Raw genomic sequence first — 71,942 nt, forward strand, 5'->3', positions numbered from 1 at the left:
AGTTCCTCACTCAGACTTACAAGCTGAGTCTTGAGTAGCCGCTTCAATCCATAACTGACAGCAGTGCGGCAATGCCGTGGCCACCACCCAGAAGTACTTCAATTTACGCTTCTGCGGCTGGCCTCACCAGGGAGAAGATTACGCCTCTCTCTTAACAGCCTGGTAGCCAAAAAGCAATGCCAGCACTCACCAGTCCGTAACTGCCAGTCTCAGCGATCTCGGCGTGCTGTCTTCCGTTGGTCAGCCAGGCTCGATCATACCGCTGCCACCAGTTGTTGCGACGCCGGCAGGGCCGAAGCCGAAGGTAGCGAAGGCCAGCGAGGCGAGGCGACAAGGCACCACGGAAGCGAGGAGCAGTGCAAATTTATTTACATGATGGTAGAGATTTTAGAGAAAGTCTCCCAATGTCCCCAACAATGGTCAGACCCCGGTTTTTCTACACTGTCTTGTCTCTAGGCGCCTAGATAGGGAATCCTTTGTTCTTGAGCACTGGCCAATCGAAGAGCACCAATTGGCATTTTTGCACACAGCACCATGAAGACCTGCCTTCCGAATTCCTTCACGTAGGCCACGGCACGTCGACAAATACGTCACCAGCTTCCCACGGGTAGACCTGGTTCTTGATGCTGTGGAAGCGAGGATATCATATTTTCGGCGCGTTTGTTCTCTCAGATGTGCTCTTGGTAACGGTAAACCGACCCCAGTGCGAGGCCGGCGATGCATGCCTCTTTCTTCCACCGCTGCCTTTGGGAAGAGCGTAATTTCAAGGGCAGACTCCCGGAGCGTTCGCCGCACCTGGGTATCCGATGCCATGCGAGCTTGTTGCTTCGCGCAGGGCCTTGACCACCGTCGTCGATGCAGGCCTGTTGCTATGTCCAGGTTGATATCCGCTTCCTCAAGTGCCCCTGGCAATGAAGACACGCTGGCGCTTCGCAGACGTGACCGCAAAGACATCACACGACATTATTTTACTTTGCTGTCACAACTGCTGTTTTCTATTAGTACTTCTGATGAACTTACTCGACACTATACCTGCAGTACAGAGAATTAAAAAAAAAAAAAACCTCAACATTCATTAGATAACTTTGGTAAGCAAATGAGTTTGATACAATATGCCTGAAACATGTGGCACTGATAAAACAGGAGACAGGAGCGTGAGTCCCCCGACAATGGCCCTCACGGAAATGGATCAAGCTTGCTTACCTTGCAAAAGAATGCGAGCATCATAGTGACGCGATGTTTTTTCTTCTTCCTTGTGCCTCCTTGTTTCTTAGATGAAATGAAAAGGCCGAGTTTCCCAAGCATGTGCGAATGCGAATTGTGAACCTTTCTTTACGCACGCAGTAAACTTCAGATGATGTATAGCGCTTTGCCCCGTCGGTTACTCGTTCTCGGTATGGTGTGTTATTCTGTACTATAATTATTACGTTGTCGCAGCCACCTGCTCTACGGAAACTAACCCAACTATTTTTTTAATCATACCAGGAGCTGGTTCCAAGCCACGCCCTTGACGAGGAGGGCATCTCATCTTGAATAAAAAATTCCGATTCATGATCAATTTGCTCCTAGGTTCGGCCCGCTGATTTCGCACCAGGCAACCGGGCAGTTGCGTCGCGATATATATTGTCGGAGTGAGGAGACAGGGAACCACTTGGAAGCCGCAAGCGCACACTTATCAGTTCGGTACAGTCTGCAGTGATTGCCAAAAACTCAGGGTGATGTGGGCCACCAAAGAGGCCACAGCACCCTAGGCGCGAAGTGCTGCTGGCGGAGTTGCCCAGCCTCTTCCAGGAGAAAATGCGCGGCGCCGCTGGTGGCGGAGTTAAACGTAAATCCGGGAGTGGAGCCGGTCGCTTCGTCAACTAGCCGTGTATTCTATGCAGTCCTCACGTCATGAATTCCTTCCCCCGCGGCGTTTGCATCGTTGCATAAACAGCATCCGCTGCCGATGTACTGTGACAAAAACTACGGGGCATCTCCAGCTATAGTTTTTGCCTGGTTCGAGAGCTATAAAAAATGCGCTCGTCCCAGCTTGGCAAGCAATACGACCGAGAGCGTACTGTTCAAGTTCCCTTCGCATTAACAAGGCGCTTGTCATTCCTGTCTTATATTTCGATATGAAAGCACTTCAAACAATATCGGCGCAACATCGTGAATTTTCTGACGATCGCTACCATTCGCGTTTACGTACAAAAAATATGTTGGTTATTGCGTAAACCTGTAATAGTTAATTTACTTAGTGAAATGCTGCATATCTTTGTGGCACTTAATTTTTCAAGCCATTAATGTGATCTGTGTGCAAAGTAAAGACAGATATGATGAGCGTCGGGTACGAGATTTAATGAACAAGGTGCTCCAAGCGCATGGTACATACGTTTAATGGCCTGTAAGCGGTACTTGTTAAGGGCTGCATCTCTAAATATTTAGCTTTTTTACCTAAGCGCATAAGCTTTACGAAGCGAAGGTTGTAAACGCTCTCTTTACCGCGTTTCACCCATTTCCCACTGTATATATACGCTATGAAACGTGTCATCGCCACGATCCAATCCTTCGTTACGCGAATCCCGCGGAGGATGATTTAAACATCGGGGCACTTATTTAAGCATTTCATATTAAGATCAGAATGCGATTGCTTTGTCAAACCCCGTTCGCATCACAAATTCAGTAGGTCTACACCTTTATGAGCCCGTGTCTGTCTCGCAACACCTGAGTTCGACTACCACCACCAGTTGACTCAGATGTTTTTTCGCTGATTATATTCATTTAGTTACGGAACTTGCTTGACGTGAAATACCACTGAACAAGGCTAGAGGGGGAAAGCCTCAGTTCGCAAGTCGAGCCAACGTTTCGACAAGTGGACTTTGTCTTCGTCTGGGCAGCGCGATAATCACTAGCACGAGTTTTATACGCTTTTGCTTCCGAAGAAGAAAAGCTAGGGAGGGGGTATGTATTTCGCAGCATTGAACCGGTGATCCTATGGCCTGAAAAAGAAAATGAAAAGCGGCAATGCGGGCTGGACGATGCACCTAAATCAGGTTCGATGGTGACGCACCTTTCTTGAAATGGGACAGGCATTCCAAAGGGTCCTGATTCCAGGCTGCGAAATACATACCGAAGAAACATTTTTCACTCCTTGGTCTATTTTCTCCTCCCCTACCATTTCTAGCTTTTATTCGGAACCAAAAGTTTATTTAAACCACTGCCAGTGATCGCACTGCCCAGATGAAGAAAAGTCCACTGGTCGAAACGTTGGCTCGACCTGCGAACTAAGGCTCCACCCCTCCACCCCTCTACCCTTGCTCAGAGCTCTTTCATACCGTGTAGCCATCTTCTTCCTCTCGTTCTATACCTGGAACTTCGTTGAGAAATTTAGCGTTAATCTAATCATATCAAACTGCTCTTGCATTTTTCATCAAGATTTTTTGTTCATGGCCAACGACGACGACGACGAATTTTCTGCAACACAGGAACCTTAGCGATATCTCATTAGTCTTGTGAATTCGGCTGATGAAGCAATATGCCTGTAAAAGAGCGGTGCTGGCACTATGTAACGGCGGGTGACGCAGAGTGTCTCATAAATTGGATCGGGGTGTGCCACCATGAGCGCATATTAATAGAGCTTGCAAAGCAAAGGCAGGGTGAATGAAAAAAAAAAAAAAAAAACTGCGAGTATTTTTTTTTTCACAATATTTATTGTCCCAGGGCATCAGCAGGGTATACGAGATGAAGAATGAGGAAATGATTAAATGAATGGAAAAAGGTTGGCTGATTTTATGAAGTCCAAGAGTGAGCGATGATGTGGTCCCTGCGTCAAAGCGAGATACGAGGCAGGATTCCTTGCTGAAAGGCCGGCTATCGTCAAGTGCCGGATTCGGGTTGGTTTCAAAGCGAGTATTCTGTTGAAGTATTTGATCCGTCGACGCACCACGCCCACAATAAAGCAGGACGCAAACATGCAGCTGGTGATATAGCGCTATTATTTGTAGGAGGTAGAGAGAGATATATATATATATATTTTAATGGCAACAGGAGATGTCTGCCTGGTGGTAAGCCTAGCATGCTACTCCTGATGAGGGTTGAGGGATGAGGGTGACAGAGTGTGGGAGGGGAAATAAATGAGAAAAAAAGAGAATCGGTGTCGCACACTTTCACACGCACATAAGCACACAAAGATGAGTTTTAAAGGGTATTGATCAACCCAGCTGGGTGCCGATGGGTAATTACCGCATGTACGCATTACTTTCTCCCATATGGCTGCAGCATCATCAATATTTTCGCTTCTACACAAAGACCAACCTTAACTTTATGCTTCAGGCCGCCGTAGAAAAAATCGCCAGGACCTGAAAGAAAAAAACCGCCGCCGTGAACATCGCCAATCCTCACAGCGACGTATGAGCAGCCGCAACTCGTATCCCGGAAGGACTTCTGAAAGCGAACGCTAGGCGGCTTTCAAATTGTAGTAAACGTTTATGGCTGAACGTGCACATATCCAGGCCCCACGAGCTAGCCCGCATCCAGTTTGGCCGTTCTGTGGCGGCCGTGAGGACATGGTGAATATATTTGCACAATTTCTTATTTCAGAGCCCTCCTTCGCCGTGTGGCTGATTTGTTTGGTCTGCTAAGAGTGCTCTATGAGACTGTCCGATACCTCTACCCGTTGCCAAGGTACTGCGTGAATCAGTTCGTGTGTGTGCTCGTCGGCCAGGTGCGCCGCTGCATATTGTCGCAGAATACCGGGCCTTCATACACTTGCGCTGTGAACAGCGTCACCTCGACGCGAAGAAGTTTGCAGATATATATGGACTCAGTCATACGTCATATGCACAGTCTTTGGAGGTGTCATTTCAGTCAGGATTTGTGCAAGTGACTGGGAATGGTTGTTCTTCGCGACACCCTACTTATATATAGGGTTATTCGTTTTCGAGTTTTATATTTTTTTTCAAATTCGGGGGGTAAAAATCGGGCTTTATTTTCGTCTTGATAATAGAGGAGAAATCGGGTTTTTCATGGAAACACTCCGAAATTTGGGTTTTATCGGGTTAACTTTACAAACTAGTAATTTATACGATTTCTCCTAGTCTGTGGACAACCATTAGTGTTATGTTTTGGGTTGCTTTCAAGAAAATATTTCATAATTCGACGGCGTTTCTGTCGTAATTATTACTTTCAGTGATGTGCAACGGTCAGTTTTTGGACAAGAAACATTTTATTCACTTGAGCTGGTCATCGAAGTTTTACACGCCCTTATTAACATACATCTACATGCGCAACATTTTGGTCTCTATCCGAGACCTGTCTAGTCTCTGGAGGCATCTTAGCTGAGAGAACGTTCGCTCAACGTCACAGCTGCCATTAGCTAGGCATAATACTAGGGCCATTTGTTTAACGTACACCAGAAAATATTCTATACCTACAATGAATTTTTGCTGCACTGGTGTAGCTGGTGTAGGTTAAACAAATGGCCCTAATGCCAACGCTCCATTTGCTAGCCTGCGGTAGCGCACAGTTGCGTCATTCCAATAGCCCATCACTTCAACACTCATTTGTGGGGCTTGCTTACAGCAAATGCTGGTTAAACTCTTCGCGAAGTGAGCCTACATCGCCCGTCACGAAAATAAAGAGAGGTCGGTAGTCATCAAACGATTGACTTAGCAGCCGCTTCTCGAATCAATCGAGTAAGGCACCCAGATTCCACATTATCAACTAGTTTTCTTCTTTGTCTGAGACGGTACCAGTTTGTGAAGATTTTCACGCAAAACTCTTCACGTGTTTTACCAATGTGGCACCGCTCTTAGGTAACATAGACAAAGCCCATTTTGCCCGATAGCTTTTACCGATCATGGTGGACAGATAGTTGACAGACTGCTGTAGGTCGACGTTCACGAGGTGATCGAAGCCTGGCATCAGAAGTTGCCCGCTTTCAAGCGTTTTCTGGACATCTAAACGTGGCTCGAGTGCATCTCTCTTTAAGACGGCCTTGGCATAAAGAACCTCTTTTACAGAAAGTATCACTCGAATAGCTTCTACTTTAGTGCTTTCATACGAGCGTTCAACAAGTTCCGTGGGCACAGTTGCTCCAGAAACTGGGAAAAATCGGATTTTATACAATATTTTAGGAACATGTCCGGGGTGGAAAAAGCCGGGTAAAATCGGGTTTTACCCGAAAACGAACAACCCTACTCATCCTGTGATGGGCCTGCTGCTACAGTGATGATTGACTCAAGCTGTTATCCAACCTCCTCGGCCGTGTTGTCATCGGAAGACAGGCCCCGTGACCAAGTATGGCCGTCGCCCCGAAAACCTCCTCCCACAGATACCCAAGGGTGGGGGGCTTGTCAGGGAGGGCGTATGAATGATATGTCGATATGTTATATAATACAGCGGGACACGGTGCCTCCCAGCGCTAAATTCTCACCCATCTGACAATGGCAAGGAGAGGAACAAATGGGCTCACCATGCCACCGCTCGCGACTCATCCCCGAACCACCCTCTCCTCTGATCGGAAGATTATGACTCCAAGAGAGAGCGGCCAAGGCCACGCGTCGCTGACAGCAGATTTTGATAACTACGCCGGCCCCACTTCCACCTCCATCTTCATTTCCCATGCACCACCCATCGCGTATCTCCGGCAAGCGCAAATTGATCGGTTTCCTGCGCTCTTCGCCAACCTCTGCGGTGCCTATCCCGACATACAAATTGGTCTCGATCACACATCGGCCACTGGAGCCCGTTTACATTGCAGGATAATTAATCTCCCTGTGCTATACCCGCCTAGCAGTATAGATTTGGTGAAAGGCGACCTGACCGAGGGCGGCGAGATGAGACGACCCCGACGCTGATCGAGAACAAAGAACACTTGCGTCTCCCGTAGTTATCAAGGTCGCGCGATGAAATCAGCGTTGTGTGGTGGGGCGACGCGCCATTGCGAGTCGGCTGGCTAGCGCGGCAAAGCAGAGTTCCATAGGCAGCGCGCAAGGCCGCCGCTTGCGCCACGTCGCTCGCCGGACCCTGCGGACCGATCGCCAGCGTCGATCGGCACACCAGGAAATGTTTCCCGAAGGCCGAGCACGAGAGAAGGAAAGAAAAAAAAAAAAATAGCGGGCGGCTGGCTGCCTCGAGGTGCAGGTGACCGGCCGTGAAGCGCGAGGTCGTCACCACGCGCTCTTTTCTCGTCGATGCCATCAACGAGACTTTTGTCCATGCACGTCTACGTGGCCCGTGTGAGAGCGCCGTTGCGTACAGCACGCCGCCTGGCCACCGTCCCGAAACGCGGTCAACGAAGGCACGCGCGAGAATACATTTCGAGCGTCGCCACTCTCTACGACTCTCAACGAATAAAAGTTTTCCTCATCCTTATGTTACGCGTGATGGGTGCTGTTGACGTATTGTGTTCGGATATAAGCTCACAGTCCTCCACGTTTTGAACCTAAGAAAAATTACGAAGTCATGCAGCTGCGAAGTGTAACGTTCTAAATAGATTCAAGCGAGTGATCGCATCCCAAAAGAACGAAATCGCAATAATGAACATTAAAGAAATATTAACTGCAGTTTTTGTTGCATTAACCCCTAATGCCTAGAGTTACTATATAGGCCTATATAGTAACTCTATTAGTGCCGAGAGCATGGCGCCACGTAATTCAAGGCATCTGATGGCGCGAAATAACCTTATATGTGCACTACCTATGACTTCATTGGCAAATCATCACGGGACATTTCGGTGCCATTCAAAAACGATGTTCCTAAACAAATTTTACACGACGTCAGTGAGGCTTGCAATTATACTTGTTTTGATACCGGCATAATGATTTGTAAGGAGCAGGTACACTACCTCTTTTCTCAACAAAGGCATTCGATCAGTCACTTCCTGTAGTAGAGATTAAGCTTCAAATTTTCTACTGGCCTTCAGAGTATGCGCTACCGTACTTCCCATTACAACTGCTCCGGCCGATGTAGGACAAATATGCAATATAGACTGCTTACACAGTTATAAAGTTACTCGTCATGCAAAACATGCATACAGAACTGTTACGACGAACTCCAATTTTCAAAAGCCCCGAATGCAAGCAAACGGTCAATTCCTTCAAGAAGTTCGTTTGCATCAAATAACAATGCCACTTCTCGCCCCACCTGAAACGCATCTAGATCCCATTGTGGCCCTGCTACAGTAAGATCTAAACGAGAGTAGAAAATGCAAGGATTCGCATAGAATCAGTCGCTGATCACCACCATACATTGTGCCTCTTTCACATGCTTATTGCAAAAAGAAGGCTCCTGCGGTGGATGGCGAGGAAGGAGGGTAGGGGACGTCAGCTCTTGCCCTCCCATATGTCTGTAAAGGTGACGAATTGTCACACGGATTATGAAAGCCAAAACAATAAGCATGGTCACTGAGCAGAAACTACGCATTTCAGCTGACTGACAAACGATGTCGATGCCATGAGCATCGGGGCCCCATGAACTCGCGTACGAAAACTTGGTGAATCAGGCCCGGCTGTACTGCGGGCGACCGTCGCTTGCGCAGAGAACCGTGGCATTCGTAACCATTCAGCGATGTGCCCGGGTTCTTACCATCGTATCGCTTGCGCGATGGTAAGAACACCCTCTCTTTTTCAGCATCCGGGAGGTGGTGTACTGAAATGCATTTATGTTTAATGAGGCTCCATGCCATACATGGCATATATCGCGGTGCTGCCTTTTGGAGAAGAAGCTCCCCATTCTGCGCCCCTCCGCGCGAGCGCAATGTGCACTCTGATCCGTCATATTGGACGCAGAACAATCTGTACTTCACGCCAAACAGGATTCACCAGCGGCAACAGTGTTAAATCCTTTTATTAAACACATATAGTATGTACATTCAGAGGGCGGCCCTGGGGAAGCCGAGTCGGTAGAGGGCGACCACGACGGCGCCGCCGATGCCAATGTTGTGCTGGAGCGCGACGCGGGCGCCGGGCACCTGACGCGGGCCGGCCAGGCCGCGTAGCTGCCAGCAAAGCTCGGTACACTGGGCCAGTCCCGTGGCGCCGAGCGGGTGGCCTTTCGAGATGAGTCCGCCGCTCGGGTTGACCACGTACTTGCCGCCATAGGTGTTGTCTCCGCGGTCGACCAGCTCGGCCCCCTTGCCGACGGGGCACAGGCCGAGTGCCTCGTAAGCCAGCAGCTCGTTAGCCGAAAAACAGTCGTGCAACTCCACCACCTGCACGTCGTCGGGCGTGAGGCCTGCGCGCCGGAATGCCTGCTGGGCTGCCTTGAGCGTCATGCTGAAGCCGACCATCTCGATGCACGAGTTGTCGGCGAAGGCCGATGGCAGGTCGGTGGCCATCTCCATGCTGAGCACCTCGACGGCCTGCGCCTCGAGCTGCAGCCGCCGCACGACGGCCTCGCTGACCAGCACGGCGGCAGCGGCGCCGTCAGACGTCGGACAGCACTGCAACTTGGTGAGTGGCCCGAACACCACGGGCGACTCGAGAACCTCCTCGAGCGTGTGGTCTTCGCGGAACTGCGAGTTTGGGTTGTGCACCGAGTGGTGGTGGTTCTTCTGCGCAATCTTGGCCAGGTGTTCGCGCGTGCTACCGTACTTGGCCATGTGCTCTAGGCCCGCGGCGCCGAACATCTGTGCGGCCATGGGTGCCGGCGCCAAGCCGTGCGTGGCGGCCAGCACCTTGGCGTGCTTTTCGATCGGGTTGGCACGGTCGCGGTACTTGGAGGTGAGCGAGCCCCGGTCCATCTTCTCGAAGCCAAGCGCCAGTACCACGTCGGCGAGGCCGCCCTCGACCAGCTGCTTGGCCAGCAATAGCGCCGTCGAGCCCGTAGAGCAGTTGTTGTTGACGTTGTACACCGGTATGCCGGTCATGCCCAGCTCGTACACGCAACGCTGGCCGCACGTCGAGTCGCCATAGACGTAGCCGCAGCAGGCCTGCTCCACGTCGCTGTACTGCATGCGGCAGTCCTGCAGCGCTGCGGTCGCCGCCTCCTTGGCCAGCACCGGGTAGTCGCGCTTTTTGTCGCCTGGCTTGACGAACTTGGTCATGCCCACGCCCACCACGAACACCCGGCGGCCGCCTGCGCGCTCCGCTGCTGCCATGGTCCTGCACGGGATGACATCGCGTTCGCGGTGCAGCTCATCGCGCTGCACCTGAAAAGATGGAGAAAACGGCCTGCAATCTAGGCCAGAGCGCGCCGACCTACATGTGGACCCGCCGGTCGGGTCCACGCGCGGCAGCTCACATCGGCTTCCTAGTTTCTCAGTCGCCGCGGAAACGAGGACTCTTTCGCCACTTTCAATTTCTGCGTTGAAATTTGCATCACGCCCGCTTGACGCGCCTTCGCTCCGCTCGGAAGGAGACACGGGTCGTTACTTTCTTTCCGATGCTCCTTTCAGCACGAGAAAATCATGGAGTGAAGGTGCCGCGCTAGACAAACATTTGCGTTTCGCAAGAGGTCCTCAAACGACGCAAGCTTCAACCGTTCAATAATCTTTCTCAGGCCGCCTCCCTCTTCGTTCCTTTCAGCAAACACGTTCGAATACCGGATTTGAGGATCGTATCACTCTTTTAGACAGACGTAAGCAAAAATTAAAACCGCATGCACACACAGTCGGACTGAGAAAGAAAACGTGTTTCAGGATCGTTTGCTCCGAGCGTTTCCACGATAACGATACCTATAAACCACTGAGCGCAGTCATTAAATCTGGTTTGTGCATAATGACTGAAAACTCCACCTCAAGACATTTATTTTGTTAGCACATATAGGAGAACACGACGGGTGGACACGGGTTTGAGGGAATAATATCTGTCATCGTGCTGCTCGTGTGTGATTACACAAAACGCAATCATATGAACAAATCATGGACGTAGAGCAACTGGCGACCGGGATACTGGCGCTGGGACATTCGTAGAGAGGTGGCGCGCAGTAAAAAATGGGGGAGGGGGACACAAAACAGTCAGTATGGGTGAAGGCTCTATGTCATTGCTGTTCTTGAAAATAAAACACACGAGCAAAATGAGCTGGGTAGCCACTGAATGGCGCCCAAATGCCTCGTCAGGGTTTGAACGAAGTACTCGGGAGATTTTTCTGTGGCCGGGCAAATGGGGTAGCAGTGCCGTCCAGTGGCGATGCTGGTCGTTTAACGAACGGATAGAATTTCGTGTCAGAATACCAAGAATACTCCCTAAACTGCTTTCGCACCAAGCATACGATCAGCGGTAGAGGCGCCGCAGCATTAGTTGCGTGTTTTCCTCGAAACACACTTCCTCTGTACGCTCGCTTTGCGCTTCGTCTCGGTGATCAACTAGTTGTGGGCTAAATGCTAAGTGTTGCAATTTTATTTATATGTTATAACGCTGTGACAACTGAGTGCTCGTGCTAATAAACTCTTCTGAAAACTCTTGTAACATGATGACCCAAAATTACAACACGAAACACCGGAATAAATACCGTCTGGCGCTCGTAAAATGGTTCTGAATGAACAACCGCTGGCACTAAATCATAAGATACAGCATTTGTTTAAACGCGGATAACAAGCGCCGTCAAGAGCAATGCGTTGCCCGTCTTTGAAGCCTCTATCTAGCTTTGTGCGTATTTACAGCGCAAGGCAACCACATGAACCACTTTCCTTCAGGTCGATGTCCTTGCAACTATAAAAACGCAGTGCCAGGTATATGAAACCCTGCATATAAAAAATCAAGAAGCGAGGGCACAACTAATACAAGCATTCTGAACCAGCGATCAGTTTCGGCTAGTTGTAGTTTCAGATATGCAATGGAAACAAGTTGCATCGTGATAACAATGCTCTCCGTGACGCTTTGTACTCACCTTACACGGCTGCTGGGCCGCAGGCTATAACGATATGACTACTTTAAGGTAATGTAAAATGTCAGGTTGGTCGTCTCGTGCGTAGCCTCGGTGCTGCACGGCTACACGCAACGTCTGCAACACCAACCGCCAACCACAGCGGCCTCGGAAATGAGGTTAGCGATAGAAGAAGCAGGGAAGCGAGCCAGCGAGTGGCGAGCGTAGAAAAATGGAGAAAGAGTGATCGCACAGATCGGAAGGAGAGGGGGAGCTAGATGAACACAGACATGGGGCAACGTAACGAGCATGTACTGCGGAAAAAGAACACAAATATGTAATTTTGAGTCTTGACAACCAACTTAATTAATAAGACCGTGCGATAATGTATCGTTTTAATACGCTGTTAACGCTAAAAAAATGGGCCCTTTGCCCATGATGATGATAAGACAAGGGGATGGCTGGTTAAAAAAAAAAAAAGCATGAGTAAAAACCGCTGTCCGTGCTCTTTCGACGAGGTTTCGTTCGTTTCGTTGTTCCTCGAGGTCCCAGTTCCCAGCCCTCCCTCGTTGGCTGATTATGTCAATATTTCTTGCAAAAAACCGGCGATGCTACCATCTACCATGGACGCCACGAACTGAGCTAATTAACTCAAAGCTGATCTGAAAACGTTGACAAACATCGCCACGAATGCATAGAATGCATCCGCAAAGCTCTATTTGACTGTATCTCTATGCCACAAAGTGTTTGAAATGAGTCGTTAGATTGTTAGATGATCCATCATTTCAATGCGCAAAAATTAAAAAAAAAAAAATAAAGGTGTGCTGTGCGCTGTACGTTCCATAGGCGCGTTCCTACAAAGAAGTTCGATTTATTCTTGCCTAAAACCTTGGAAAGCTTTGTGTATACTTTATTTTGGAATTGTATGTTACTTTTGTTTCGTTGCTGCCCATCGCCTTGCGCTTGGGAGCAAACCAAGCCATAGCCACCATGGCCAATATGGCAGCGCACATAGCTTACGAGCAGCACTGTATGGGCCGTGTATTTTTACCCTGTTGTGGATATTGATTGTTTTTTTTTTCTCTCTCGATCTGCATCTCAAGAGTTATACTACACCGGTTCTTCTTTCCGCTTATGTACCGAGTGCAATCCTGCAGGTAAAGCTGTTATGGCCAGTGTCTCTCTACAGACAGTAACGAACGCTCCGAAAGCTTTCGACCTTTTGCGGGGCATTTTCTGCGTGTATAAGCCTGCCAATACTTCTTGCGCAGCAGTACGGCGTACTATCATAGGGAATCTGTGTCGGGGTACGTATTAATATTATTATTAGTATTTATTTTTTGCTGGAATTTGTGTTCAGCAGAGAGCGGTGGCAAGTGTTGCCGCTCCAAAAGTGCCCTGCTTCCAGCTTTTCTAGATTACCAAACTGACCAAACAGGGTCTTCCAGGTACAAGTCTACTAGTTTCGACATTCTGCACAGTGCGAATAAGATGTCGCATTTGGATCCGGCTACGTTCAGTGCTTACATGTGCCCAAACTCGAAATTTCCGGAGTCCTCCACTACGGCGTCTCTCATAGCCTGAGTCGCTTTGGGACGTTAAACCCCACAAACCAACCAACCAAAATCTATGCCAAACATTGCAAATTCCAGCGTGTATGTTTGCTACTTATTTGATATCCAGCCCGTAAACAGCCTCTCCACCATTTTGTAGTCGCGTATGTTATCTTAGGGCTGTGACTTTTGTAAATTCCAACTGGTCTAACCGGTTTAAAGAACGAATTCTCAGTTCATACCACTTGGTTTTCATTTGGCTCACAGTTGATGCCAACTTGAACTCAACTGTGGAATTTGTTCCTGAAACCAGTTAGGCAAGTTAGGATCTTCACCCTGCCAAAACTCAAGCCTTTACTGCTGTTTATTGGGTTCCAGATTTCAATGAGCTGGATGTCCGTCCTCCTGCAGACTTGGTCACAATTGAAGGACCTGTTTCAAGTGGTAAAGAGTTGACTGTAAAGACGTCTCCAAATTATGCAGACCATCCTCTCGGTAAAAGCTTCCAGTCAAAATTCTGTAGTTTTTCTTTTTACTTGCTCCTGTCTGTTGCCAACGTGTTCATTTCTGCTTCTCTTTTCCATTTACGCAGTTGTAGGCTCTAGATACCAGCCTGAAGACATTAAGATGTCTTGCGGTATAAACCTTGGAAAATATACATCTGGTGTGTTGCGTGAGTAGCTGTATTTGGGGTCACCTTTTGCTTCTTTCTGACTGAGAATCGTAGGATTCAGTGAGTGTTATGTAAGAAATTTTGCTTTGTTATAAAATATTTCCGATTGTGAAAAATTAGTGATAAATGAAAGTCTCAAAATTTTTCATATAGTTATTACTCTCCTTGAGCCTGATTGTTTGTCATCAAGCATCTGGCTCTATATAGATGACTTGCTCGTGATGTCAGAGTTCCTGTGTTGGTGGCCTACACATAGGTGATAAGTCGATCAGATCAACAAACAAGCTTTTGCCGTGCTGGCCCACCAACATGGTGGCCTATGTGATGTCAGTGCTGATCTTGTTTACACACTGACGTCATAGAAAGGAATCCTGTTATATGAGTCCACCATGTTTATGAATAACCAGTTCCTCCAATAGTATGCCGTATTATCTCAGTACAGCTGTGTGTGCAATATTTGGTCACTCCAAGCAGAGTGGTAATTGCAGATGAAAACTTTGGCAAAAATAACCTCCTCTACACGGAAGATTTTACAGGGCTAGTGCAAGTGAAAGAAAGTGTGCTAGAGAGTTCTTTGCGTTGCTTGAGAAAGGGCTTTCTTTTGAAAATCCTTTAAAATTTAATTTCGGTGATTGTGTGCATATTTGTTTCTAGACATGGAGCTTGCTTGTGGCGTGCATGAAATGTGCGAAAATTACAATAACCTTCAAGTTCTGCCTGCATTTCGTAACAGGTAAATGTGCAAATCAGACTGCCATCAGCAAGGTAATGGTGAAACAGTGAAAGCCTTGTGTAACGTGGTTGTTTGCTTTGAAATGGAGACCACCTAAGTATAGGTCTGCACAGGCCAAAATTCTGAGCCTGGCCCGTACCCTATGCTACGCACCTGAGCCTGGTTCGGCACTGAAAGGACCTTAGCTTGGCCCGGCCCTGTGCTCAGATTTAAAGTTTGGTCCAGCTTGTCCTGACTTGCCATAATTGCAGTTGAAGCAACGATATGGAAAGAAATAATTTTAGGGTAATTAATGTGGGGGTTTATAATGGGGCTCAGGCTCTGCTCTCAGAGCCAAATACCTTGCTGCTAGCTCGGGCCACATCCATGGCCGTGAAGAACGACACACTGAGGCACAGCCAGCAGGCCAAGCTGTTTATTGGGAGCTCCCAATATTCTTTCTCGGTCTCGTAGCAGCATCCGTGCACTCCGGCATCATGCCAATGTCTCCCCCAGATGCAGATGTCTCCTGAGATGAGAGGGGAGGGGGAAGGAGGGGCGGCCCGGCGCGCTACACCAGTTCTCTCACCCTCGCCATCTCCACAGCAGCTCTGGGGGAAGAGGTGGGGAAAGATGAGAACTCCCCGTGAAAGAGAAAGGGAGTGTTTGCCACATACGGGCGAGGAGAATGTTGAATTCTCACATTAGTTTATTAAGATCTTGAAATGCTGAGTTATCATTTTAGGAGGGAAAATTAGTAGAACATGTAGAGGTACAGCATATGCGTAAAATAATATCATTCTAAGTATATATGCAAAAACTAGTTTTGTATTGATGAAGGCTTGAGGTCCTTGCAGCACTCCTTGATCATGAATCCGACAGCGCTGAAATTTCTTTCACTGTTCTAATTTGTGGCTGGAGTGACTAATGCATTCTTAGCAAGAAGAGCAAGCTTTGGGTACATGGTTGGCTTGCTTCTCCAAAAGCTGTCTGAAACTCTAAGCAAGGGGTCGAATATGTGGCCATGTGACTCGCCTTTTACGGTGCCGGCAAAGTGCTGCAACTGCATTGTCGGGGCTGGGCAATAACGAGGCAACTCTAGCATCGCGAATGCTCTTTGCCAATAGGTGTTATGCCATGCCTCTAACGCAGATATATTGAGGCCAGGAGCACTCCACAACAGAGACTCGGAGAGGCGACTGCATGGCACGAATCTTGAAATGGATAATAAGACGCCTCATTTAACGCCGCTGGCACGTGATGGGCAGGCGGGTCGACGTCTGGAGAGAACTCTGGCGGTCTCAGGAAAACACTTAATTCTGTGCGTTCGATGCCTATCGCACATGGCTATATTCGTGCTTTCACAAAAGTTGCATGTGCTCAGGATTGGTGTATCCGGCCCAGCATGGCAGTTAACATGGAGTTGCATGGAGTGAATATTGTCAGTTGGTGTTACTGCGTACTGTATTTCAGAATTGTACCCCAGCATCATATAGAGAGCTATTTTTGTGTTTGTTTACATCTACTTAAGGCAGCATAATTATTTACAGCTGCTTTTATTGTTTAGTCTTGCTTGACCATCCTTTAAAATACTCTTGAAAAAGAAATTGCACAACCAGTGCCACTGGTATGCTAGCAGTGGTGCTGTTGGCAAAAGCTGCTGCTAGCACCTGTGGTGGATGTCACCTGTATTTTGTTAATATTTTTAAAATTGCTTTAGTGCTCTCACTGTAAGTTTAATGAAGCCTATACATCTCTCTTAATGTCACACTTATTATTGACACTACCCGCTATTTACGCAATCCGACAGTAGTCGTGTCCAAAACTTGCACAGAGACATTGCACTGATTAAATTTCATGTCCCTAATGTCATGGTTTGCGGACGCCATCCGCCTTGAGAAAGTGAGCCCCTGTCATATGGAAAAAAAAGTACTCTTAAAATTTTTCCGATATGCATTTAGCACCTCAGCTGGGTATTCATTTGTCTGGGCTAAAAGCTTTGTATTAGCACAAAAAAAAAAAAAAAAAGTTGATAAAAGTCAGTAGAGTGTCTTGTTAATGCTGGTTTTGTATTGTTTGCTATTATCACCAAGCAGCTTGTATTTTAGTGTCTGACATAGGCAAAAGTAGAAAAATAGGACCCTGTATCTAATTAAACAGCTTAGACCCTAGTGCATATTTTTGAATTGTATTTGTACGAGAGTTTAGGTCCTAGTTAATTTTTTTTCAAACTGTGTTTCTGCAAGGGGTGTCCAAAATGTATTGCCCCTAACATTGTGCATTCAGAATTTATAAAATTCTGAAATGCTATAACCACATATCAGCTGTGCTTATATTACTTTTGTTCTCGGCCAAAATGTATGGCTTTGCACTCCCAGCAAACAATGGTATTTGTGTCTACTTTGCACCTCTTTTTACCTTCACGGTGCCAACATGGGACACAATGCCCACACTCACACCAGCCTGAAAAGAAAAGAAGCGGTTGGGAGATATGGTTGGTTTATTCTGTATACTGTTCTATCCTTATGGTTTTGACTTGTCACCATCTGATTTTCATTTTTGCACTTCGCTGGTACAGATTCGACAATGATGAGAGAGTCATTTACGCCTTGAGAACAGGTCCTCATAAGAAGGAGAAAAAAAATAAAAACACAAATTTCAGGGACCCGAATTCACCCCAAAAGTATTTATGCTATAGCGTTAAAGATCTCTACAGTGTCTGAAGGGTCCTTTGGCGCACCTTATTGCAGACATCGACATGCTTATTGCCTTAACATGGCGTGCATAGTATTTTTAAGCCAGTCAGACAAACATGCTTTGGTAGCATAGGGGTAGTGTGCCTGACGTATGACTGAAAAGTTTTGATACTACTACTTCACCACACATTTTTTTTCTTTTACGCGGCGTCTCTGTATGTGATGTCATGACACGACCTCTTTCGACTGATCGGGAGTTTCGTGTCACACCGGCCTCACATTTTGCACCAAATGGGACCATTAATGCTATAGCATTAAAATCTAATACAAATGAGGCATGCGTACCCTTGTTCACTGGTGATGTAGAGCCATTCAAATTAACCAAGATCATATTAAAAATTAAATTTAAGTCCATGAAATAAGCGCCTGTAATATCTAGGAATTTCATAAATTTTGAATAAACATTATTCGAGGAAAAAAAAAGTGGGGACATTGCTTTTTGGACACTAATTATGCTAATAAAGTTTTGCTTACTGTATTATTGCCAACGTCAATTACTAGAGAATTCCTAAAAGAATTGAATTAACATGCATCAAAAATAGATTAAAATATGAACACGGAAGCTAGGAAGCAGGTCTGTTACTTGAACTGTTGTGTCAATATTTACAGAGCAGAATTTTTTCTGAACTCTATGGGTGCAGCAGCTGTGGATGGGGCTTAGCTGGAATGTTCATGTGGCTACAAATGCCATTTGTGGTTCACACCCAGCATGATCTGGTGAAAAGGTGCACTTGTCTAAGCTCAGTCTTTAAAGCCACAGCACAGATGGGAAATATCTGGTATATGTGTCTTAGCTAGTATATCTGATTTCAGATAGCAGCTATTTGACTCAAGGTATGGTAGATTTCTCATATGAAAATCAAATATTTGCACACTTTTAATTTTGTGCTACATTTATGTAAGCACTGTAAAGCTGCTTTGACTTTTCTTTCCAGATTTATGGTTGTTTTTCGTGATAAAGAAATATTTTTCTCTTTCTTTTTCAGTAATGCGGGTGAATGGAGGCTACCACAAACTGAAAACAATTTGCAATTCCAACCAACTTCGAACTTACGAGCTACGAGGAGAGTTTGGAATAGCATCTGACACACATACACCACTTTCGAAAATTGTTGAAAAAGCAACATACCGTAAGTTGTGATAACCTGTAAGGTGTATTGAATATTCACCATAAATTCATTAGCATACCATGCCAGTTTGTTTCTTGGGTGCCCTTTAAGTTGCTCACCTTGATGTCGAATATGTTGTCAAAAAAAAACCTTAGGCTTAAAATTCTTGTACCTTGTTCTGGAAAGTGCAGTATGAAAATATGCGACCTTATTTTCCAAGTAGAGGTGTTACTACATCCTGTGGAGATGACATTTCTTGTTGAGCATGTCACCTCTACCAGCACTTTTGCATGCTAATGATAAACTTGTGGTTCAGTTTAATGGTATGATGCTACAGTAATTAGGCAAAACCTTCTACTCACACCACTTGCTGGTGGGGGAATTTAGCTGAGTGCTGAGTACTTGGAGTGCTTCAACACAGGGCAGTATTGGTCATATGAAGCATGAAAGAAACCGCTGTGTAATCCCTGTAATTCCTGCTTGTAAGCCAGCCTGCCTCGAGTGTCTGAACCAAAACAAGCGAACAAGCAGCAATTATATAGCAGTTTCTTTACGCCTAATGTGAACCATGCTGATCATTGATGTCAGTCATTGCTCATCTGTTGTAACCATAACTGAAACAAGTTAGAGAATAAATGCAGTCATTGATGAACTTTATGGGGGCTCATGGATGGCAAAATCTTTCACGTCATTACACCCTGCTCCTGTGATGCTATCAGTGGTTAGAGCATTTGGCTGCTGAAATCGTATAATAGGGGTTCTATTCTGGCTGCAGTGGCTACGTTTCAGTGAGATGAAAAGCAAGGCATTCGTGCGCTGTGCGATGTCTGTGCACATTAAAGAACCCCAAGTTGTTGAAATTATTCGGACTCCTCTGCTACGGTGCCCCTTATAGGTCATGTCGCTTTGTGATATTAAACTACACATATCACACAGTACAACATTACACAGAAGAAAACATGCAGCTAAAATTTGCTGCCTATACTCCTTTAAAGTTGGATTATGTGAGGCACACAATAACCACTATATTTTAGCTACTTCTTCATCCGATGTCATTACGGCTCGTGGGACAGGTTGCTGTAAGAGTAGGAATGAATGAAAACAACAAAGCAGCTTTTTATACTCCAGACATTTCTTTTTTTTCTGATGCCCACATTACCTGAACTAAGCTTTGAAAGCATAGCCACTCACTTATAAATTGTTTACCACGCATAGGTAAGTCTGCCTGGTGACTTGTACATACTACCTTGAAGCCATTCTAAACAAAAAATAGTGTAAGTCAATGAATTAAACTTGCATCCTGTTGAGCAAGTGACCACCACAGTTAGTGACACAACTGTATTGAAATGAAGGTCATTTGTTGCAGCTGTAAATAAAGGGCATTATTCACTTGATAAATTTGCGACATCTGACATTCTGTTCTTTTTACCAGGTCATATCACAGTTGCTAAACTAGAGCACCTGTTGGGCTCCATTCAGTCAGCATATCAAGTTCAAGCCTTCAAGTATGTAAACATTCATTCAAATCTAAAATTTTTTTCAGGTACCGTGGGTGCACGTATCCAACATGTTCATGTAAAGAGCTTTATATTCAGAGATTTGTGTACAAGAGGAAGCCTGTTGCTCGGCATTCACTTTATCAGCTTAGTAAAATCAGGAGCTTGCATAAGAGGAATCGTGTGCTGTACCATTTGTGATATGTAATCTTGCTTGTTTGCATATTAGAAGTTTGCTTTAGAAATAGAAAAAATAGAAAGGCATCTGTTGATGCTTGTTCTTGGAAGTGTAGGTAATTTCGTGGTTGTTGGATACTTACCTGCTGCATTGGTAGCACAAGGCATGGTGTGCTCATCCTGTGCTGGACAAGTTATCTAAGAAGCTATGCACAGATGTGCATTGTCATTACATGAAGTGAAGTGTAGCACAAGGGTTTCTGTTGTGTGTCAATCGTGATAGCCTTCCATTTTATAAAAGGGAAGAGCATAAATTGACAGCAACTTTCATTGAAAAAGCAATATTAAATTGGGATAGGAAGCAAAAAAAAAAAAAAAGGAAGAAAAGAAAAATCTGGTTTACTGGAGAAAATGACACTACTGGCGATCTTATACCAGAGGTAGGGTTACATGACTCCTCTTTACTGCAGTAGCAGTGGGTGCTTGGCAGAATTGTTGTGTTAAAAGATAAAAGGCACATTATTATTTTTATTTTTTCTTGTTAGAGAGTACCTGCATTGCACATTTTGATCATTTGTCATTGCGGTAACAGCGACAGGTTTGTTTATGTTTTTGCTTCAGTGATCTATTACTTATTGTCTTAATAACATATGTACAGGCTGTTTCACAGTTAGAGGGAAATTCAGAGTGCATGGCCTTGTGTTGCAGTGAGTGCGGAAATTGCGCCCCTCTGGGAAGCTTGCGCGAGTGCAGACTGTGCTGATGGCTGAGGGGGAGTCTTGTCGTGTCATTTGCTATAGCGCAGGTGCACTGCGCTTGGTCGAAAAACAGGTGGATTACAAGGGCAGCGCATGGATCTCATCGTTTTTTGTTGGAACTGAGCCGGTACTCTAAAGAAAATTTGTGAGTGCAACTTCAGACCCTTGAATGGCTTTTTTTGCTCCTCTATATACTGCCCCTGACAGCATGCTTCTCCGCGCCTCGGTGGCTCAGTGGTTAGAGCGCTTAAGTGCTAAACCTAAGGACGCGGCTGTGGTGGCCACTTTTCAATGAAGTCGAAAAGCTAGGCGCCCGTGTAGCAAATGAAACTGAAACAAACAGCATGTTTCTTTTCCTTTTTTTCTAAGAATTTTTCGATATGCCTCCCTCCTTAAGACCAAAGCAAGGAGGTGACATCTCATAATGTATATTAAGGAGCAGAGTCAAAACTACGTTCATCAGTCTCATTGATTTTGATGGTGCTGCGAATAACCACGGCATTTACCGATTCGCTTTATGCTTCTACTTTATGCAAAATATCCACCGTCATCGAGGCTGTCATGACCGTTACTATACCTTAAGTCCGTAGCATGATGTCTGCATTTCCTCACTGCCGCTGAGTGCGGTCTTGATCAGTGAACGGTGGTCAAGAGGCAGCACTTCCAGAGCATATTTTTTTAACATGATTCCATAATATTTCTTTGTTGTATCTGATCCACAGGGCTGTACAGGATTGGTTTTATCTGAAGTGATTCGTTTCCTTTCCATGCTCCAGAACACTGCACGCCCAATTTCTCTTCACGACGCTTTGTTTTTAGAAGTGAACAGTATCGATGCTGCTTTATAGGAAAAGAAATAGTAAATGAAGCATGCTGTGAAGGGCAGTTTATAGAAGAGTATTGCTTTCCCTGAAGGCTCAGAGGTTGGCTCGACAAAACTTTTTTTTTCATTATAAGCTCAGTTCCAAAAAAAATGAGAGACGTGCAGTGCCCTTGTAATCCACTCATTTTTCAACCGAGCGGAGTGTACCTGCGACGTAGCAGACAACGCGGCAAGACTCCGCCCCTCAGCCTTCAGCGCAGTATGCGCGTACTGCGCTTGCGCGAGCTTCCAAGCAGGGTGTGATTGCAGCGCTCTCCACATTGCAGGACCGCACACTCCAAATTTCCTTCTGTGAAACAGCCTGTACATGACCAAATCGGTGTGAGATCACATTTCTATCTGACAAAAAGTAAGCTTTGAGGAGCACTATTAGTTAAGCTAAGAATGAGCAATGAGCCTAGTGCACATTCTCATGCTAAGTAAGCACTTCAGGAAATTGTTGATGTTCTTGGCATTGAACTGTTTCGTAAGTACAGTAAACTAATGGTAATTCAGCCTTCAAGGGGTCGTAAAAAATTGTGTGAATTAACCGGAAGTTCCAATTATCGAATGGGCCGATAAAAACGGCTGAAAACTGTTTGTATCACAGTAGTTTTATGTGATGAACACTTGCGTGGCAGTTCTGTGCATTTGAGATGACAACCAAGTGAGAACGACAGGTTTTACCAGTTTTATCAAGTGCTTTGCTTTACACAGACTGTAAGTATTATTGAAGAAGTGCTGCAGAGTCATAAAGGCCTTAGCTGCCTTTTTCGCAGTGCGACTTCAGTAACAGTGGTGCCTGTTCATGAAGCAACAGCCCTATTGCATTTTGAGGATGCTTCACCGCATAGCCCATGCAGTTAAACATTGCGGTGAAGCACGCAGCTGCGTGTGTCCAGCACACAGTTTTGCCATAACAGAAGCATATGAACGCACACAAGGCATATATGCACAGGCATCAGAACAGTGGGATGTCATTTCCATATAAAATGAAAGAACAGTGATGCACCAAAGAGTGTCCGAAATGGCGCAGCTGCTCAACGTGTGCGCTCGATCGGAGCTATATGAACTATATGCTTGAGCTATATTTCAGAAACGCGGAACTTCCGATCGTCGCATTGCCTGCCATAGTGCGTACAAAGTGCGCAGGCATCATTGTTCCATGCAGTTGAGGTTCCAGCAGGTCTATTTTGGTGATCGCTGCTGGCAACGTGGGTCATAACTCAACACGATCGCCTATCTGATTTAAGCAGAGCAAGCCCATCCATGTCCGAATTAATAAGCATCAGACGCCATCCTAGTTTGAATTATCCAAATTTCCAAATTAACAGACGAGATTTTACTGTAAATTTAAACTTTTCAGCTGTGAAATGATTACATTATTAATTTGCTATAAACACTGCAAATTAAGCAAAAATGGAAAAATTCCTCTATACTTTCCGGGTTTTGCTGACTGTTGGCTTCCTTCATGTAAGTCTACACAACTTAGACATTATAAATTATGCAATGTCATCCCCACCACCATACATGCCTGCCTTGTGTGGTAAATTTTTTCTATTGTTTACAAACTTGTATTTAAAAAAAAAAAAAAAAAAAGAGAGATATGTATGTCTGTATGGCCTGTATAGGTGGGTTTGGGTTTTACAGCAATGTAGACATCATGTATTTGATAGAGCTTGACAGCCAGACAATTAATTTAATCAGATTGACTAATCAATTTTTTATTTTTGGATTTTAGGGCCAATAATGCTTTATGAAATGGGTTTTATTTTTTATTATAAGGAGCGGTATTACATCATGAGTCCACGCTTGATGCAGAGGAAATGCAATTTAAGCCTTTTTCTGAACTTGCTATACACCCACAGGGGGCCAGGGCATCTGTTAAAGCAGATTTTTGCGTGTGCTGTGCGACACCCGAACACTCACGCTTAGCCATGCATGGCATCGCCGCATGTGGGAAAGAGGGGATCCTGGTGGTAGAGCCTGTTACCTGCTATCCATGACAGTGAACAGTACTCTAAACTCATAAATGACATTGGAGACACTGCTCACTGCCCACCGATCACTGAGTACAGTTTGTGATGTAATCTCTGAACGGGACTTTCTTCTTCTTACTGAAAGAGAAATAGAGTGAAAGGCCTCAAAGGCCAGAATGTCACTGACATTCAAAATCTGAAAATATAAGGAAATATGAGCTAGCACTTAGTCCTCACATTTGCCTCTAGCCAACTTCTTGAAGTGGAAATACGAGATCTGTGTCCATCCATACATTCCTAACCCCCGGCGTTGTTTCAACTGCCAGAAATTTGACCAGGGTTCACAAATTTGTCGCGGTCACTAGACCTGTGCCAAATTGGCTTCCAAAGAATATTCTTCTGAAAACTGTGTGTCCACCTCGCACTGCGCGAAATAAAAAGGGGACCACCCTGCATACACTGCATACATGTTAAAACTGACAGAAGTCATTGCGCTAAATACAAAAGGAAATATTTCATACAGAAAAGCATACCAAAAACTCTCCCTGGCAAAGACACTCTCATGCTCTCTAAATATGGACACATTGCGACAAGCTTCTGCCCAAGCCAAGAGTAGTTCTCTGGCTGGGCCATCCATACCCCAGGCAGAGGTAGCGCCAGATGCCCTGTTGGCACCCTGCAAGTGCCCCCTCCCCCTTGACTTTCGAGTTGAGAGCTCCCAAGGCTTCTCTGAGTAGGGGGAGGCCTACAACTCGTACGCACACTCCCTCTCCGCGGGCCTCCAGTGCCTCAAGTGAGGTGATGGACACCAACCAGCCTCGGCACACCTGTGTCTTAGGGCCGGTGCAACTTTCTCAACAAAAAAAAAAAAAAGGAAAGACCCGAATAATGGATCTTGAAAATAAATAACTTCCATCTAAACACCAAACACACAAACATTACTATCCTACTACAATGGAACTATTGGTAAACTAAGGACTATTGATAAACTACAGTGACATTTAAGACATACTAGGATCAGTGACACCAGTAGCCTTATGTATCCAAGAAACAAACCTTGGCCCTAAAAGCAGAAACATTCTTAAACATTATAGAACCTCCCACCGCAGCAGAGAAAAGACAGACTTTTGGGTGGTGTCATATTTATCACCCAAAATGGCACCCTGGCTCGAGAAATAAAGCTCAGCACCAAATTTGAAGCTGTTGTGGTTATTGTTGTAATCTACAAAACAATAACAGTATGCTCAATTTACATCCACCATGCCTTCCACTAAGAGTGCAGTACTTGAAACACCTCTTTAACCAGCTACCTCAACCCTATGCGGTAGTTGGCGATTTTAATGCCCACTCTCCTTTTTGGGCAGTGAGCGGACGGACTCCAAAGGCCAAACAATTGAAGATTTTATTGTATCAAACAATTTCTGCTGAACGAATACTGGCAAACCAATTTATACTGCCCCAGCTCAGGCAAAATGAGCTGCCTTGACTTGGCATTCTAATCACTTCTGTTTTTAATGCAGAAAAAAACTCATGACAAGAGTATGTATCTTCTATCAACAGTGCACTGCCCTTAAAGAAAATGTGGCAGTAGGTACGAAAGTTCAGTGCAGATAACACCCCATTCACATTTCCATTCTTAACAGCACCCGGTGCACAGACATGATTAGAAGAACATATATTTAGAGATTTTGCAGAAGTCTTAATTTCGTCTCACTACATGTACGCATTCCAAAGCACAAAGCAATAGCAGAAAAACAAAAACTCCCCTCTGGAGCAGGCCCACATGAGGACTACAACCAGCTTTTCACAATACACAAACAGAGTGTTAAACTTGGGTTAAAAGAGGGCACCAGGCCTAGACTATGTACACTATGCGATGCTTGCTCATCTCTCTCAGGCTGCTGTAAAGGCACTCTTCACATATTTAATAAAATATGGATAACTGAGAAAATACCGCAGGCACGGAAAACAGCCATAGTATTACCATTTCTGAAACCCAGAAAACCTACAACACTTAGCAGTTACAGACCAATAGCCCTTACCAGTTGTATCGCAGAATTGTTCGAACGCATTGTGAACATCGGGCTCACCTTTGTCCTAGGAACTCGGCAGCTCCTGGATAGGCATCAATGTGGCTTTAAAGGGCAACTCCGGAGGTTTTTTGACATTCGAATATTGTGGTAAAAATTTTACTGTAGGTTTTCCTTTCCACCCTGATGCATTCTGCCAAATTTGGATGCCGTGTGATAATTCATTCGTGCGCAACATGATTTTAAAATGTGCAGATTTCGTAGCTTCATCAGAGGCAATTTCTGAGGGCAACACTGCATTTGTGACGTCACAAACGTTATCCCTGTGTTATTGTCCAATCCCCGTGTCATCATGAAATTTTGAGGTCTGTATTAGTTTATCTAAGGCATTTTATGTTCTGCGTGATGATTTTCATACTTTATTTCCACCACCAACGCGTGTGCGAGTGTTTTTAATACTGTATGTGACGTCACCGTTTCGTTTTTTGTGTTGGAGTCTGGACACACAGAAGAATTTAATGCAATCAGAAACTCAAAATGTTGAAAAAGTCATCTAAGTTGCCCTTTAAGATAGCATGCTCACCAACTGATCACCTTGTCCATCTCAAGAATGCATTTCGGGAAGCGTTTATCCACAGGTAGCATTGTATCGGGGTCTTCTTCAACCTGGAGAGGGCCTACGATACCACGTTGAGGTTCGGCATCCTCCACGACCTCACAGACCTAGGTATCTGCGGGAGGATGCTGAACTACTTGAGCGATTTCCTGGCTGACTGCACATATAGAGTTCGCCTAGGTGCAACCTTCTCCAACACTTTTATTCAAGAGAATGGCGTGCCCCAGGGGTGCATTCTGAGCACATCTATTTTCATAGTAAAAGTAAATTCTTTAGCTAAAGTAATCCCCAAGTCCATGATGTATTCCAGTTATGTAGATGGCCTACAGATAGCATGCACTTCCTCCAGCTGCTGCGTGGGCAGACAGGAATGGATTTAAGTTCTCCCCGCAAAAGACAGTAGCTGTCGTGCTCTCACTAAGACGAGGCTTACGGATTGATTCCACGCTACACCTGAGTCACATCACACTGCCAGTGAAACAACAACACAAATTTTTAGGCATTACATTTGACAAAAAGCTCTATAAACAACCTCAAAAAGAAGAATGCTGCCCAAGCCCTTATGCTCTAAAAGTGCTCTCATGAAAACTTTGAGGGTCTGATCGAGCATCTTCTATGCACATCTGTCGATTTGTTGTTCATAGTAAGTTAGCTCAGCAAGACCATGCTATTTGAAATGACTCAATCCTGTTCACATTCTCGGTCTGCACCTATAATCTGGAGCATATGAAACATCTGTAGCCAGTCTTTATGTAGACTCAAATGAGCCTCCACTAGAAGATCGGAGAACTGCACAACGTGCGCGTACATCCTAAAAATCCATTCTTTCACGAAACATCTCTGCTACCTCATTATCACCAAATGCCCATCTAAAACTTTATTCTGCTACAAACCACATTCTATCAGGTCATTGATATTGCGCTTTGAAGATAAATGCAAAGAGTTAAACTTACTTTATGCTTTACCTAACATTCCACCAAGAAAAGACCCTCTACCTCCATGGTACAACCTCCCTGCAGTATGTGACTTCTCACTGATACCATCTACAGAAAAGGAAAATACCACAGGAGCACATACTAGAAAAATTCTTTGCACTCCATGAAAAATATGATGCCTACACTGAATATTATACAGACGGCTCAAAAACAGAAGTGCATGTTGGCAGTGCAGCAGTTCAAGGCATAAGTAAAAATTTTGGGGCTTCAAGCATGGTTTGAACCTTGTGATAGAGCAAAAGCTGAGTGTTGCAGCGATAGCATTTAACATCTGCTTTTCAATCCGTGGTTTTTTCATAATTTTTATTTAAATTAGGTTTTGGGGAAAGGAAGGAGCCGTATAATTTTGAGTGGACTCCACGGAATTGTGTACACCTACTCCTAACCAGGTCAAGATTCATATTTTTTTCTTGTATATTATACATTGGTTTATAAGAAAAGAAATGCACAGTATCTGTCTTTGACCTTCAAGGTTGTTCAAGGTGAAAACCTCCATGACGCTGCCGGCTCGTAAATTAGGTTATGGGGATAGGAAGGAGTCTTATACTTTTGAGTGGACGCCACGGGATTGTGGACACCTACACCTTAATATTTTTTCTTGTATATTGTACATTGGCTTATAAAAAAGCAAAGGCGCACTATCTGTCACACTTGCTTGTTCTGTGGACACCTGAGCCGCACCACAAGGGACGGTAGGAAGGTTTGAGTGAAAGTGGTGCAAACATGGTGAAAATTGGTGACACGGCAAAATCGCTGCATCGTGGCCATTAAGCTTTCGCTACAAAAAAAATTATATGACTGCCGGAGTGCACCTCAGTTTTCACTGCCGAGTGTTACGCTTATGTGTTGCTGTAGAGCAGATATAGTCAAAGTGAAAATCAAAAATGGTGTCATCTATGCTGATTTGTTCAGCATGCTCACAGCATTACAACCAAAAAAATTAGTTGTGGTTTACCTCAGTTTAACCCTAATTGAATTGCGAAAGCAACAGCAGAAGCTTCTTTTTCCTGCTACATTATTCCCCTATCACGCTCTATCAGTGTAAGGTGCTACATTATTGGGGACACTTAAGCCCACCCTTTAAGAGTATGACGCGAGAGCGTAGCTACCAGCCCACATATAAATTAATGCTTCAACCAAGCCGTATGGACGTGCCTGCATGTTGTAGGAGTAACGAGAATGCAAACGGTTCTGGCAAGCTGATTATGGTATCATCTTCCCGTATGAAAGGAGCGACCCGAGTTGGCAGCTCCTGCTCATGACATAGGGGTAATGTGAATTCGAATGTCATGGCAGGCTGAATTTTTTATGAGGAGGCCGTAGCTATGCCTCTTCGCGGTGTAGCTGCGACCACCTGAAGTCTCGCTTTGACTTTCGGAGTGTTGCTTTTGCAACGAAAGAACCTTTATTAGGAAACATCATGCGTAACATGGTTAAGATCGCAGCTCGAAAACACAACATAAAGTTCTGCTGGCTCCCTAGCCATGTTGAAATTGAAGGCAATGAGAATGCAGATGCATGTGCTGCACAAGTCCGATTTGGTCAAACTAGACACTCGAGAATGTCACACAGGGATTAAAGCTAGTATACAATAATTTGAGAGGTAAATGTCAAGCTACATGGAACGAACAAGTAAACAATAAATTACATTCTGTTAAGCTCTTTTTAAAAGAATATATAAATCCTGTAGACACCCTGGGAATGCCTTAAAAAAGTAATTTTATGTTGCTTACACATTGGAGACACCCACCTCACTCACAATTTCTTGCTGCCAAAACAAGACAAACCCGTCTGCGAAAGGTACTGTAAAAAATGTCTTAATTTCGTGTGCAGTATTTCAAGAACTAAGAAAAAAGTATTCTACATTATTTTACAACAAACACATCCCATTAAACCCCATGCTGCTTTTAGGTGAACAAGCACCTTTTTATTCTTCACAAATCTTTAAGTTGCTCAAAGAAGTTAGCATTCTACAGAAACTTCTACAGAGTATCAAACCTTTCTACCCATACCATAATTTTTTAACCTTGTGTTTGTCGCATAATAGCCATAGTTGCTTTTGCACCATAAAACTCATTATATCTGACTAACTGAACTTGCTATGCCAGTAAGCTAACCCAACAAACTTTGAAATGAACATTTTTGAACCACACTGCCAGTTAAGAAAATTGAAAAACGAGGTTCATCTTCGATGTTGATGGTCTTCACTTGTGCAATATAATATTACCTCTTAAAATAAAATAAATTTGATTACTTAATTTTGGTTTATTGCCTAATTATGAAGCTCTTGCGTACATGATGTCTGCCTTGCATAGACCACGCAAACATGTATTTGCTAGTTCTTGAAGTGCAAGTTTGTAAGCGGTTTTTTTTAAAAAGACCATCCTGCATAAGTAGCTCAAGAGATGAGTCAAATGTCACTGCATCTACTGGCACTAATTTAAACTTACTGGCTTTCATCAGTATTAATCTGCATCAGTATATATTGGCATTCTCCACCTCTCTGCACTTTCATGTCAAAATTAATTTTTTAGTGGGATTGAATGATTGCTTACCTCTGACTGGCCATGTAATATACTGGTAACAGTTGTCTATCATCATCATCATCATCATCAGCCTGATTATACCCACTGCAGGGCGAAGGCCTCTCCCATATTTCTCCACTTAACCCGGTTCTGTGCTAGCTGCATCCACTTGACCCCTGCGAACTTCTTAATCTCATCCGCCCACCTAACTTTCTGCCGCCCCCTGCTACGCTTTCCTTCCCTTGGAATCCAGTTTGTTACCCTCAGTGACCATCGGTTATCCTCTCTTCGCACTACATGTCCTGCCCATGTCCATTTCTTCTTCTTAATTTCCACTAGAATGTCGGTAACTTGAGTTATTTCTCTGACCAGTTGTCTATAAGAGTGGCAAAAAATTGTATCGGATGATGGCTGAAGAATGTCAATTGCTGTACTGCTCTAGTGGCAGGTAAAATTACATCAGACGTTATTGAGACATTTCACTCACTCAATGTCCTTTGCTGCAGAAGTCAGTGTAGTGCCTCAGATAGAGTGTAAACAGGGCAACAAAGCCATGAACACAAAAATAAAACTTGAAATGCATCACAAAGCAACAGCACGTGACCCTACTTTGAGAATCAAGTGGGTACTGCTGAGAGGTGGCGCCATGGTGCATCCTCGCACCCAGTAGGATGCAAGGAGGCCAAATATGTACTTAGAGAACAATTTGAGGCGCCTGTGATCCATGCAGCGCCTGTTGAAGATCAGGAGATAGCTGGCTGTTGTGAGGTATGCACTGTCACGCTTGATATAACTTGCAACATTCATCGAGTGGTATGACCTCTCATCATGAAGAAAAGCAAGTCAACTGTCAGACTTCGATGTTTAGCTGCCCAGAACTGTGCCCGCTTGCCTGATGCTGTGCTGAATGACATTTTCATTCGGTATTTAGCACAAACCTGGGTGACATTGCCAACAGAGCAATGCAAGTCATGCTAAACACAACAATATATAGTTGCGTTAACATAGGAGGGGGGGGGGGGGGGGTGCTGATTCTCAATCAAAATGGTTCATAAAGCATGTCACCTGCCTCCTATGGGACATCTGACTAAGCACTCAATTTATTATTTAATAATGTTTGTTGCTACAACTGGCAGTGTGCAATAGAAAAAAAAAGAGGAAAACGAAAGCCTAGTTTTGTATTCATGATGAGTCATGCCTAGTCATTGTAGTCATTACCACTCACAGCTAAGCATTTTTGCTCATCTCCAATCAGTTAGTCATTTCAAGTTGTCGTTTGACATTGATCGTTTTGTAGTCATGATGAGGCATGCCTAGTCATTGTAGTCATTACCACTCATAGCTAAGTGTTTCCACTCACTTCCAATCAGTTTTGCTCATTACAAGTCATCGTTTGAAATATTGGTCGTTTCGTAGTAATTAGCAGTCATAATGAGCCATGCCTAGTCACTGCAGTCATTACCACTCATCGCTAAGCATTTTTACTCTATTTCAATCAGTTGCAATCATTACAAGTCGTAGCTTGACATATTGGCTATTACAAGTCATTTCGGTCAAATATTTAAGGAAAACCCCCAAAGTGGAGTAGAATTCTAATAAGGGAGTAATTACTCATTGTCATCCACCCGAGCGCAGCCATACGGCTACAAAGGAAAGCTATAAAGTTTTTTCAGAAACATCTTGTTAAAGAAAAATTCGATCAGCACGAATTTTTCTTTAACAAGATGTTTCTAAAAAAGCTGTATAGCTTTCTTTTGTAGCCGTATGGCTGCGCTCGTGTGGATTACAATGCGTAATTACTCCCTTATTAAAAGTCATTTTCAATTATTAATCATCATTATTAGTCATTAGCATTAATCATTAACTCTATTTATTTCTATTTATAACTTTAATTCATTACCTATAACCATCAGTCGTTTTCATTCTTAATCTCCCTCCTCTACGTTTGCTATTTGCGAGTGGCACATCAGCGCACAGATGCGATGCACAGATCACGCTCACAGCTGCCACGCTCAGATGTTCGCTCCATGAGCCTAGAAAAGCTCAATAAATAAAACCTTTGAGGTCTCGGCATATATTGTTGTGGTCACCATTACCTGAATAAAAAAATGTGCAGTGCGGCTTGGACTGCATAGCACTCCACGAGCTGGGCATGCTGATCTACCATGCTAATCTACAACTAAGTAAACTACAACTGTTCACATCCCACAAACCACTAGTTTGTATATAGTCAGCTGATAGCTGCTGTATGGGGCTTTCAACATAGCAGAACTGCAGAGAGAGCTTCTTTTCCAACCATTCATGCAATATGGCAAATGTAAATGTGCATGGAAAGCCATGATGCGAATCTAAAGCATGCACACCTTTCTCAGGAAAAATAAAAAGCTGCCTGTAATGAATTTGCTCTTTTATGCTGCCTTTTGTTTATGTCCTGCACTAAAAATGAAATAATGAAACACTATCTGGGTATTTGAAGTTTGGTCTTCACTATCTATATTAACAAAACAGACAAACATGAATGCTAATAGGGCTTCATGTATTTGCCCTCTGTCCATTCATTGACCAAATAGCAAGTTTCCATATTAATGATGCATAAATATGTTGTAAAAGTCTGGTCCTTGGATAAATTGCCCATAGTTATAGTCTATACTAAAGGGGTCATATGATTAATGGAATGTGACTGGGAATGGTGATCAAGTAGGCATGTTAAAAACTTAGAGCCGTAAGTGCAGTCCTTGCCATGGATTTTGTCATGGCAGGAATTGCAAAGCTCTTGGGAGACAGAATAGAGGACTTAGCTTTCTCCTCCTCAAAAACTGAGGAAGGGGCTGAGTCGCAGATGGTGAAAGATTCTTTTGAAGAAGCCTTTTTTTCTAATAAAAACTTTGACACCAGCTTAAAGCTAAATATATCTCATATGAAATATAAGTGGGGTCAGTTGGTAAATTGCATCACAGAAGCTTTAGGAAGTGTTTCCTCTTCGTTACCTTCATCTGCCGCACTGTTCTGCTTCCCACCACTGACTACACATGACAAGAAGGAACATGCATTCACCATTGTTATCCAGAACTCGGTATGTTACTGGCCAACGTAGGATTTTTCATTATCAAGTCTATGGTGGTTACCTTGACACAAAGCATGTGCACTGGACTTGCCTCTTGCCCAACAATTGTAACATTCCCTCGTTCCACATCTCCTTCCTCCTCGTGTTCCTTTAACGTGGAAGAGCTGGACTTCTCCACCTCCGGATCTTCACCTCACTCTCTGGCTTCACCAGGCAGGACAGAGCTGATAGTGTGCTCTTTCAGACTGCCGGAATATGGGTTGTCAAAATCTTGATCTTTATGTACAACACTCAGAATATAGAGGACTGAAAGTGACCTTTTAAACTCACACAATGTGGTTCTGAAGTGTGGGGTCAGGAATGTTAGTGCATTGCATTATTCTTGGTCTACAGAACATTGGTTTCTTGAATCTGTCTACACTTTATGTTCTGAATCTTGCCTATTTTTGGCCCATTTTTCTTGAATGACTGAAGTGTGCTTCAAATGCATGATTTAATGCTGTGCTTCATTTTACTGCTGCTGACAGGTCCATCAAAATGCTGAGTTCAGTGGATAGCTATGTCAGTTTGTAGCCTGCCTCTCCTGCCAGATGTGCCTTTTAGAGATGTTTGTGTTTGATTCAGAATAAACAGTTTCCTCTGGTTATTGCCTTCAGATATGCAGGTGTGCCTCTGAACAGCCAGGCAGCCTATGAAATGGCAGCTACAGGCACGGTGCGACCCGCTGAAAAGTCACCTACTCTTGTGTACAACATCCGTTGTGTGGAACTGAACCTACCTTACTTCACCCTAGGTGAGAGGGTTTGCCTGTTACTTTAAGTAGATGTTATGCTTGGTGACTGCTTGCATTTGGCATGTACTTTTCCATCATACTTTTCGGTTTGCATTAGTGGTTTCATAAGCAATAGCAGGATTGTGGTTAAGAGAAATCGTAAGTTTCCTTTTGGAAACTATGCTTAAGAGCTTTGAAAACATCTTTTACTAATTCAACTATTACAAAAGGCCTTTTGCAATATTTAAGCACTTTCACAATAATCTTGGAGTACTTTCTATTGCCTGTGCTACTCAGTAATCATGTTTAAGCTTGTAAAAAACTTCACCTCCAGGTTATTTTTTTAGTGAGTGATTTCATTTGAACAATTATGATAGCAAAATTGGAACTTCAGCAGTAGCAGTAACAATGAAACATTGCATGAAGCAAATAGGTTTCATGTTTCACACTCACCATGACACCATACTTAACAAGAAGTTGTATTTCAAAGCTTGAAGGTAAAAGGTTTTTATCCGGTACTAAGCATAGAAGTGACACCAAAGACAAATTTATATTGGCTTGTATCAGTAAATTACTGCATTTCAGTGACAGAGCTCTACATCTTCTGAAAAGAGCTTTTATAACCTAACAAAACGTAATAAATGAAATACAAAGAAAGTGTGATGCATCGACACAGCTTTTAAGCATGGCTCCTTGAGGTTAGGCAACGTTGCCACCTACCTTAAGGAGTTTTTTGTTGTGGACATCACGACCTTAAATGAAGTGGCAGGAAACTTCTTTAAATTCTATTTTGTTGGCAATAAATGTGCCTGTTTTTTTTTATACCGGGTAGACATCAACGTAGCCAGAAAAGAGCCATAGAATCGGTTTTTTGCTGAGAAAAGAACTTGGCAGTGTTCCTTTAAGTTGTCCTTTCCTTGCTGTAAAATTCCATTGAAGACATTTTAGTTTTCTCAGCATTTTCGAGAACAAAGCATATGTGGCTTGTGCATGCAGGGGTGCTATCAGCTATGATTAGATAAAAAGTGGCTCACTTTGCAGTTTCAGTGTTGTATAGGATAGGCAAAAACCAGATGTATGCGATAAGGGACAAGGCAGGCAATGTCATCACTAATATTGACAAGATAGTCAAAGTAGCCGAGGAGTTCTATACAGATCTCTATAGTAGCCAAAGTAGTCAGGACCGTAATGAGATTGGCGGTAGGGAAAAACAGTCAGACGTTCCACCAGTGATGAGGGACGAGGTCAAGAAAGCACTAGAAGCTATGAAAAGGGAAATCAGCTGGAGAGGATCAAATAACTACAGATTTGTTGAACGACGGGGGGGATATCGTGCTAGAAAAACTGGCCACCCTGTATACGCAGTGCCTGGTGTCATCAATGGTACCAGAACTATGGAAGAATGCAAACATTCTTCTCATTCATAAGAAAGAAGACTCTAATAACCTTAAAAATTACAGACCAATCAGCTTACTGTCTGTTACGTATAAGGTATTTACTAAGGTAATCGCTAATAGAATCAGGACAACCTTAGAGTGCAATCAAGCAAAGAATCAAGCAGGTTTTCGGAAACGGTACTCTACTATCGGTCATATCCATACCATCAACCAGGTGATAGAAAAATGCTCGGAATATAACCAGCCCTTATAGATAGCATTCATTGATTACGAAAAAGCATTTGACTCAGTTGAAACCTTGGCGGTGATGCAGGCATTGCGAAATGAGGGGGTAGACGAGTCGTACGTGAAAGTGCTGGAAGATATATATAGTGGCTGCACAGCAACCATAGTTCTGCATAAAGAAAGTAACAAAATTCCCATAAAGAAAGGTGTTAGGCAAGGAGATACAATCTCCCCAGTACTATTCACAGCTTGCTTAGAGGAAGTATTCAGAGACTTGGAATGGGAGCAGTTAGAGATAAGGGTAGATGGAGAATACCTCAGTAATCTGCGATTTGCTGATGACATTGCCTTGCTAAGCAACTCGGGGGATGAACTGCAAATAATGATTGATGACCTAGACAGGAAAAGTAGAAAGGTAGGCTTGAAAACCAATATGCAGAAGACTAAGGTAATGTTCAACAGCCTCGGGAAGGAACAGCAGTTTACATTAGGTAGCGAAGTACTGGAAGTAGTAGGCGAATATGTCTACTTAGGACAGGTAGTAACCGCAGATCCGGACCACGAAAAGGAAATAACAAGAAGAATAAGATTGGGATGGAGCGCATTTGGCAAGCACTTGCAGATTATGACTAGCAGCTTACCAGTATCACTCAAGAGGAAAGCATACAACAGTTGCATCTTACCTGTACTCACCTATGGGGCTGAAACATGAAGGCTAACCAAGAGGGTTCTACTTAAGTTGAGGAAAACCCAGAGGGCTATGGAATGAAAAATGGTAGGGGTAAAATTAAGAGATAGGAAGCGTGCAGAGTGGGTCAGAGAAATAACTCAAATTACCGACATTCTAGTGGAAATTAAGAAGAAGAAATGGGCATGGGCAGGACATGTAGTGCGAAGAGAGGATAATCGATGGTCGCTTAGGGTAACAAACTAGATTCCAAGGGAAGGAAAGCGTACCAGGTGCGGCAGAAAATTAGGTGGGCGGATGAGGTTAAGAAGTTCGCAGGGGTCAAGTGGATGCAGCTAGCACAGAACCGGGTTAATTGGAGAGATATGGGAGAGGCCTTCACCCTGCAGTGGGTATAGTCAGGCTGATGATGATGACAGGATAGGTTCTCACATTAATACTTGGTCCGCGACAAGCCCTTGAACCTAAATGTTACATAAGTAAGGGGTGTTCTTTTTCTCAGCACTGAAAGTCATCTAATAGTGTCAGTGCAAGTCAATATCAACACAAGGGTGTGTCCTTAGCAGCACATAAAATCCAAAGCAGGCCTCGCTTTATACAGTCATGGTGTGCACCACAACTACCTTTTAAATTTTGTTGGGCTTTCTTTTTTGCCGAGATAAAGGGGTGCGCGAGACATAACCCGTTGGAAACAGTTGGAAATGCTTCATTCATACGTTCTCATGATGCTCAACAACTTTCCTTTATTGTCCAAGTGTTAAAAGCAGTGTCTGTCTATAAGTTCTGTGGGTTGATTAAATAGGTGAACAAAAGGAAAAGAAAGATAATGGCGGCTGCTACAAACTACATCTGGCAACAACCTTCACTTTGCTGCTTTTTGGTGCTTCTCAGCTGAGACACCATGTGCATTAATTGTGTGTGCATGTATGCATTTAAGATAAGAGGGTGGAATTAGATAACAGATGCTCTCACAGGTGTGCAATTTTCACCTCTTGTTGAAAGTTTCATTTAGGGATGCAGCAAAACGTGGTAGCTTGCTCACACAGCCTTTAGGTGGTTTATCTATTGAGCCAGACCTTTGGAATATTCATTGTAAGACGGCTGTGCTCACAAAAATGTGGTTGAATGTGGAAGGTTTGGTGCTGACTAGGGTGGAACAGACAGAACTGTTATTCAACCAGTTCTTGGAGCAGGAAAATATGCAGTGTGAAGCAGCATGGGAGGGGCAGAAATTCTGCATTTTGGGGCAGATTCAGAGCGTACATATCATTTTGAAGCAGTGATGTTGGCAATTTGGAGCAACTTGAGAGCACGAACACAGTAAATTTTTGTGAAAACAGCTTCCATGTCTGCAAATATTGGTGCAGTTGAAAGTGTTTCATGCCACACAGTAAACCATGAAGCACTGGTAAATATAATAACCAATAAGTACTATAGTACTTATTGGTTTATAGAGCCAGTTGGGACCAGACTGGTCCCAGCTGGAACCAACTGGGAATTGTGCCATAAACCAACTTAACTGGCCAAGTTTTCCACCTGGGAGCTGTGCTTATCATGAAAGGTTTCTGTGATGGGATTCGTGTATATGGAAATTTGGTCAGTAAAATTTAAAAAAAAAAAAAAAAAGAAAGTATCATCAGCCAGCAGTTGGTGGAGTCCTTAGATCACACTGCACACCATACCACGAACAAACACCTTTGATTTGCTTGCTACAGATCAGGCCCTTTGCTGTCACCCTGCACTGCTTAGTACTTCACTTAGTTCCGACTAACATGCACCACATATGCTCTAGTATGTGAAGCTAGGCGGGGATGGAGTCCATTTCCAAGGAAACTGATGGCTGGGCAGACCAAGAGAGCATGCATGCAGAAAGGAGCAAGTGGGTGACAGGCGCTCACTTGCTGGCGTGCGACTCAGCTTTGTTGTTTCAGAGCAGTTATCGTGTGGTGTGCTAGCAATTAGTATGAAATACTTGGTTGTGAATAGAATATTTTGAAAAGTTTACATGTAAATGCAGGTAAAAAAGGAAACGTGTACAGAACACAGCCATAAAAAAAGCCAGATGCATTGCACAGAAATTTTATTTTACAGATTATCATCACAGTGATCATATCTATATAAGTGGGGAAATGAACAAACCAGGTTGACAGTGTGTGATGTATTGTAGGTGGGGTGCTGTCCCAACCTGTTTTCTTTGTTGCTTTTTTTTTTTTGGGGGGGGGGGGGGGGGAGGGGGGGATGAAGAGGGGAATTGAAAAAAATTTTTCCTGACCATATATTTGGTGTTAATGAAGCTGGCTCAAAACTTACTATGGTTAGGTAAGAAGTGATGGAATACCTATAACACATCTGTTCCCAGTTCCTTTTTTTATATCTGCTTTTCATGTTTCTTAGCATTTTTGAATACTACCTCTGTTTCTTTTCTTGATAGATTAGGACTAGTACATCAAACCTTCTGTGTTTGTTGAAGTTCACCAGTCAGCTTTGCATGCTGTGAATATGAATGTTTTCAATACTGTTCACGATGGCTGAGCAAGAACAAATGCTTTAGTTTCTGTGACAATCAAGTGGTGTATTTTTTTCTTGTGCCTTTCAGAAGTAAGCTGCATCCATGAAACTGAAAGCTACCTTCTACAGCTCGTTCATGAAATTGGGCTACGCCTTCATTCGTGTGCTATTTGTAATGGCATACGGTTAATACGTTATGGTCTGTTCAATACTGACTTGGCCTTACTGCGAAAGCACTGGACTTTGGAATACATACTGAGAAACATTCACGATTGCTGGCCACTTGTGAAACAGGAACTGCTTGAACCTCAGTCGCCATATCTTGTGGATGTCAATGATATTAATCAAGCAGGTTATGGTCAGTCAAGTTTCAAGGCTGACAAATAAAAGTTACTGCTATCATCTAACAGCCTCCTTTTTACAGGCAGTGAACATTTCATGAGCAAGGTTTAATTATGTGCACCTACAGTCAAACATTGATGTAAGGCAGAATTAGTGAAAAAAATTTAATTTCATCATCACCTTTTCACATATTGTGGGACAAATATATGCAGCCTGTATGACTTACACAGTGAACCTTTAAGTCTCAAGCAATGTGACTTTGATGCAAAGAAATTATATATTTTCTCAGTACAGTTGCCTTGCACAAACTCTTGACAACGGCTGTACATACTACTTCTCAGACGTCCTCTTGTTAAATACTTGATTTCTCGACGAGGCGGTGTATAGCTACTCAATCACGTGAGCATCTTTGAATATTCTTATGTACAGTCACACACATTTAAGATGGCAAACTTAGTGCACATAACCTGCTCCGCCAAGCACTGCGTAAAACATGCAGAAAACAATTTTGCCTCTAGCAGGGCCCACGTGGTTTGTTTCTGCGCATAATTTATTGGCTTTGGTGCGGCAAAACCAAAACTTAGGCATACAACCCAGACCCTGCAAAGTGGTATCTATGTCCAGCCCACTGTGTTGCACTTTCAGAGTTCCCAAGGTGATAGGAGTTTCCATGTTCTCCGACCTGGTCACTGCAAATCACTCACTTTGAGTTCGCTGCTTTTTAGGTGCTGTGTGTGAATCTGTTTTCACGACACGGTCACATGGTTCAACTGGTTGGCGGTCGTCTCTCGGGCATTTGCCCCAAGTCACCCTTCAGGCAAGGTCCAAGGGTGCGAGAGCTACCCGAACCGCACGATGCACACGTTACATGTAATACAGACGCTACCTGTTAAACTGAGCGTTAGAGTAGGTGTTCGGCTCCTGTAACATCGTGCCGCTTCATTTTGATAAACTGGTGCTGTCACTTACGTCGCTTTTGAGCATGGCAACATAATTTTGGTGAAGCGAGTCCGCAGTACAAAATTGACCAATTTATTAACGGATAGAATGCCATTGGATTTTCGCGTAATGGGAAAAGTGATGCTTTTGAATTAAAAAACAGCAATGAGTGCCCATGGTGGCCAAAGTGATACAGAAAACCTGCTGCTGCTAATGAGCAGTGGCGTCGCTAGGGTCACCCGCACCCGGTGCGGAGGCACGGAAGTGTGAGGCGGGTGACTGGAACGAGGAACGAAAAAGGCACAGGTGATAAATGAACAAGACAAAGGCTGCCGGAGAGATACTGCCAGCGGTCCTCGCTTGAGAAAGAAGAGTGAACTGCACATACAAAAAAAGAGGCGATGCGGCAGCGCCGCCGCCGATGGCTGTCGTCTAACACGTTACCGCGCAGGGGTTTCCGACGGGTATCATGTTAATACACAAGCGCGGTCCAACGTTAAAATGGCGCGAAGTCTCTGGCATAAACTAGGCATGTCTTTTCAAGCACTCCACACAACAGGATCATTCATTCTACAAGAAGATTACACTTGCCAGTCAGTGTCTCAGCGGCACCAATGCGCGCATTTTCACGTCTTTACACAATAATTCATTTCGCCTCCCGCCCCTTCCTCCCTCTCACTGCCCAGCTGCACACCCCTCGCGACGCCACTGCTAATGAGAGAAGTTAGTTGCTAGCAGTGCCTTTATGGGAGAAATAAGACAAAATAAATTTCTGAGCTCAATGAATGAATAAAATACTCCAGTTTAATTTTAAATGTCTTAAATCAGCTATAGCAAGCACAGTAATGGGTGCTAAAGCTGAACTGTTTCACATTCAGGCAGGACTGTATAGCTATGTCACTGCTCCTTTGAGGTTTTGCTCCTTTGATGAGGACCCTTTTTCTCTAAAGGCCTTTAAGAAGTGCCATGTGGCAGGTGTTAAACTGCACTTGTTACTTACTATGACCTTATTTTTCTTTAATAAGAACTTTTGTGGTGGTCTGGAAGAAATATAGGAAGGTTGTGAACACTGCCATAAATGGATTATACTTGCGGAAAACTCGAGCTCCCTTTCGTGACATTGGCAGTTCTTTTGAACGTCCAGTCTGGTGTGCCACTGTATGTTTTGATGATTGCATTTAAAATGGTAGCTTCGGGTATGCACTGAATAATGGCCCCCAGACCAAGTAATGTGCTAGACTTGAAAACTGAAGGCATAGAACAGTTTACAAGTACCATTTTGTTTATATTCCTAATTTAGTTCTTTATCATTAATGTGTTTTTATTTACCTACCAAGGGTCGTCAATCACAAACAGCTCGGAAGGCATTTGCTTCGATTGCTGGAATCTTTCCAGCCAGCCTCTCTGGCACCATGATTGTTGAGAATTTATAAATGTGTGCAAAATTTCAGGTGCATCTGATGTGCTACTTTCAAATTTACATAGAAGTTGCAGGTTAGCCGGCGTTAGTCGGCATTTCACACTACACTGGTGAATGTGCATGTTGGGTACTAGGTGTTTCCATGAAAAGCTGCCAGTAACATTTAAAAACTGGCATTTTGCAGCATAGAGGTGGCTGTTGCAGCATATTTACTAGTGCTAGCAAGTGTAAAGAAGCCTTAATTGATTATAAACTGCTGGTATAAATATTAGTACACTTGAATCTGGATATATCAAAGGAAGTCATGAGAGTTCGACGTCAGTATTAAAACGTGCCAGTAGATGAGCTCCTCCGTAACCCCAAAGACATTAATATGATGTACTCACGCTAAGAACACATTTTTGTGGGCCAGACCGAATCGTCGAAGCTAGCGTCTAGCACTGTGCGGCAGAAATACCGCTGGAGTTTGGAGCTTTGGACTCTCATCAAAGCTGCAGCAGATGGGGTTTTGGGGAAAGCCACTGCCAGTTATAAGAGGTCTAATTCTGTTCCTAGTACAGTATAAACACATTAACAACCCGATTAAAATTGGGTACAGGTGATTTTTTCTCTTTCAGCAACGAAGCAGGCCACGCGAGAGCCAAGCCGCAAGCCTAGGCTAGCTTCACCACATGACAGTTAGTGCACCGAACTCTGGCTTTTGCGCACAACAGCAGTGCCATGTTTAAAACAAGCACGCCAAACTGAAGGCGTGCTCGACGTTGATTTTATTATGCATTTTACAGCATTAGCGTTACCAGCAGGTACCCAAGGACGTTCAGCCGATCTGGCTCCATGCGTGCAAAGTTATCGCAAGAGGATCATTAGGAAAAATAACCTTTGCAGGGGCACGGCGCACAGTTTGAAATGTTGAATGTTCCATTTGCAGGAGTTCAACAAACGTGAATAACACAGTCTGCTATACTTTTGAATTTCGTCTCCAAGGTGATAATTTGGGAGTCCCAATATAACCAAATTCAATACACCCAAGTTCGATATATCAAAGTTTGACTAATATTTAACTAAGTAGCAGTTAGACATATCTCGTTGTAATGAGAAATTTGTAGCCAGCTGCCAGTAGTAGTCATGTCAACTTCAGAATTGCGAAAATGCAATTGTGCTTTTTGCTGCAGCACAACGAATTCCAGTTTTTGTGGTGAACCAAATCGGAACCACAGAGTGCAGCCCCATTTTGTGAAGATGTTCGCGCAAAACTCTTCACAACAAGTTTTTACTAATGTGTCACTGCTCTTAGGTAACATAGACAAAACACCTTTTGCTCGATTGCTATTACCGATCATCGTGGAAAACTCGTTGACAGTCATCAATAGCTTGACGTTAACGAGGTGATCGAAGCTTGGCATCAGAAGTTTTTAGCTTTGAGTGGCCCAAATGCATCTCTCATTAAGATTGCCTTTGCATAAAGAACCTCTTTATCAGAATGTATAGCTTGAATAGCTTCTGCTTTGGTGCTTTCATACGAGCTTTCAAGCTTTCAACAAGTTCCGTGGGCACAGTTCCAGAAACCAGGAAAAATCGTGTTTTACCAGACTCTTTAGGAACACATTTGGGGTGCGAAAACCGGGTAAAAACGAACAACCCTATGTATATGTATCATGTGGCCTTTAATGTTCTTATATATGCTCCCATATAAGTATACCAGTGGCCTATTGTGTCTCCCATATCCTGCACTGCTTGCTGAAGCCCTCCAGCAGCATTTATTAGAAATGCACAAATATTTCAAATTTTCAAATAATTGGCATGAAGTTCAAATACGATTCAACATATTCAACTTTCAAAAACAAGGCCCTCTCCAGCGCTGCACAGCATACTGCCGCGATCAGTCTATGCGGTAGAAGGTTTGAGCAACATGCTCTGGTCTATTCCCTCACTGTGAAGCACCTGCTTGCAACACCACTATGCACCATCTACTGAGAACATGCCCGGGAACTTCGTTCATGCATGATAATGTCTTCCAAAATGCAGGGCTTTCGTCTACTAACAACTCCCATTTTCACGTATGGTTAAACATTTACGCTCGGAGTTTGTGACTTTTTACACATATCTGGACTGCATGCATTTTTAAAACTCTTCACAATGATGCCCTTTAATACCACCTTTTATGCCATGTGCAAACTTAGCATCATAAGTAAATAAACAAGTATAGACTGTTCATGCGGCGGTATTCGTAGCATGGCATCCAAGATAGGGTGGTACGCCAGACCTGAAGCAGGTGTGCCTTGGCGTCATGAGAGATGGCTAACTCACACACTGTCGCACAATTCACTGACCAATCAGTGCCGATCATGTCACCTGCTAACTAGCACCAGCTTGAGGCATGCTCGTGATCTTTTCTCACAGTGCCAATGCTAAATTTTCTCGAGAATGGAGTGTTTAGTATCACATTAAAAACTTAATCACAATCAAGGAGATGCCTTTAGAAAAATAAGGGGGGAGAGGGGGGGAATTACTGCACATATTACCAGCAGTTGTGGCATCACTAAAGCTGGCGTATTTGTGCGTAATGGTACCCTTATTTTTTATTTATTTATTTAGACATACTGCAGGCCATCACTTTGGCCCAAGCAGGAGGTGCCCCCCCCCCCCCCCCCCCCATTGCATAAAAATACAGATATAACCAGCAAACACACTAGAACAATGTACAGCAGAACAATAAAAACTCTACAATTGGTTAAAATGGCTTCCCAGCATTTCTATAAAAGCATCTGACTCAAATATACCAACGGGAAGGGAATTGCAGTCTGCAACTGTTCGGAGGAAAAAGCTAGACTAATGAGCGTTTCTTTTGGCAAAAATTAGGGCTAATTATGTATAGTTTTTCTAGTGTTAAGTGCTTTCACACAGTCGGGCAACTTGGCTGATTTTCCTTCTTATCTCTAACGTTTGGATACTATTTTCTTGCATTAACTGAGTCGGTGAATCATCCCTTTTATATCTACTGAAAATATATCAGATCGCCTTTGTACTTGCTCTAATTGACTGATGTCTTTCTTGGTATAAGGGTTCCACACTACAGCTGCATATTCCAGTCTGGATCTTACAAGGGAATTGTAGGCTATCATCTTAGTATTTACTGGAGAACCTTTTAAGCTTTTTAATGTACCACAGCTTCCTTACAGCCGTTGAACATATTTTTACCTGGAAACGCGGTACCAAAGTGATGTGCTCACTGACGAAGACGACGACGACGACAAAGCGTTGAGAAAGAGGACGACGCACACAGAGTGGACACTGCACGGCTACTGAAGTCTCAGCGCCGAGTTCAGCCCATCGCAGTGCTGTTACATTAAGTGCATCCCCGTAACATCTTGGTGGAGGTCGCGGGTTCGACACAATCTGACGCTGGATCTCCGCAGTGGCCGTCACCTCGGAACCGTCACGATGACAACCGACGCGGCTCCATCTACCTCCGCAACCCCAACTGTCGTCGTAGCCCACCCCCGTGACCCTGGCTCATTCTGCGGTACAGATGAGGTCGACGTCGAGGACTGGCTTTCGCTTTATGAGCGTGTTAGCCAGCACAACAGGTGGGATGCCACGCTGATGCTGGCCAATGTCATCTTCTACCTTACTGGCACGGCACGCGTTTGGTTCGAAACGCATGAAGCAGAAATACCCTCCTGGGATATTTGCAAACAAAAACTCCGTGACCTGTTCGGAAAACCGGTTGGCCGTCAACTCGCCGCTAAGAGGGACCTCGCCAAACGTGCCCAGACATCTACCGAGCCTTATATTACGTATATACAAGACGTTCTGGCCCTCTGCCGAAAAGTTGATAAAGACATGCCAGAACCTGATAAGGTGGGGCACATCCTGAAAGGCATAGCCGACGATGCCTTCAATCTTCTACTCTGTCGGGACTGTACTACGGTTGACTCCGTTTTGCAGGTTTGTCGACATTTCGAGCAGGCCAAACACAGACGCATTGCACATCGCTTCGATCGGCTCCCCAACACTGCCCCTACCTCCACGTGCGAGGATCTGCCGACCCTAAGGCAACCTTCCAACACTGAAAATGTGACACGCATTGTGCGTCGTGAACTAGAAGCGCTCGCCCCTGCTGCATCCAACCCGCCCTCCTCGGACAGCAACCTAGCGACGATATCCCTCATTCAAGCCGTCGTTCGTCAAGAGGTTGCCAACTTGGGCGTCCCCTGTAGCCACACCGTAGAACAACACAGTTCGAGCTCCGTCCCTCCCATGGTCGCCACCGCTACACCCCGCAACACCTACGCGCCGCGCTACCGATACCGCAATCCTGATGAGTGACGCACCCCTGACGACAGGCCTATCTGTTTCACGTGCTCGCGTATTGGCCACATCGCTCGCCACTGCCGCAGCCGATGGACATCACCACCTCGACGTTTTCCTAACGTTGACCGCTACTCCAATTACGGTCACCCCCGTTTCACGCCTCGTTATGAGCCGCCCCGCACCGATACTACTCCGCCTCCTCCTGTGTCCAGTCGGTCTCCTTCCCCGCCAGCCCGCCGTTCCCGTTCACCTCTTCCTGGCCGCAGTTCCTCGCCGTCCTCTGCCGGCCGCTTCACGGGAAACTAGCCAATGCAGCTCCCGGAGGTGACGCTGCATTGGTACCCCGACCTGGAAATCCTCTACTGCCCATTTCTTCGCCCTGTAACCTCCTGTCCCTGTTCGTGGATGGTGTTCCCGTCTCTGCCCTCATTGACACTGGTGCCCAAGTTTCGATCATGAGCTCATCGTTTTGCCGCTGCCTCAAGAAAGTACAGACCCCCGCCGCTTCGCCCACCGTTCGTGTTGCCGATGGCAGTAGTGCTGCCGTCACTGGGCAGTGCACTGCCCGAGTCACCCTTGCCGGTCATCACATCCCTGTTTTGTTCACTGTCCTCAACCAGTGCCCTCACAATGTGATCCTCGGCCTTGACTTTTTAACGGCCCACTCTGCCCTTATCGACTGCTCCAGCGGTCTTCTTCGTTTGGACCTACCTGTCTGCTCAGAACATCCTCCATCTGCACCCCGCCTTCGCTCCACTGAGTTCGCTCGCCTGCCCCCTGACTCTGCTGTTTACCTACCTCTGTCACCTTTCCCGCCTGTGCCTGACGGTGACTATCTTGCTTGCCCTATCACCGAAGTCTTTCTTGACCGCAACGTCGTTCTTCCTCATCTCATCGTACGCGTTACACAGAACAGCACCTACCTTCCTATCCTGAACTTCAGTCTGTCACCCCAAGTTCTTCCCGAAGGAATATCCCTTGCTACCTTGTCCCCTCTCACAGACTGCACCATTTGTGCACTCACTCCTGGTCCACATTCAAGCGTCCTTCCAACACCCGTACTCTCCACCACAATTACCGACCCTATTTCCGCAATGATTGCCTCTGACCTCAGCCCCGAACACGCTCAGGACCTGCGCAACCTTTTGTTATCCTTCTCCGACATTTTTGACTTTGCTGCCGGTTCTCTGGGCCAAACATCAGTTGTGACTCACCGCATTGACACCGGCGATGCAAAGCCTGTATATCGGAGGCCTTATCGTGTGTCCCTTTCTGAGCGCCAAGTCATCCAGCAGGAGGTCGACAAGATGTTGGGCAACGATATCATCGAACCTTCAAACAGCCCCTGGGCATCTCCTGTCGTGCTCGTTAGAAAGAAAGACGACAGTTGGCGCTTTTGTGTCGACTATCGACATCTGAACAAGATTACAAGGAAAGATGTTTACCCGCTGCCGCGAATAGACGATGCCTTGGACTGTTTACATGGAGCCCGCTACTTTTCCTCCATCGACCTTCGTAGCGGCTACTGGCAGATCTCTGTTGACGAACAAGACCGCGAGAAGACAGCTTTTGTCACACCCGATGGACTTTACCAATTTAAGGTTATGCCTTTTGGACTTTGCAACGCCCCTGCTACGTTTGAATGCATGATGGACTCCTTACTCCGCGGCTTCAAATGGACGACTTGTCTATGTTACTTGGATGACGTGATTGTCTTCTCGCCCTCGTTCGAAAGCCATCTTAGTCGCCTTTCTACCATCTTGGCACTTTTCCGCCGTGCCGGACTTCAACTGAACTCAAAGAAGTGCAGTTTTGGTCGCCGCGAACTTAAAGTGCTTGGCCATTTGGTGAATGCCACCGGCGTGCAACCCGATCCCGACAAAGTTCGCGCTGTCAGTGCGTTTCCATGTCCCCGTTCACCCCGTGATGTCCGCAGCTTTATAGGACTGTGTTCTTATTTTCGCCGGTTTGTCCCAAACTTTGCCGCTGTTGCTCGTCCTCTCACCAACCTGCTGAAGAAAAGCGTTCCTTTCTCATGGGGACCAGAACAGGCTAACGCATTCTCCACCCTCATCGCTATTCTCACCAATCCTCCTGTGTTGGCCCATTTCAACCCGTCTGCCCCGACGGAACTTCGCACCGACGCCAGTGGCCACGGGATTGGTGCCATTCTTGCACAGCGACAACGCGGCCAACATTGCGTTATTGCCTACGCCAGTCGTCTCCTGTCATCAGCAGAACAGAACTATTCTATTACGGAACGGGAGTGCCTGGCTCTCGTTTGGGCCGTTGGAAAATTCAGACCCTATTTGTTTGGCCGACCCTTCACTGTAATTACCGATCACCACGCCTTATGTTGGCTCTCTTCCCTGAAGGATCCTGCTGGCCGCCTCGGCCACTGGGCACTGCGCTTGCAGGAGTATACCTTTTCCGTTGTATACAAATCCGGTCGGCTTCACCAGGATGCAGACTGTCTGTCCCGTTATCCCGTCGATCCCCCTTCATCTACTGACCATGAGTCGGACCCCTGGGTCTTCTCTATATCGGACTTTTCCCACATAGCCGACGAACAGCGGTTGGACCCAACCGTCAGTTCTCTTATCGACCGCCTCCGCACACACAGCCGTGACTCTTCCCTCGCCCTGTTCTTCCTTCATGGGAATACGCTATATCGCCGCAACATGCGACCTGATGGTGCTGAGCACTTGCTGGTCGTTCCCCAACACCTACGCTCCGCCGTTCTCGAACAAATGCACGACGCTCCTACAGCTGGTCATCTTGGCCTCTCACGCACATACGACCGCGTGCGCCGGCGTTTCTTCTGGCCTGGACTCTACCGCTCTGTCCAACGTTATGTAGCCGCTTGCGACCTCTGTCAACGCCGGAAGAAACCCCCTGTGCTACCACCTGGACACCTGCAGCCGATTGCTATCCCGACTGAGCCATTTTCTCGTGTTGGCCTTGACCTCCTAGGGCCCTTCCCCGAGTCCTTGTCGGGAAACAAATGGATCGCTGTGGCCACCGATTATGCCACGCGGTACGTGATCAGTCGCGCCATTCCAACCAGTTGCGCCACAGACGTTGCTGACTTCCTTTTGTACGACGTCATACTACACCATGGTGCTCCCCGTCAACTCCTTACCGACCGTGACCGCTGTTTCCTTTCCCGAGTTGTTGAGGAAATACTTCGTTCTTGCTCCGTTCGGCACAAGTTCACCACTGCGTATCACCCTCAGACGAACGGCCTTACGGAGCGTCTTAACCGCACACTCACCGACATGCTCGCAATGTACGTATCCGACAGTCATCGCGACTGGGATATTAGTCTGCCATTTGTCACCTTTGCATATAACTCTTCGCGTCATGACACTGCTGGGTACTCTCCATTCTATCTTCTCTTTGGAAGAGACCCCTTACTGCCCTTCGACACTTTGCTCTCCGCCGCTAGCCCCGTCACAACCTATGCCCGCGATACCATCGCCCGAGCCGACGCTGCTCGCCAGATTGCTCGTCAGAATCTCACCATGTCTCAAGAAACTCAAAAACGCCGCTACGACGCTCACCACCGCGATGTGCACTACCCTCCCGGATCTCTGGTGTTGCTCTGGCTTCCGTGCCGTCGTGTGGGGTTGTGTCAAAAACTTCTGCCCCACTACACAGGTCTTTACCGTGTACTACGCCCAGTGACCGACGTTACCTATGAGATTTCACCGCTCCACCCAAAGTCACCGACTGCTACACCCACTTCCGAAATCGTACATGTCGCCCGCCTAAAGCCATATTACTCCCCCTCCACATCGCACGCGTAATACGCACCGGGACGTTGCCTTTTGCCGAGGGAGGTAGTGTTACCTGGAAACGCGGTACCAAAGTGATGTGCTCACTGACGAAGACGACGACGACAAAGCGTTGAGAAAGAGGACGACGCACACAGAGTGGACACTGCACGGCTACTGAAGTCTCAGCGCCGAGTTCAGCCCATCGCAGTGCTGTTACATTAAGTGCATCCCCGTAACAATATATCGGCTACCCTTGCCTCGTGAGAGGTTTGCATGTTTTCACATCTTCCTTTCGAGGCAGTCCCTCTTCTTTTCTACCAGCACCCCTTAATTGCAAATTTGTGAGGATGAGGCAGCATCGGCAAGCCTTAAAGATGACCATACATTGAAGGATAGTAACAAAAACTGCACAAAAACAAGGACGCCACAACATAGGCACCGAACAACACAGGAGCTAAACCATCAACCAAATAGCCTGCCGAAATGCCCTCTTGAACCATGCATTGCTCTAGAGCTACTACATGACCACTACCAGTGACTTGCCAACACTGCTGCAGGCCAGCTTCAGGAATATGACAGATGACCAGCCTCCACCAACCAACATAGTATCATGAGAAAGCATCCAAATCTCGACTGTCCATCTACATTCAAGGACTTTCCGACCAAATTTTGGAGGTGGGCCAAATCCATTAGCCAAACTGTCTTCACCTTTAACGCACCCTAAGAGGGCAATGCTAAAGCAATGTGTTTGTATCCACTGCACACAGGTGGAAGTTGATGAAGACGATATGCAATGCACAGCACGAGAGAGTGGCAGTAAAATGCGGACTGATAGCTGTGGCGATATTTAGGAGGTTCTGTAGTCGCTTTTCACGAGAAATACTGGGCTCAACTCAAGGAGGTCATATAAAGCTCTATATATAACCTTCTTGGTTCAAATCCATTCCACTCTTTTTCTTTTTTTCATTTCGCTGTTGCTATTGCTAGGCTAACACGGTCACTTCAAGGCCAGGCCTCGCACCAAACGAGTTTTGCAGCCTGGTCATGAAGTAGGTATTTTGCTCTAAAAGTCCGCCCAGGAGGGTATGGGATGAAAATAAGAGCAGCCGCAGCAGTGGGAACACTGCCGTGAAGACGGCTTTTTACAGCTTAGCCATCTAATAAGTTTTGATATGCATAACAAAAATTAAGAGTTAATTCCACTGCATTTCATAATTAATTTTACTACATGCCTTTTCTTTTTGTGAGAAGTAATTGGTAACGCAATTTAATTACAATCTCCGATATTTCTAGAAAATTATTTGTAATAGAATTTATTTTTTATTTTTTTTTCAGAAATAACATATTTTTACGTTTATATGGGGTTTAACATCTGAATTGACTTGAGCTATGAGGGATGCAGATACTTTCAATCAGCGGGTTCTTATTTGAGCTGACATCGCACAGTACATGGGCGCCTCGCATTTCACTTCCATAAAAATACAGCTGCCATGGCAGAGATCGAATCCAGGTCTCCTGGCTCCATATAATACCCATTGACCCACTGTGGTGGGGCTTTTAAAGAAATTCCTTCAAGGCTCCTGAACTGTGGAAAACCCGGCGTTGTCCTGTTGACATCGAGTGTTGTGTCACAAAATTCCCCACTGGTCACCAGGGTTTTACATCACAGCCACATCACCGCGGGGATTTAAAACACAATGCTCAAATAAAACGTGACATCACATGTGGAATGCAATGTCAAGTGTGGAATGAAAGTGATTAAAACAAGACGTAATACAAATTAAAGATCGTCACACGTCTCAAATATTGAACTTCATAAAGTATTGATTTTGCTTAAAGGAAAAGCTCAGGTTTTAGGTGGGATTCAAACCCACGACATTTGGTATGACAGCCAAACACGCTAGCAATTAGGCCATGCAAGGAAGGCTTTGGGAACAAGTGGGGTTTATATGTATGTCATGTGACTTTTCAAGTAAAGTGGTATCTTATGACTTAGAGAGGACCATTGGCCACTATCATGTCATACCCTTAAGGTAAAGTGTAAATGCCTACCTAATGTATATCATATATAACCAATATAATTACCTACCCCAGGTCGTACTCATATACAAGAGGAAACCCAAAATTATTTTGCGAAATTGGAAGGGGCATCAGTACTTTTGTTATCATGGTATGGTATGTGGGTTTTTAATGTCCCAAAGCAACTCTGGCTTTATCAGGCACATGTACTTTGACCCTCAGGTTGCTTTTCTCGAGACTCTGCTGCCATATGCCAGTTCTGTAATGGCTGACATGAAGAAAAATAAGTGCAAAGAGTTCAATTATTGCCTTTTGGTGGAAACAATAGCTGACTGTTGAATTACTTCGAGAAACATTTTAGGAAGGGGCTTTGAGGCAGGCATTAGTAGACGAATATCTTTCCCAGTTCAAATGTGGCAATGTGCTAGTTGGCCATATTCGAGGGAATTCCGATAAGTGTTGAGCATCACACTGATCCAATAAGCCAAAACAAGTTTAGGTATTTTCATAAGCAAACCTATCATCTTAATATTCTGGGCTAAATTTCGTATAACTAACCCAGGTTTTTCCAATTTTTGTTGGTAGTGAACTGAAGTAGTGTGCCACTGCTATGGGCATCACGTTGAAAGGGCACCCAGCTGCAACAAATTTCTTCTCTACAAAATTAAATTCATATTTGCAAAACATTTTAATGCTCTATCAGCAACTACAGTGAAAGGTGCCACTTCAGATGCACCAAAGAAATAATTGCTGACTCAATCCCATACAGCCCATTTTAACACTGAAGATAACACCATGGGATGCCTGTGAATGTGACTTCTTGAGAAAATGTGGACACAGTTTATACAATAGTTCTGAAAAACAGAAGGCTATTGGCAAACATTTTCATGGTACTATGGGTTATATACTAACAAATGTGCTAGACATAATGGTGGTTTCTGCAGAGCATGTCCCCAATCGCCTTAATTTATACTGACAGGAATCATGATTGCGTGGCAACTTCTTAGGCCCTTCTGGCATTTCAAGGCAGGCAAAAAGAGATTGAAGGCCAAAGCATTAAGAATGCCATGAAGGCAAAAACTGGCGCCAGCAACGGCGTCATTTGTGTGAGACCCTCAGACTGATAATGAAATTCTGAAATGAAATAATGAAATGCACCTAGCTAGTTGGTGCAATACTTCAGACATGACAGTTGAGAAAAACCACAGACAAGGTACAGGACGAACACTCATGCCGTACTATCTTGTGTATATGTTTTCTCACGCAACTACCATGTCTGAAATGAAATACCAGCAGGAACACCAGCTACAACAGTTCAGAGACAGGCAATAGTTATTGAGTTATAGTAATGATAGTGGCTCAATTATATTACCAGCAGTGATAGTGGTACAGTATGTGCTATCGAATGCAGAGTGATAGAATAAAGAAAAAGAAGATAGAGAAGAATGCTAATGCATTTCCTCTGCATCAGTCATTGATTTCTCCTAAATTTGAGCAAGCTTCTCACACTGGATGAGACAAGGCACGATTCTGAGACAAAAATGCAGTCACCCTGACTGAAGAAATCTAAAAAAAAAAAAAAGAAGAGTTGCCCGCCAGGTGATGACACCTGTACTTGGGAACAGAAAAGAAACAGAGACGTGTTTCTGGATCATTTAGACGTGGGCACCATGTGTATAGCAGCCCATTATTCTTCACTGCTGTACAAAGCCAAGCAGGAGCTGGTCAAGGAATGTTAGGGAAAGTCGCTGATGGCAGTGCTGCTTTTACACGAGTGTCCCAGCTCACAAAGCTTCCATAGTCGTTCAGCAAGTGGTCAATAGCAAATTTCAAATAGTGCAACATCCACCTTAATCATCCAATTCAGCTTTCAGTAGCTATCACTTGCTTCCAGATCTCATGACACGTGTAAGGTACACATTTTTTTGCCCATGATCATAGCAGCTGCAAATGGATGGCTTGATGCACAACTTGCAACTGTCCTTCCTGAAGGGCCTGATTTTCAAAGCACATTCACCTTTGAGAATATATTGAACAACAAACCAGTTTTAATTCCTGTGCTGTTATTTTTTGCAGTAAAGCTCAAGTCTTGTCACCATCCCCTCGTACAACCTGGACATTTTCACTAAATGAACATTCACATTTGAGTATTTTTAGAGGTGTATAGTAGTGTTCCACAACATTCTGCACCTCTGCAAGATATCTAAGAAACACAAGATGCTCCCTCAGGTTAGGTTGAACAAGACTTTTTGGGACATTTTGTTCCTGGTATGGTTGTCTCACTTAAGAAGTCCTCATACAATGCAAGCAAAATTGCACCTTTTATTTTTACTGTTGGAGGATGACACGAAATATTCACAAGGCATAGCATGTTAGTTTTATGCTCATTCCCTGAATCCTACAAGATGTGATATAAGTATACACCGAGTGCTGCGTGTAAGGACATACACGCAAAAAGATAAAATAATGCAAGATTTTAGCATGCTACACCAGGGCCCCTATTCACAGATTTTGTCAATGCCTGTCCGTCTGTTTGAAGCCATTGTCGGTAGCTGCCAATGTGAGCAGCACTTTTAATGCAGCAGTGTTAAAGGCCCCATTCTCCAGAAAATCCGCTGTTTACATTGCGAGAAAAAAAATAAAGGGCAAGGCTCTGGCAGGTGACACGGCCGTACACTGACTGGTCGTCGGGTTTTCTGATGTCACGAGACCACATGACGTGGCAGAGTTGGCAGGTGCTGTCAACTCGTGCTTTGGCTTTGAGGTGGGAGGGAGAGATTGGAATCCAGCCTTTCAGGAGCCCTGGATCCTGAGTCACACATACTAGCCCTACATCACACAAGCATGCTTGGGTAACCAGGCGCGCAGCTTGGTTAAAGCAGGGATTTATATCTATGTTGGGTAGTCTTGCACATAATGTATCTTATGGCTGTATTCTAACGAAATTGTGTGGAATAATGGAGGCACAAATAAAAAGATTACTGGTATGGCGAGTAGCAAAACTTGTAAAGTGAACAGACACAAACTTGCACATAATGTAGTATCTTATGGCTGTATTCTAATGAGTTTGTGTGGAATAATGGAGGCACAAATAAAACGATTACTGGTATGGTGAGTAGCAAAACTCGTAAAGTGAATAGACATAAACAAGGATCCGCAAAGAGAGCCAGCAAATGAGAACCATTGAAGAGACCGCGAAAAGCTATTTACTGGAACTAGGAAATGCACACTAACAATCGGTTCTCTATCAGTTATCTCTGCTTCAACGCAAGCATTTTTAGGCCAGCTTTACTATCATCATTAAAGGTGTAGCTTAGGTGCCCCCCAATTTTGAGATGGGAATCGAATACACCGGTACCCCTGGATCCCATGTCTGACACGCTGCTCCTAGTCGTGAAATTGGCGGGTTTCAACACCAATAATGTGACTCAGTCGTCGTCCTCACTGCCGTCACTACTGCCACCACCATTAATTAGCACACGGTAGCTGGCATGACATGGCCGGGTAGTGACTGGTCGGCAGTTCATGCAACATTACGAGACCTCATGTTATGGCTAAATTAGCAGAAACTGCTAACTTCAAAAACACGCTTGAACAGGAATCGAACTGACGGATTTTCGGGCCAGAGTCAGACACGAGACCCCTGGAGCATGCAGGCACGTTCGTACAGCTTGATTAAAGCGGGGCTTTATAGCTGTCAGATGGTCTTTCATATAATGCAGCAGATTGCAACTGTATGCTAATTCGTATCTGAGGCACAAAACCAAAACCACAATAGAAAACACAAGTGCTAGAGCACCTAATTCGCATTTGGCCTAACCATGGTAAATCGGCTTTTTTTTTTTTTTAAGACAAGCATTGCTAGAACCGCTTGATAACCATTTCTTGCTGCTTAGAAAACATGAGGCAAACAAGTTTACTTGTGTTCATTCATACATGAATGAGCATCTTTCTGCACAAGCCCCGCTGGGGTGGAGCGGTAGTTACAGCGCTCGATTACTGTGCCCAAGGAAACGGGATCGAATCCCTGCCTCGGCGGCCGCTTTTCGGTGGAGGCGAAAAGCAAGGCGCTCGTGTGCTGTGCGATGTCAGTGCACGTTAAAGAACCCCAGGTGGTCGAAATTTCTGGAGTCCTCCACTACGGCGTCTCTCATAGCCTGAGTTGCTTTGGGACGTTAAACCCCACAAAACAAGCAAACATCTTTCTGCACAAGCATAAACATGTTATTCTACATTGTGAAGCAATAAACGAGAAATGTAAAAGTAGTGGAAAAATGACCATATTGCAAAGACCTCTATTCAAAATGGGTATTTACTAGATTTCCAACTGTGTTCATTGCCACCGATTGAAAAGTGACAAGACGAAGCGCATGAGCACCTTAAAAACGAAGGCTGGCATATTATTAAAGTGAATGTGCAAAATCTACCATGCTAAGAAAAACATCACACCATGTATGTCACACAAATAAAGAACCATAATCTGAGAAGCACTGAATCCCCCTGTAAGGCTGAAAAGCTTATAACATGATATTGTTATATGAATACTGTTCAACCTGTGCACACAGCCTCATCTGAGATATTAGAAATATGGGACCAGTCTCTACTGAAGTGCATAATGCAAGTCCTTGTGTTTTTATTTTTGAAAAAAAAAAAAAAAAAAAAAAAAAATCAGAGCTTAAAATTCACTCATTAAATATGCACAGATTCCTGAAATACACTGAACAGTGTAGCAGCCTCAATCTGAAGGACAGTGTAAAAACCACACAACATCCAGTGCATTTCAAAGTATTAAACAAAAAATAAAATCACTTCCATACACCACCATTTTAAACAAAAATTAAAATAAGAACTTCTATACATCGTCTAAAAAAAACACTACAAATGCGAGATATTGCATACATGTTGAAAGCAAACAGCCCGAGCATTTCAGCTTTGAACAAAAAATAAAATGAGCCCTTTCATACGTCACCTAAAGCTTGCTACAGATGCAAAATATAACATATATATTGAAAGTGGACCCTAATGAGCTATGCAGGCACTTACTAATATCTTGCCTTGCCTGCTTATAAGCAGAGTACACTATATTCTGCATGAAAAGCATAAAAGCAAAGAAAACATTAAACACAATGCTGACAAAATAGCTACTGCTGCATATACTCTGAAAGTGTACCTACACTCAAAGAACAGTAAAAATGGAGGAAGTTATTATTCAGGCATCTTTCTCATACTAGCTATATGCTAAAAGCACTAGTTAACACTGACTACAAAGACAACTCCCCTGCAGTGCAAACCTGCTCTGCTTTAAAACGAAGCTTCACTGATTACCATTTGCCTGCTGCTTGTGTCGGAAATGCCATGTGGCAAATGTTTTTGCTACTAGAAGAGGAAATACTAGTGTAGCATCAGCATAAATTTTGACTGGGCGGGCATCTTTACGGATTTTGCCCCAGGACACTGCTTCATCAGGGGTTGCACCTGAATCACTGCCATCGAACTCTGCAGCTGTATTCATATACACAGCAAAATCTGCACCATTACGCATCATGTTTGAGTTGCAGATGTGGTGCTTTACTAGCCCACCACCTACTATCACCATACCTGACCGCACTGCTTTCACAGCTATTGAATTGATGCGACGAATGTCTTGAGCTATATCTACAATCAAACCTGGGTTTCGGTACGAATGAAAGTAGATCATGTCGCCAAGGGAACCATCCGTTAACGCAGGACAGAACACTGGGATCTTGTTCTTCGCTGCCCAGTAATAAATGGAGCTCTTGTCATTGATTTCATTCCCAAACCTTTCTATCATTTTGGATGGCGACCAGATGGTCCCTTGAGTTAGCTGCTCTTCAAGCATTGCATTGAAAATAGGTATCACCCAGTTCTCAAAAAGGCAGTAATTGTCATTTGGAGCCAGTAAGTTCCCAATGCGATTGATGCCCAGGTCACGAAGGGAACTCCCTTTCAGAGTGAAGTCGCCAACATAGGTGGGTGCTAAGCACTTTATAAGATCCTCTTCAACACCGCCTGCAGTGGTCACAATGCAATCAACCTGAAAATGAAGCACGCACCAAATTATTTCCACTGAATATATATATATGTAATGAAAAACGTTTACAGCACGAGCAGAACGCTCGAAAATGTGTAGTCACAACTGCGTGAAACAATGACAGTGCGAAGCACCATACGACATCTTACCATTTTGTGTTCCACAAGAAACCTGATAACTTCTCTGACCCCAGCAGACGCCATGTTGGAGGTGTAGCCCAGAAAAATCGTGCAGCCGTACTTCCTACGAATGAATTCGTCTGCTTCGTGGTCATCCAGCTGATCCTTTCCAAGGGGCACAGCTCTGCACTCCAACTACAAGAAGCAAATGCGAAAATTCGTCCAATTAAAACCAAATCGTCGACGGCTCTGCCTCTTCAAAGGCACAAGCAAATATATTCGCAACTCAAGTTTTATGCAGTTAATTTGTGCGAAACGTCAAAGGAAAACCATCTCACCATTCGGTTTACCTCGTTGACAGCTCGGTCAAAATGAGTCGCCTGAAAGCCCGAACACTTGTAACTTTCCAGGATACGAGCGTAGTCGATGCCATCGTTGAAGTCATAACCTTTTACTTCAATTTTCTCTTTAACCGGCAATTCTCCAGACCTCCTTAATACAGATTCCACAGCAATCGCCGGTTCGCCTTGAGAAGTCATGTTCAAAACAGATAGTGAACTTGAAAATTCAACAGCCTGCGCTCAAAGACTCGTCGAAAGAAAGGCTCGACTTCTAATCAACCACATATGGCGAGGCTGTAGTTCATTCCTTGTGTGATCACCTGAATATGCCGATTTTGAGGCACTCAAAATCAGCCACGCACAGGGAAGATAGCACATGTTGCGAGCACACAATGCTTCATGAGGGAGCCAGAGCCATACATAACACCCACTTAGGATTTGGCTTGGGGAAGGGAGCGAGAGAGGGACTTAATGCGAGGGTAGTACAGTAGTACTGCAGCGGTCATCGCCTCTTCCAGATTGCGGTGTTCTAGATCTAAAAGAGGGTGATAGCGATACTATAGTGCTCTAGAAGATACCGTAGCGACAGCGCTTCGATAACACCACTTGATCACTTTGTGACCGCGAATTTACCAATCCGTAACAAGCCACGGAGACGACGACAGTAACGGCAGTGAGGGAGGGCCGAAGTTGCAGACGCCTCTCTCTAGCTTGATGGAAATCCATAATTAGTGCAGCTCTCGTAAAGCCGCGAGAAAAAAAAAAGATAAAAGAAGAAAAAAAAAACGGGGAACAAATTCAGCGGCATTCCGCAGTTAGTGCTAACACAGTCACACAGTGGCATATCGTTTCATAAATCTCCCAAGTGGGGTAGCGATCGGCCGGGGAATTTGATCATATGCACGACATATGGAACGCCGGAAGACTGTGACAATATTGTATCCATTTTCGCCAATGTTAGCAGTTCGATTTCACTTCTGGTATCAAATATCCCCTCCTAAGCTTTCTCAGGCACGGAACATCTGCGCAGCTAGCTTATCATCCTCGTATGTACTACATCGCGTTTGCCATATATCAACGTACAAATGCGTCGGCTCGCATTACCAGTACAGCAAAATTCATTCAGCGCATTTTAAGCTCGTGCTGCTAAGAATATCATCTCGATGTGCGTGTATAAGGGTGCAGTTTATGACGATCGGCTTCTTTCGCCAAGACCGCGTCTTACGAGCCGCTCTATAGGCAACCTGCAGTGGCCAGGCGGCGCTAGTGGAGCGCAGCGTTCAGCGCCGCCAACGGCGGCGCCGAGTAATCTGAGTAGGCCGGCGCGGTCGGGTTATAGTCGGGTTGCGTTCGCGTTGTACGGCTGGAAGCATCTCGGCTCTCATTTCCTGCGGTTTTAAGGCAATCGAATGTCTTCAGAGCTACTTCCGAAAACCAATACTGACGAAAGGACACCACCTGTTCGAAAATGCTCATGTTTAAAACGTGAACGGTGTCGACGTCACCGCGAAGTGCGCGCCGCTCGCGACGGAACACCCGCGCGCACAGCTTTGAATTTCGCGTGAGTAGACGGAATTTTTTTTAACCAAATTTATTCTCTCAAGGAATCAGTCGGATATGTGATGATGAATGAAGAAATAATTAAATGAATGAAAAATGTTGTAAACGTAGCTTTTCATTTACCTATTGCGTTCACACCTCATACCCAAACATTGAAAGTGCAGAGAGAACCTGAGAAGAGATTGATCGCCGTTTCTTCTTTTTTTTTTTTTGTTCTTGCTGTTTGATTACAGCAGCATAATAATTTCCTCGCGGTTTTGCTTTACAGTTTAATACCATGACGAACACTTTTCTTCGTGGTGCACCTTTCGAAAGTGCCGCGGAGGTTACAGGAGGCATGGTGCAGTACCCGCTACGGATGTCGTGGCGATTGCAAGCACTGTGCGGTTGTAGCGTGCGTCATCAACGAAAACTGTGCGTGCCGGGGGCGGGGAGTAGGGGACCTCCTACACTGTTGGAAAAATAAAGCTCTTAACAACTGGCATGCATTTTGTACCTCCGTACCTCAATCTTGGGGAAAGCCGGCGGGTAATCTGGCATTCAACGGCAAAGCTTTCGTAAAGGAGGTCGTTAAGAGTTAGAATTTTTTTACTGTAGCTACTAACGATGAAATAGTCTATCGTCTGGGACATGAGACTGTTCAGTTGCTTGAGCAGTCGGTGAAAGAAATATTTGGCGCGGAACGATAGAACGAATTCCCATTCTCAGCGTACACAGTATCACGGGCCTCTGCACTCCGCCACTACGACTTTTTCAGCACCTTAAGAACTAATTTACAGATAAATATGCTTATTGAAAACTGTAATTGGAAGTTTTGAAGATATTTTGTGTTTGTGGTTCCGAATAGACACCGCATTAGAAATCCGGTTCACAGATCCACGAATATTTTTTTTTTATTTCGCCTCTGTTGAAATGCGGCTGGAATACGATGCTGCGGCTGCGCGGCTTTGTTGCTTTTCTGGACGTATGCCACTCGATCTTGCACAGCATATACCAGTACACGCCAAATTTTACAGCGCGGAGCGCGTACTGAGTAGTGTGCGCCAACCAGCGTGCGACTTCCCGAGTCAGAAGTTTATACCGTTTCCTCCGCTCACGGGCAATCGTCTTATTTTAGCTTCTTGGCGTCTGTACGCCAATGGCCCCATAACAAAACGAATTTCAGTTACATTACTCTCTCGCAGCCAATATCTCCTTCTCTCATCACTCTCCCCAGGTTCTCCCATCAAGCGGTACGCTTCGGTTTCCTTCGTGATTGTGGCAGTCTTTCTCACCGCCCTTGCGCTTATTTTTATTCTTGTTCACATCCGTAGTAGTCGAAGCGTCGCACGAGACCACTGAAGTCACTAAATGTGTAAATCACACTCACTGGGATAACAAAACGCGAACGCAGAAGGAACACAGCGGCCGCAACATATACGGCGTCAGCTTCTGCGCCGCCTCAGTATTAGCTCCCGTTGGCCGCCAGGTGGCGCCACATGTCTCAGCAAACTCGGCTGTTCACTTTCCGCATTGCTGCTTACCGCACTTGAAGCTGCGAAGCACGCCGTCGGTAGTTTTGTCGCCGACATATCAGATGTCAGATATGTGCGATGTCAGTGCACGTTAAAGAACCCCAGGTGGTCGAAATTTCCGGAGTCCTCCACTACGGCGTCTCTCATAGCCTGAGTTGCTTTGGGACGTTAAACCCCACCAACCAACCAACCATATCAGAGACGAGAATCGGCGAGCCGCCGTCAGTTACATTTTTATTATTATTGTTATCAGAAAAGTTGGAATTCCCGGTGACAACGCCCGCTTGCAAGATGCTCATTTCTATTGCCTCTCGGATGCGGTGGACATCACAATGAATGATGCATACTGTATACGCGTCGTATCCAGAATTAGCATTTCTTCGAATAAGTGGAATATTAAGTGACAAAAATAGTGAAATCTTAAGTTTATCTGTGCATATATGCCAGTGTTAATAACATACCTATAGGATGAGCCCATTTTTTATACCTCGTATCTCGAATGTCCTTCTTATGATTTTCATCTGTATTACTCCACCTTTAGTTCTATGTTATTTCATTATGCATGTATACTGAAGTAAAAATGAAGTAAACATTGCACTGTAAGAATTAAGGATATCAATAAAATGAACTAATTATTTAGCAGACATATTCACACATCGCCGTCAGCTGCCATCGTATGGCAGAATACTGACCTCAGTGAAGCGATAGTGCATGCAGGTCGGCCCATGCAAAATTGATTCGAACCTAGCATATACCTTGGAAATCAGTACATGCTTTCCCACACATTTCGGAATTAGTTGTGAATATTTGCAGCTGCACTACAGGCTGTGAACCACGAAACAGCCGTCAAGCAGGACTGATAGGACGAGACCCATGAGCTACACAAGAACGCCAACACATAAGCATCAGCTTTTAACGAGTTTCACAGCACACTATTACAGGCGATACCTTTTAGTACTGCAGCTAGTTCTCAATTATCTTAAAGTTTATTTTGAGTGCCCAGTGCATGACAGTGCTATGTGAAATAAGCACTCACTGGACCACCAGCGTTATCATTTGTCACCCTTCTAATGCTCAATTTTTACACTGCTAAATAGAAGGTTAAAGCCACAAATCAATCATCTGGCACAAGTACTATTCTAGCTCCTTTTTCCTTCTGTGCCAGAGTCCTGATGTTTTGTCCTCTTCACTGAAGAGCATTTTTACCCAGCCACACTTGCTGTTGCAACCTGTTAAGTGCTAAATAACAAACCACACTTGTTTAACAATGAGTAAGCGGGATGTCAAATTCATTCCAGTGCACTTGCAAGCTGTTTTGTGTGTCAGGTTTTACTATTTACTATTCTCACTTGGAATGGGAGCAGTTAGGGATAAGGGTAGATGGAGAATACCTCAGTAATCTGCGATTTGCTGATGACATTGCCTTGCTAAGCAACTCGGGGGATGAACTGCAAATAATGATTGATGACCTAGACAGGAAAAGTAGAAAGGTAGGCTTGAAAATTAATATGCAGAAGACTAAGGTAATGTTCAACAGCCTCGGGAAGGAACAGCAGTTTACATTAGGCAGCGAACAACTGGAAGTAGTAGGCGAATATGTCTACTTAGGACAGGTAGTAACCGCAGATCCAGACCACGAAAAGGAAATAACAAGAAGAATACAATTGGGATGGAGCGCATTTGGCAAGCACTCGCAGATAATGACTAGCAGCTTACCGGTATCGCTCAAGAGGAAAGTATACAACAGTTGCATCTTGCCTGTACTCACCTATGGGGCTGAAACGTGGAGGCTAACCAAGAGAGTTCTACTTAAGTTGAGGACAACCCAGAAGGCTATGGAACGAAAAATGGTAGGGGTAACATTAAGAGATAGCGTGCAGAGTGGGTCGGAGAAATAACTCAAGTTACCGACATTCTAGTAGAGATTAAGAAGAAGAAATGGACATGGGCAGGACATGTAGTGCGAAGAGAGGATAACCGATGGTCGCTGAGGGTAACAAACTGGATTCCAAGGGAAGGAAAGCGTAGCAGGGGGCGGCAGAAAGTTAGGTGGGCGGGTGAGATTAAGAAGTTCGCAGGGGTCAAGTGGATGCAGCTAGCACAGAACCGGGTTAAGTGGAGAAATATGGGAGAGGCCTTCGCCCTGCAGTGGGTATAATCAGGCTGATGATGATGATGATGATTCTCACTCTTCCACTTTACATAAGTTGAGGCTAAATGAGCAACGACAGGGAGTGTGGGATTTCAAAATGGTATCTGGAAAAAGGAAGAATGTAAGATCTGGAAGCCATGTATCATACAGAGGAGTTTACATAAAAAGCAAAACTGCCAACCACATATATAGATACTTCTCCTTTCCCTTCCTGTGAACCAATAATTAATTCAACCACATACATAGACAAGGTAATTAACATGGCCTTTGTTCGGTAAGTACCGTCACAGGATCCAGACATCCTGCTTTCACCTGAACCTGCACATGAATATTATCTTAGAATGTTTTATTTTTGCATAAGTGCTCTCCCGTTACAACCCCAGTATTACTATGATCAGCAAGTAATTGTGCTATTTTTCAATATTACGCATGCTCTCAAAGACGATGTGCATGGATTATTTTATATTACAAAGCATGGATTGATACACTAGTCTTCCCCATGACAGCTTTATACTTGTCTTGTGTGTCTTAAAGGGCCTGTGAAAAGCTATTTACTAAAACTAGAAAATGCTCATGAGCAATAGGTGCTCCATCAGGGAACAATAGTAGTGTCATCTTCGGTCGCCGATATCTCGGTGCACGCCGGCAAGCAAGAAAAAGTAGAAAAAGTAAAACAATTTGGGATAGCGCCTTACCATGCCCCGTCCCACTTACATCATTTGGGAGTGTCCAATGAATGGGCGCACCCAGAAAGCCCAGTTGATGTAATGCGGAAGGCATGCGGGGATGTGTCGCCCTAATTGGTTACGAGCAGCCACTAGAAGCGCTTTTTAAAAATTATTTGTAAATTATAGGCTTCACACAGAGCTTTGAAATTTGACTCAAATATCTAAAAGAACACCTTTACGAGTTTCTTGCATTAGAACATTGCCGATATTATTGTTTCAGGGCTCCTTAAAACTTTGAACAGCTATGCCAAATAGATAAGTGGCCCACTTTTTGCTTTCAGCAAGGTGTAGAGTGCCACGCAATGTCAAAGATGTCAATCTCACCAAACACCAGAAATAAATAAATGCCAAAGTGCGAAGTGAAATTTCCTGCTGAAAAATGACATTTGGGTCACCTCCACTTGTGTAGAGTCGTATGTTTCACTTGGATGAGCACGACACAAATTCGCTGCACTGTGCTATGGCAACCATCATAACAGCACCATCATGGAGCATGGCACCCCTATCATGCAGCATGTGCTAGCAGACGGCACGCACAGACGATGTTAACAATGCTGCAGTATTACTTCTGTAACTCCCAAAAATAGGCTTCTACAAAGACAGGCGAGACGAACCACCTAAGAGAGGAGAACAACCAATTCAAGTGGTAACATTTTAACAGAACATTGAATACGATGGTCCCTACAGTGGATTTATCTGCACTGCACTCACACGCCCACAAGCTGACGGCCCACTGCGTTCAGCAGATGGCCGAGAGGTATGGTATATGATTCTATGGTGTGAGGAGCTTAGATAACATCCAGATAAATGTTCGTGACCAGATAAATTTGGCAGTTGCTAGGCTGCACCCCTACAATGCATGCATCAATACAGTAAGCATAAACCTGCACTGCCATAGTGGCAAAATTTCGTGAGTGCTTACAACATTGTTCACAGTTCCTGCAGAAGTGCATTCCATGCTACTAATAAAACCTGCAGAGTCAAATCTCGATATAATGAATCTCGCAGGACCACAATAAATCATTCGTTATTTTGAAATATTGGTGTAATGAAAAACCAGTGGTTATAAGCCAGTGGTAAAACCTAAGTATGAAAATGATGTACCGTGGTAGTAGGCACGTGTGCAGACAAGCGGAATCTCAAATTAAAATGTTGCACTAACTTCAAACCTGATTTATTTGAAGAAGTAAGTTGTTCTCTTCTGCCGCGTGCGGCACACATGCCAGCACACTACACCTTCCACTTTGCACAATACCTCATCGAGTACATGATTGAACCAGGCAATGAAAGTGTGTACTTTGTCCACGTGCAATAAAATATCGATATGGCCTCATTTTCAGTGCTCATTGAAGTTTGAAAATCTTGTCTTGGCCTTTCAAAATGGTCACGACAGATGATGGGGCAATGCTAGCTGTATGCAGAGGCCAACTTGTATTTTCCCTGCGTCGATTCTTGTCTTGCAGTGAAAACTGCTTTCCCATCTTCTTGTAATAATTGCCGGCTGCAATCAATTGTCGGGTATCGCACAAATTTCACAATAAGATAATCCCTGACACCCAAAAAAAAAATACTTTTTCACCCCGTAATACTATTGCTTCTAGATTATAGAAGAAAAAATAAATTATGTACGTTATTCTGAAATATTTTTACATTGAAAATATTGGAAATCTGTTGGGGATTTTTTGAAAATTTTTAAATTTAAAAAATTCGTAAAGTGATGCTCATAGTAATGAGATTTGCCTGTACCTTTATAGAGTTTGCATTACTGAAGAGCTTGTAAGTAATAGTAAAACTGCACTGCTCTCGTCGATCGCCAGTAAACATGGCCTCCAATATTCTCGTGGATCTCAGAGGGCACAATGAACAGACGGCATAAAAAGCAATTGCACTCTGCGAGTGGTTCGCAAGTTCGACCATTGGTTCGGCCGAAGCACCTAGGGGCTTTCTATTCGTGTCTCGTTTCTTGTCACTTCCTGTGAACTAGTGCAGAGGCAGTGTGCTTCAGTCGAAGACATCATCAGTTTTCACAGTTGCTGCTGGATTCACAGTCTCAAAATGCCATGAACAGAAATGGCAACTAGATGGTGCCAAGAACAGAGGGAGGACTTGACTGAAATGCATAGGCTCAAATACTGACAGAGTGCATTGAATAAACACCACAAAACAGGCACCCACTGAGTGCGTGGCCACCGCCTAGATTGGAGTTGGAGCTGAAAATAATAGGAAAGGGTTTTATGCATGGAAATAAAAAAAAACCAAGACAACAGTTAACTCATCTCATTGCACACTCCCGTCTCAACCATTCAAATCCACATTGCGCAACAATCATACAAACCCAGGAAGCGCAAACCCATCTTGACGTCTAGTTAGCAGTTTATCAAACCCATCAAGTGATCTCCAAGTCAACGATGTAGCTGGTAGCTGAGAGTAGTCAGCCTGAAATGGACTATAGCTCAGCTCTCTTCCATCTTAAAGATGTATTGGCAAGCTAAGCTGAGGTCATGTTTTAGGCCATTTCTACTGCCCTTTGTGCTTTGCTTTTTTGGTGCCTCTGTGGTTGCAGTCAGCTTTATACCCACATGTTGCAGGCAACATATGGTGCCAGTGCAAGAGTGCAGCTATACTATAATCAGATATAACTTCAGAACACAGCAGCAAGCAGCAAGGAACCTCTTTAACCAATGGAATCACAGACTTCACAACACCGTTAGAGAAGTTCCTGTGTGGGGTTTCATTTTTTCTGGAACTGTATCCAATTATAGCTGCATACTTGCGCAATCACTGTATATGTAGTCTGCAACATGTGAATACAGCTAATTGCAGCTAAAGAGGTTCTAAAAAAGCAATTTGGAAAAGGCTGTAGAACAACGCACCATGACGTCTTCGAGTTGTTAGGCTTCCCAAGCTGACAGCCAGTCATCTTCAAGATGGGTTTTGCTTTTCCTGGAATGGCAGTAAAGGGACACTCAAGTCAAGTCATTTACAAAGCAGACCTGTCACACCTTAACAAAAAAAGTTTAAGTGCATTTCATTTGTGCTACGCACCAGTCATCATCCATACTAAACATTAAACTGAGTGAAGCCTAGCACATCACATCACTTTTGAAGAAATAATTTCTTTTATTTCTTCCAAAAGCTATGCATTACCTTGTCCATCTACAAGTTTTGTTAGCATACAGCTGTTACAAAAAATTCAATGTCAGCCGCCAGTCACCCAGGCTACAAGAGCAGCTCAAGTTACTAGAGGTCTCAAATGACAAAGCAAATGACAAATTCAAACCAGCACATCACTTTTGGAAGAAATTGTTTTTTTTTTTTATTTCTTCAAAAACTATGCACCGCGTCTTGCCCATCTAGGTCTTGTTAGCATAAAGCTGTTTTACAAAAAAATCAATATCGGCCACCAGTCACCCAGGCTACAAATGAAGCTCAAGTTACTACAAAGCTCAAATGACAAAGCAAATTTGGGACCAATACAATTTAGTGCATATAACGAATGAGACAACAGATAATGAACATTTTGTCTCTGAGAAATACAAGGTGCTTAACATTATTGCAAGTTGCAACGCCTGTTAAAGATTAGAGAAGATAGACAAATATTAGAATTAAGGCTAATAATGCCACAAATAACAGTACCATCCTATCTTTCGGGCAGGCAGTAGCCTTAAGCTTCCACAGTGAAAATCGATAAGACTGGACGGGAAAGCTCAGGAATCTAGAAAGCCCAACAAAGCACAGTGAACAAAAATTTCGAATTTGCACGACACTAGCTTTAAAAGCATACACGGATTGTCAGTACGAAAAAAAGTTCTGCATTTTAAAAGAATGAAGCTTCTAAATAAGGCACAGCGAAACGGTAATACGCATGCACCGTCATTTACACAAGCATAACATGCACTACAGTCTACAGTGCTGACATCGCTATATAAATAATAATAATAATAATAAAAAGCCGTAAACAAACGAAATCGCACGGACATTGAGGACATCTGCACAGAGAACAGAGATGCACGTCAAAAGTGGTTTCAAGCACCTCGTTTTAAAAGAACCGCGAGGGCATGCAGCAGTATATGGTCGCCAATTGACGGGACTATGCAGCCTACGCAGGCGATTGGTGCAATGAAATGGATGTGGGTATGAGCCTTAATTTCAAAGACACCAACTAGATCCAACAGTCGAAAACCCAATCGAGCATCAGGTTGGCTAAAGCGATAGACATGCGCACGAACCCTAGCAGCACAATATGTTTCTGTAACATTGCAGCAACATTGCCAATGTTGTACAATGTTGCGATAACATTGCACTACATTTATCCAACATAATGTGAAAACTTTCAACATTCGATAACGTTGCTGCAATGTTAACAAGTAACATGCTGGCAATGTTGCTCTAAAGTTGTCTTTCGACATTGCAGCAATATTGTCAAATGATGTATAAATGTTGAACCGTTGAACCACATACGATGACATTGCTATAACATTTACTTTATTTGCTAACTGTCGTTCTTTCAGACTATTTCTATTTCTGCAGCCCAAACAGAGAAGCCGATATTAGGTCACTCCATTGAACTTGTCACTTCCCCGCATGACAATGTTTATTTATTGTTTAGTTTGAGTGCAACCTTGCATGTAATGTGTGTAATGTGCATGCGATGAACAGTACAAGTGTACTGAACTTTGTTACACTGAAATAGAAATATATATATTTATATGCAATATATTTAGACTGCTGAGATTGCATTATCTTTCAATTAAACATGCGGATTAAAGTTGTAACTGCTGAAGAAATTTAGTTCTGTTTTCTCTAATGCCCCGCAGCCTAATGGTCATGAAGATCATCGCGAATCCAAATCGAGTCGAAATCGCGGCCTCGCCGAGAGCCATTCCTGCCAAACCGCGTGTAAGCGGCGATCGCGGCAAATTCTTCACGTGCATATGGAGCATTTTCCTTCTTCCATGGCTCACGTGTGTTTCCCTTATTCTAGCATAGTTTTCTTATGGTCGCCGTGTTCTTGCTGCTGTGTTGCATTGCGGCTTCATAAGAATTCAGCTGAAATGACGGAGGCCTGCACAGAGGATAACATCAGTGGTGAGTGATTTCTAACCTACGTTGTTGAGCTGTGACACGTGTTGCCTGGCACAAAGCCAGTAGTGCATATATGCATGTGTTACCTATGCCCTTCGTGATAGTTTGGTAAAGTGCTACATTCATTGTATCATGAAGAGAGTGAAGTGTTCGCTAAGCGAAGTGTCGATCCGGCAACGACGAAGAATAGCAGAGGCTGTTAACGACCAACTAGAAAACTGTTCGGCAGATGTCAGTCCTGATAATGGTCGTGACAGCAGATAATGGTCGCGACAGCTGTCCATGTCTGTGTTCATAGAGCAGCGTAAAAATTTTGTAATTAGAGATGTGCCCACCAAGATGCTTAGCTGAGCAATTCGTTTTTTTTTTTTTTTCAGGGATGCAGCTTCACTTGTGACAACATCATGATTTGGAAGAGACTCTCATCGTGACCAGCTGGAGGCTACCAGGGCACAAGCATTTTTAGACATGCTAAATTGTTCAGTCAAATGCTGACAATACTTGTTTGTAGTTTTCCAGTGCAATGGCGCATGTCCAAAGAAGGAAGGATTAAACTAGTCGTAATGACTCTACTGTTCATAATACGTCTGCTCGTTTCTGAATACCGAACTAGGTTCTACTCCTACTTTGTATATTTGTGTCAAGTTTCTGCACAAAATAGTGCTACACTGTGCTATAGTGTTTGCGTAAATAGTTTACTGAAGTGATTTATATTTGTAAATGCAAGCTGAGGGGTGGTGGGTGCATTTTCATGCTATGCTATTGTGCCCAGTAACTGTTCAAAACATTATCTCTGGTTCTTGTTCCTGAGTAGCCGGTGTGTTGTTTTGTAGCTTTGTTGCAAGTTACTTCATAAAGTAATTAAATAAAATAAATCTTGTCTGTGAAATGTAGGCCCATGTGGCACATTTCTCAATCTATGCCAATGTGCCTGTGTAAATGTTCAGTATGTTATATATCTGCTCCCGTTTTCTGAATAGGCAGTACTGCTGTTTTATATTTTGTTGCAAGTTTCTGCAATTAATAATTTACTAAAGTGTCATGTTTGTAAAACTCAAGTTGAGGGACATGCACATTTTAAAGATATGCTGCTGTGCGTAGTAACTGTCGACATTATTTGTGCTTCCTGTTCTTGAGTAGCCAAATCGGCTGTGTGCTATGTATGATTGTTACAAGTTTCTGCATAAAACGATTGTCTTGAAGTAAATGTCTTACATTTGTGAAACTAGCTGCTGTATGTCAAGCTAATGAGTATACTGGAATCAAGCTTGCTGTTAGGCTAATTGAATAAATTCTTGACAAATAAAATAGTGCTAGAAAACAAATGATTGTTATTTGTAAAGCACATGCATATATACAAATCATTCTAATTGCCAGAATAATCACTTTCAGTGCCATTTTCAGGTCACAGCAGCTTATAGCATCTAAATGAGCACTGGTACAGAGCTGATGAATATTACATTTAAGGTCTCATTCAGAGCAAGCAGCTTGAAAAGTGGGGAAAAGCTGTGTTGTCCAGTGCAGCCTTTTAGGTATTCATACTCCTCTGCACCGCACTGCTGTGTGGCTACGAGTAATGTTTAGTTGCTCATTCTTGCGACCTTAAGCTACCATAACCATTGTGGTATGACGATACCATTGCACATGGTTTAGCCTTTTACAAGATATATTTATTGAACAGCAAGCATCGATAGCTAGTGGCCATCAATGCGGCGGAATATTTCAGTAGCTTGGAATGCTGCCTGAAAGTTTCTGAAACATTACAATAGCTTTGTAGCAATATTGCGCTAACGTTGTCATGGGAATGTTGCATGTGTGCAAATAAAAAGTTGTACCAATATTAAGAAAATGTTGCAGCTACGTTGCATTAATATCGTCTTCAGAAGTGGCTTAAACATTGACTAAAGGTTGTTGTAGCATTGGTGCAATGTTGCTTCAATGTTGTCTTATGTATGTTGCATCAACGTGGCAAAAAGAGGACACTAGCCACGTTAAGGCAATGTTGAAAGCAAACATTGCGGCCACATTGAGGCAACAAAGTGTGCTACTAGGGAAGGCACAGACGCCGAATTCATGGATAAATTAAAGCAAATGTACATTGGAGGCACCACCTCCTGCGCCCTTCCGGTGTACTCAGGAGTGGCAAACAAGGTATTCGATCAATTCGATGCTCCCATTATGGAGGCAGAGGTGAGGGCAAAACATTTCAACCCATAAACTAAATCAGCCCTGGGCCATGGGATCACAAACAAGATCCTCAGGAACTTAGATGACTCCATTATCACTCTTAAAGAGTACATGAAGGAAGTTTGGGCCAACGGGAAACTACCACAGCAATGGAAGTAGGCAAACGTTGTCCTAATCCCAAAGCCAGGCAAGCCTCCCAAACTTGAAAATCTCAGGCCAATTTCCCTAACAGGGAAACTGATGAAGTGAGTTGTGCAGCCTAGGCTCACAAAGTACATCGAACAAAGTGACTTGAGGCCTCATGGATTGGTCGGCTTATTGAGCACAAAGGACGTGATGCTGAGATTAAAACACGATATCTTGGACGCAAAGTCAAAATATTCTAAAGTGATCTTAGGGCTGGCCTAGGGCTCGCAAAGCGCAGATGCTCGTTGTCTGAAAAGCGCGCCAACCTTCCTTCTTTGGCGCCAGCATCGTCTACGCGCACTACGCGACCATGTAGACGAGGTTGTGTGGCAATACCGTGGTCTGCTGCCAACGACATCATCATGGCGGATTACCCAGGGGCCCTTCGTTCGATTTTGCATTTCCCGCGAAATGGCTGCTGCATATCTTGGATATCGTCGAAGGCACCCCATCCGTGCCATCTTCGCTGCATAGGTAAACATAAAAGCGAATAAGCAGCATACTCTGCTACGCGCATGCAATG

The 71,942-nt window shown here is 44.3% G+C and overlaps 3 protein-coding genes and 1 long non-coding RNA gene across 6 annotated transcripts; 2 read left to right on the forward strand and 2 right to left on the reverse strand.

Annotated features, from left to right (window-relative positions):
- Window positions 1-8,811: 8,811 nt before the first annotated feature.
- LOC146204692 (sterol carrier protein 2-like) lies at window positions 8,812-12,038 on the reverse strand. Of its 2 annotated transcripts, none has more exons than XM_084589402.1 (2): window positions 11,812-12,038; window positions 8,812-10,132 (listed from the first exon to the last, which is right to left on the reverse strand). In XM_084589402.1, the coding sequence occupies exon 2, from the start codon at window positions 10,079-10,081 to the stop codon at window positions 8,855-8,857; it is 1,227 nt and encodes a 408-aa protein (XP_084445528.1). In that variant the 5' UTR covers window positions 10,082-10,132; window positions 11,812-12,038; the 3' UTR covers window positions 8,812-8,854. The 2 variants fall into 2 exon arrangements, with proteins under 2 accessions (XP_084445528.1, XP_084445527.1); XM_084589401.1 differs by having other exon boundaries at window positions 8,812-10,085; window positions 11,812-12,037.
- Window positions 12,039-12,748: 710 nt separating this feature from the next.
- On the forward strand, window positions 12,749-39,084 carry LOC146204693 (pseudouridylate synthase TRUB2, mitochondrial). 2 transcript variants are annotated; one of them, XM_084589404.1, is made up of 7 exons: window positions 12,749-13,094; window positions 13,719-13,835; window positions 13,933-14,004; window positions 18,468-18,611; window positions 20,023-20,095; window positions 33,749-33,885; window positions 38,771-39,084. In XM_084589404.1, exons 1-7 carry the CDS (start codon window positions 12,956-12,958, stop codon window positions 39,067-39,069), a joined length of 981 nt encoding a protein of 326 aa, XP_084445530.1. In that variant the 5' UTR covers window positions 12,749-12,955; the 3' UTR covers window positions 39,070-39,084. The 2 variants fall into 2 exon arrangements, with proteins under 2 accessions (XP_084445530.1, XP_084445529.1); XM_084589403.1 differs by having other exon boundaries at window positions 12,754-13,094; window positions 13,933-14,013.
- A 17,061-nt stretch (window positions 39,085-56,145) lies between these two features.
- Window positions 56,146-58,738, reverse strand: Dhps (Deoxyhypusine synthase). Its single transcript, XM_084589406.1, has 3 exons — window positions 58,005-58,738; window positions 57,697-57,861; window positions 56,146-57,550 (listed from the first exon to the last, which is right to left on the reverse strand). The coding sequence occupies exons 1-3, from the start codon at window positions 58,203-58,205 to the stop codon at window positions 56,810-56,812; spliced, it is 1,107 nt and encodes a 368-aa protein (XP_084445532.1). The 5' UTR covers window positions 58,206-58,738; the 3' UTR covers window positions 56,146-56,809.
- Window positions 58,739-59,312: 574 nt separating this feature from the next.
- LOC146204695 (uncharacterized) lies at window positions 59,313-60,053 on the forward strand. The gene is made up of 2 exons (XR_014702875.1): window positions 59,313-59,568; window positions 59,836-60,053. It is a non-coding gene; the product is annotated as an uncharacterized LOC146204695 (long non-coding RNA).
- The last annotated feature ends 11,889 nt before the right edge of the window (window positions 60,054-71,942 follow it).

The sequence above is a fragment of the Amblyomma maculatum genome, chromosome 1 (genome assembly GCF_055883805.1).
Source record: "Amblyomma maculatum isolate TAMU_Amacu chromosome 1, ASM5588380v1, whole genome shotgun sequence".
NCBI classification, from domain to species: Eukaryota; Metazoa; Arthropoda; class Arachnida; order Ixodida; family Ixodidae; genus Amblyomma; species Amblyomma maculatum.

Excerpts from the sequence above, each read along its gene's own strand:
- LOC146204692 (XM_084589402.1), bottom strand. The coding sequence starts at position 10,081 with ATGGCAGCAGCGGAGCGCGCAGGCGGCCGCCGGGTGTTCGTGGTGGGC.
- LOC146204693 (XM_084589403.1), top strand. The coding sequence starts at position 12,956 with ATGGCCAGTGTCTCTCTACAGACAGTAACGAACGCTCCGAAAGCTTTC. Across the intron at positions 13,095-13,718 it reads CATAGGGAATCTGTGTCGGG|ATTTCAATGAGCTGGATGTC; the intron begins GTACGTATTAAT and ends ATTGGGTTCCAG. Across the intron at positions 20,096-33,748 it reads TATCAAGTTCAAGCCTTCAA|ATATGCAGGTGTGCCTCTGA; the intron begins GTATGTAAACAT and ends TATTGCCTTCAG.
- Dhps (XM_084589406.1), bottom strand. The coding sequence starts at position 58,205 with ATGACTTCTCAAGGCGAACCGGCGATTGCTGTGGAATCTGTATTAAGG. Across the intron at positions 57,862-58,004 it reads TCAACGAGGTAAACCGAATG|TTGGAGTGCAGAGCTGTGCC; the intron begins GTGAGATGGTTT and ends TGCTTCTTGTAG. Across the intron at positions 57,551-57,696 it reads TTCTTGTGGAACACAAAATG|GTTGATTGCATTGTGACCAC; the intron begins GTAAGATGTCGT and ends CTTCATTTTCAG.